Source organism: Cinclus cinclus, chromosome 19, assembly GCF_963662255.1.
Source record: "Cinclus cinclus chromosome 19, bCinCin1.1, whole genome shotgun sequence".
NCBI lineage: Eukaryota > Metazoa > Chordata > Aves > Passeriformes > Cinclidae > Cinclus > Cinclus cinclus.
Genome location: NC_085064.1, coordinates 1,348,848 through 1,420,371, shown reverse-complemented (window position 1 = coordinate 1,420,371; position 71,524 = coordinate 1,348,848). Strand labels below are relative to the sequence as shown.

General features: G+C 44.3%; 2 protein-coding genes across 10 annotated transcripts in view; one reads left to right on the top strand and one right to left on the bottom strand.

Annotated features, from left to right (window-relative positions):
- Nucleotides 1-7,302, bottom strand: part of DENND1A (DENN domain containing 1A) — a 152,478-nt gene extending 145,176 nt beyond the window's left edge. For all 8 annotated transcript variants that reach the window (XM_062505519.1, XM_062505520.1, XM_062505521.1 and 5 more), the window contains exons 1-2: nt 7,172-7,302; nt 1,451-1,521 (exon numbers count right to left, since the gene is read on the bottom strand). In XM_062505519.1, coding sequence (XP_062361503.1) covers nt 1,451-1,521; nt 7,172-7,188 — 88 coding nt within the window. In that variant the 5' untranslated portion in view covers nt 7,189-7,302. The remainder of the gene's footprint in view (nt 1-1,450; nt 1,522-7,171) is intronic.
- Nucleotides 7,303-32,257: 24,955 nt separating this feature from the next.
- On the top strand, nt 32,258-54,672 carry LHX2 (LIM homeobox 2). 2 transcript variants are annotated; one of them, XM_062505712.1, is made up of 6 exons: nt 32,258-32,273; nt 35,223-35,344; nt 38,103-38,305; nt 38,935-39,317; nt 47,932-48,137; nt 54,385-54,672. In XM_062505712.1, the coding sequence occupies exons 2-6, from the start codon at nt 35,225-35,227 to the stop codon at nt 54,670-54,672; spliced, it is 1,200 nt and encodes a 399-aa protein (XP_062361696.1). In that variant the 5' UTR covers nt 32,258-32,273; nt 35,223-35,224. The 2 variants fall into 2 exon arrangements, with proteins under 2 accessions (XP_062361696.1, XP_062361695.1); XM_062505711.1 differs by lacking the exon at nt 32,258-32,273 and having other exon boundaries at nt 35,117-35,344.
- The last annotated feature ends 16,852 nt before the right edge of the window (nt 54,673-71,524 follow it).

Below are 71,524 nucleotides of genomic sequence, written 5' to 3'. Positions count from 1 at the left end.
ATTCTTCAGAGAGAGTAACTTTAAAATATATGACTAGTGAAATCAATTATTAGAACTTTTTCACTCCCTAAAAAGAATTTCTGAAGATTTTGCACCTACAAGTGCATACAACAAACCTAAAAACACAAGTAAGTGAAACTCCCACAGAATCAGTTGGTTTATAGAACAAAATGTATACTAAATTCTCCAATTAAAAACCTGTAAAGTAGTTTCTGTGCTTTTTAACCCACCTTCCCACAGCAGGGAATTAATCCCTCCAGGGGGATGCAAACAAACTTCAAAGAGAAGATTATACCCAGACACTAGTACTGTACAATGTAATGTTTATGGTCAAATTTGTTCAGATTTTCTAGCACTAGAATCCAGGTCAGATGGGCAGAAACAAAGACCAGTTATTAAAAGGGCTCCTGCAGTTACATCAAATAGTTGTGATGGCACAGAGCAGTAGGGCAAGCCAAAACTGTATTCCAGTTACAACTCCTAGGAGGCTTTGGCAGGGGAGGAAGGAGTTGCAGCTATTTGACTTTCACAGACTGTAACAAATATAGATATAAAAGGAGGTAAGTGGCTTTCCAATCAATAAAATACAAAAATCTTTTCTATTGGTTCATTACACCATATCTACAACACACACGTGATTGTTTAACAAAAAGACAAAAGAAATAATACTTCAGTTTAATTTTGACTAACTTCCTTTTTGTCCCATTCTAGAAATTGAATTCTCATAACAGTATCTTGAACTAAGTTTTGGCATTAGGAATTTCAACCTTCGCTTTTCCTGCTTATTTGATCAAATTCCTCGGTGCGATAAAAGTGCAATCAAAAACTCCCAAATGTACTTACATGTTGGTTTCAGCAGGTATGGGATTTCTCTACTATAAACATAGGAATATTTACCAAAAATAATATTACAGAAAAATACTTGTGTAATTATGACTTACTAACAATGGTAAAAACAGTTAACCAAATTGTAAGCTGCATCCATGCCTAATTTCCAGATAAAGTCATTTGATCAAAGAGAGAATTCTGGGAGCAGAGAAAAACACTTTTGTAGACAAGTAAGAAAGAGGAAGTAAAAACAAAATCCAAACAAGATGTTTTAAGACTATTTTTTTTTTGTTTAAAACTACCCTTTTTCACATGAGCAGAAAATACCAATCTGAAAAAGCACTTACTTTTTCAACCTAATCAAGAGAAGAGTTATTTCTGTTCTAAAAGACAGAAAGAGACAAAACAGTCAAAGAAACCTGAAAATTGTCCACAATCAGGTAGAGAAACATAAATTTCTCACTTCTAGTCCTAATTGCAAAAGATTCCACAGAACCAGTAATTTAGATATTTTAAAAGCTAGAACAGCATAAGTTTAAATGTACTTCATTATCTCACAATATATTGTTCTTAAGAATAGTTTTAGCCAATAAATAGGTAGAACTACAGTGCAGAACAGTACCTTTCCCAATGCAACTGATTCCTGAGTGGGTCACTTCTGCATACACCTCAAAGGTAGTTTCTGGATTTTGTCTGAAACAAAAGGAAGGTATTTAGCACTCTGAGAATTTGGTTTAAGTGCACTTGCAGTGAGGCAGTCAGAAAGGGTTCTCAGCATGCACACAGTACAATGACAACTAGAGAATCTCCATTTCTTGGTTTACAGCCTTGGATGATTTCTCATCAGACTTTTATCAGGTGATAAATACAGGGATTTTTTCAGGGAAAAAAAGTCTTGGAAACTTTTCATCAAACTGAAAAGTCACACTGTCCAACACTGAACAAACAGCACCCAGACTCACATTTTCATTACTGTTACCCTTGAGTTCAACTTCATGACATTCATTTGCCCAGGAAAAAGGAAAAAAATTAGTAGCTGCAGTCAAGAGGAGGCAAAATCACTTTCTGCACACACGAGGCTGTATTTAGGATGAAGACAGTGCCCCTTTTTAGTACCTGTCAAAATATTTCTAAGTCTTAGTCAAAAAAAGGCCGTGCTGGAGAATATTACAAACACACATGGTTTGGTCTCATGAGACTCCAGAGCCTTAAACCCAGAAATTTGCCAGATACAGGGAAGTAAGTGTGACAGTCAAGAAAACATACCAAACTGAGCTACAAGATGTAAATGGTGTTTGAGGAAAGAGATTTACTTTGCTCAAGAGTTATAGATACACCAGTAGTAAACGTAAAAAGTTAATGATATTACTTCAAAACAAACAAACAAACATTAAGTGTATATTTTCAGTTCTTACTAATTTAACTCTCTAAGTGATGCTCTGGAACTACATCTCGTAATAAGCATGTAAAGGCAGCAGATGATTACATAAGAAAGAATATTTTGAGTTAACTCCTGACTAACAATTTTAGCTACTCCAGATATTTATGAGATTAAAGAGACTGCAATCCTGAAATAAAGATTTTGCAGGTCTGAACATGTGAAATTTTATTCTTAGACATTCTGGTTAAAATCAAGAATCAAAATTGCATAATTACTGTCCCAAATTTATGTCTGCTTGTATAGTGACAATATTGTCTCCTATGTGTTAATGCAAACTAACATTAGAAAATTGCTGTGGTGCAATTTACTTGTGAATTTTGTAACTTCCTTACAGCTAAGGACGAAAATAATATGGGACAAAACCCATAAATATATATGCTAGAATTCCTAACTGAATGATCATTTTAAAAATTAAACTCATCTTACCCGACATTTCAAACCAAACATAAGCACATCAAGCAGTTCAGCTTAACTCTTCAGAGAATTTCTATTATTTTTAATCCTACTTTAACACCAGAAGGATTAAGGAAAACATTTCTAACCATGCCACAGGCCCACTTAGCCTAACTCAAGTGGCTCTAAGCCAAACCCCACACCTATTTAAACTGACAGAAAAGCTACCATTGCTTTCAGTAGCACAGGATCACACTCCTCAGTTTTACAGAGCACCTCTCAGGAGCAACAGTGGTTCACAACTCAATTAATGGTAATTTAATTTGCCACCAGCTCCCAACTGATTTGTCTTAAGCAGCTGCTTTTTCAGAAAACTACACTCGTAAGTTATGAGAAATCCAAAGTCAGCTATTATTGTGCAATATAAACCAAACTTGCATAATTCTCGTGGCACTGCTCAAGTTGCAGCACATACCCTGCAGACACTGGGCTTGAGCTCCATTCCACAGTCAGGGGACTGGGGGAGGACAGAGTGACACCCACAGAGCACCAGAAATGTATTTTTCCTTTCATACACATTGCTGGGCAGGCTTATCATACCCTCCTTGTTTGTGTCTTTATTTTTAGCACCCTGTTTCCTTAATTGAAAGTTTATAAACTTTATATTTTTACAGCTAATGGTTAAAACAACAAACACCTCTTCAGTATTATGTTAGAACCCATGTTCAAATTCTTAAGTGAAAGCAATGTGTAACACAGCTGGCAGGAGCACAGACTATATTCCAAAACTTTCAGACAAAAAGACATTACATTTTGTATTTTAATTTTCCATGACAAACGTCCATTTATTTCTATGAACAGTGAAATTAAAGTAGCCTTCCCAAGTGAGAAACTCAGTATTAAAGGCTGCATTCAACAACCAACACCTCAGTATGAGAATGAAGTCCTTGTTGGATTGTGGATGTTTTATAACTTTTCAGAGGCATTAAGGAAACAAGTGACTATAAGACTTCATGCAGTTTGCAAATACAGCATAAACATGATCAGAAATGTGTACTCTGGAGCCCAGTGCCACCCCTGTGTCGCACAGAAACCCCAGTCCCTGCAATCCTCCACAGCACAAGAGACTTGAACACACACACCAAGTTTTCCCTCCTCCCAAAAATCACTTACAGACCCACAGTCACTTATCAAGTGAACAATAACATGCAATTAAAAAAAATAAATAGTACCTCATTTATTGGAGAGCTAGGTAATTTCAGAAGGAAATGCAACACTTCTTTGTAAACACAAACTTAGGAAGGAGCAGTATGAGAAAATAATACTTCCATGATAAATGCTAGTTGTATGAATTATTTCAAAACTCTGATGTAGAAATAACATCCGTTTCAAAGCAATCGATATGAAATTCAATTTTACACTGAAATAAGATATTTATGTACCTTTTGTGATCAAATATTGTCGTTCACCAAACTGTAAGAGATTTATTCAGAATAAAATTAAATCAAGTCCTTTCTGAAGCTGGATGGCTGAAGTACATACATTACATGTCTACAACCCATTTCAATTCTGTCAGGAGTGTTTTTGGTACGCATAGGAAAATGCAGTAGCACTTATGACAGAAAGTATCATTCTGCTTAAGAACTGAGGCATAAGAGTTAGTTGTCTTGTCTGATAATTAGTTGTCTTGTAACAAGACTTAGTTCCTCAACTCTTGCAGAAAATAAATTATTAGCAGAAACCTGTAATCACTAATTCAATTCAGAAACTACAACTGAAGCCTTGATTAATTTCCATATGTTTATTTTTTTTGCTGGTATTCCCTAGGCAGATAATATTTCATCTTAGTGCATAACAAACATTCTGATAAATCTCTGAAAGCTTTCCCAGATGCACACTGGGCATCCATTGTGTCACCAGTGAACTGTGACCACCTCTGGAAAGGGACATGCCAACTGCTTTTACAGTGCAATGCCATTCTGCTGAACAGGTTGATATTGACACATTATTAACAACAAATAAATAAGAAATCCTTTCTATCTTGTAACAGGGAGTACAGAGGCTCCCGAGCAGTGACAGCAGCAGGTTAACAAGGCTCCTGTCCTACCTCACCTGGCTGGCACCGAGTGTCTGGCACGTTCCTACACAGGATTAACCCAGCACTGTAACCCAACACTCAATTTAGCTTTTTTTTTTTTTTTTTTTGCCTGCAGCTATACAGAAGCCAAAAGCTTACAGGACTGCTGGCAACTCCTTGATTTCTTTCACTTCAGTCTGATGCAGCTACTGATACTTTTCTCTAAGCAATCCTTCACCCAAATGACTCATTAGTCTACACCCATCAGAAATCTAACTGACAGATATGCCCAGGTTTTATGCAGAGTCTACCACAGTGTGTGCAAGGGATCCTGTGCCAAGCAGTCTAATATCTCTCATAGTTATCAATCTACTGCAAGAAGCAAGAGATCTGACTGCTGGATGTTTCCTGGGGCTCCAGCACATATTGGTAACACCCCTAAAGGAGATGTGCCTCACCCTACCCAGTTACCAAACACTTCTCTCATTCATATTTCCAACCCAATAAGGAAGTTACTTGCCAACATTAAAGTCTTTGCTGGATTAAACATCCAGCTCAGAAAGGCAGACCAGAAAAGCCTCTTACTCAGACAGGCTCTCTCACTCTATACATTTTAAGACTGTTTTGAAATTTTGTTTTTATACTACTCGGGCACAGTGTTCTGTCCAAAGTGGAATAAAGCAGTTTAAGTGTCGCTCAAGGCAAAGTTGCTTAATCACTCAGTGGACAAAATGCTTTCTCACAAAGTCCAAGGAGAACAAAAAGCAATGTCTACCTGGGTTTCTTACCTCTGCTACTCTGGTGATTGGGAAAGATGTGGGTTTTATCTGCAGTCTTGAAAGACAAGTTCACACTGAAAGACTGCACAGAAAAGGTCCTTAACTCCACTGGTGGCTCCATCTCCCTGACACTGGTTTCTAGTTGGAACATCTCACCTCCCTGATGACATTCTCATTTAGCAAAGTCTACTCAAAGTCACTGAAGTCCAATCAGCAATCACAAACCCAAAGATGGCAAACACAGCTTGTGGATTCAGTGTGCACACAAAAGAAACTGCATTTAAAGTAAGCATCAACAAGGTCATCATAAGAAGTTATTTTGGATCATAATCTTGAAGTGATCCAAGCAAGGGTGACCACTGCAGGGTCTGAAGGTGCCACTCAGAGATACAGCCTGCTCTGCTGCCAAAATACCTACAGTTTTCAATTCTACCTGTATTTGACTGTTTAAGCAGTTTCTCAGGCTTTCATTTCTCTGCAGCAACAGTTGAGAGCACATACCCCAAAAAAGGTGCAAAACTCATGCCCACAGTATGCTTAGGAAGGAAGGCTCATTCCTTTCTGGAACCAACCAATTGCCACAGTGCTATCATTACAAACACTCATTATACGCTTATATTTTCCTGAAACACCTGGCTGAAAAGACACGTTTTCATCTATCCAGCCTATGGGCTTGGGAACATGAAGATGTGTCATCACACAAACTATGTCCCCTCCAGTCTTGTATTCAAGTTAAACAAAAGAAGTGAAAAGTTAAAGCCCAATGTAATCCTGAAGAAGACATTGCTCAAGAACAAGTGCTCAACATGACCTGCTGAATAAAACAGAATCTTCTAATCTACCGGGGTCTCTCCACTCTATAAAACCTTTTCACACAGAGATGTCAGCGCTCCTGCTTGGCAATAGCTTTATTATACCTCTACCTGTGTCTGAGGAACTGAATTTTCCTGGAACGGCATATGAACAAACTGTGACTTTCAATGTGACTATAGCAAACGTACCAACAGGGCTTACCAATAAATCGACCATCGATTTCATGAAAATTTATAAAAACCCCAAACACTGAAGGCATGGATCTGCAGGCCCAGCACATCAATCACCTGCATCACTCTACTCCTTCCCCAAACCCCTTTGCTAATGCACTTTAGCTATCTCCAGGCCAGACTGTACTCCTCCTGTCACCACACTCTAATCTGGGCAAAGAAATTTGCACTCCTTCGACCCCTCCACACCCCCGAACAGGCGTCGGCTGTGCTGGCGACGAAGATGTTCCCAACAGAACCCCTCCGCCCTGCCTCAGGCCTGCACCGATAACATTGCACTGCCGTCCCCGCCTGGCCCTGAGAGCGGAGGGGCCGCGGGCCGGGTGTGAGGCAGGGTCGGCTCTCGCCCCTCTCCTGGGGCAGGGCCGGAGGGTCCCGCCCGGAGTTGGGGTCGGACGGCCCGTCCTGCCCGTCCCCCGGCCCACGGGACAGGGAGCGCTCTCTCCCCTTCCTTCTCCCTCTCCTTCTGGCCCAACCCGAGGCCCGCGGGCTCGGCCGGGGTCCCGCCCGCGCGGCCTCACACAGAGAGGAGGGAGGGTGGGGAAGTCAGTCCCCTTCTCGCCCTCCCGAGGGCCTGAAGCGCGGCTGGAGAGCTGCGGAGGGCACTCACTTGATCCTGGATCCCATGGTCTCCGGGGGGCCGCATAGACCCGGGACGGAGCGAGACACGGGCGGGGGCCGCAGGGCCGCGCTCTGTCCGCCGCTCGCCCCTCACTCCATCCCGGCCCGCGCCGCGGCGCCCCGGCCGAGTCACGGCGCGGGGACTGCCGGGAGCTGTAGTGCGGCGGGGCCGGGGCGGGCGCCGTGTCCGTGTCCGGGGGAGCCGTCAGGGAAAGAGCGGGCTCTGCTCGTGGTGCTGAGCCACAAGAAAGCAGGCGACGGGCAGAAACTGATGCACAGCAAATTCCACCCGAACACGAGGGAGAACTCCTTCACTGTACGAGTGACCGAGCACTGGAAAAGATTGTCCCGAGAGGGTGTGGAGTCTCCCTCACGGGGAATATTCCAGAATCGTCAGGACACAATCCTGTACCGCGTGCTCTCGTGACTGTCTGGACAGGGAGGTTGGACCAGATGCTCCTCAAGGTCCCTTCTGTGATACCCTTCTGGTATCCTGTGTCTGTGGCTGCGGCCGGGGGTCGGCAATGGCAACGCGGAGTGGCCCCGCTCCCCTCGGGGGATTCGGGCGGGATCGGCCCCGCTCCCCTCGGGGAGGTTCGGGCGGGATCGGCCCGCTCCCCTCGGGGGGTTCGGGCGGGATCGGCCCTGCTCCCCTCGGGGAGGTTCGGGCGGGACCGGCCCCGCTCCCCTCGGGGAGGTTCGGGCGGGACCGGCCCGCTCCCCTCGGGGAGGTTCGGGCGGGATCGGCCCCGCTCCCCTCGGGGAGGTTCGGGCGGGACCGGCCCGCTCCCCTCGGGGAGGTTCGGGCGGGACCGGCCCGCTCCCCTCAGGCCTCCTCAGCTGCCCCGCTGCATTCAGCAGCTGAAGAGTGGCCGGGACTGACCGGGCCAAACTGTGTCCCCAGTTTGATCCCAAGCCCGGGATACCCACCGATAACCAGGCCAGATGAGGAGCAGGATTGTCCGTCTTGGAAAGCCCCGTGCAGAGGGGAGCCGTCGCCACGGGCACGTGAGCATTCGATTTCCAAGGCCCACAGAAGTCAAAGGAAAGAGGTGGAGGGAGGTCTGGCCTGGCAGAGCTGGGACAGGACATTGTGAGCTGTGGGCACAGACACCAAAGCGGATGAAAAGACAGTAAAATATCACTAGAGAGAATCTCAAGGCCAAGCAAGATCATGAAGGGGACTGGTGATTTCTCAGAAATGGAATGCAGTCTGCTGAAAACACGTCTTACATTGACTCAAAAATTGCAGATAGACAGCTTTTGAAATGTGCTGTGTTGGAGTTGGCAAGCAGGAGCAAACAGGTACCCATCTATTTCATTAAACATGATTTATGGGAAGTTTTCAGGAAGGTTTGGAGCATTTCTAGTGTAAGTTGCAATTTTTAACTTTATTTAGAGTTGAGGATGACCTACAGTGAGGAATGACAGAATTTTTCAATTTGTCTTTAAAAGGCTTCCAAAATGCAAAGCACTGTAGACACCAAGTGCTTGGCTGAAGAACCTAATCAGCTAGAAAGATGGAAAGAGTATTTCCTTTAATATCCCGTTTGCTCCCCAGATAGCCTGGGTAGGAAAAATCATACCACCCTCATTCAAGTAATAAATTTAAAACGTGTTAAACACTATGCAAAAAGTCCTGGAAGATTTATTCACAGTTACAGTAAGTCAATGAGGAGGAGTGTTTCTAGTACTAATTTGAGTACTTGAGATGAGGTGCTTCCACCACAGGTTCCACCCACAGCCTCTGCCACAGGAGCCATGTGTAAGCTCAGAGCTCAGCCTTCAGCCTTGGCTTGTTCTGTGCTGTGGATATTCCTGTCCCCAGCCCTGAGTCACTGTTTGATCTGTAGTGCTGTTCCCTGTCTCATTCAGTCATTCCTGTATCCATGTAAAGTAGCTTTGTGACCAAAATTACTGGGTTCAGACAGGGATATTCTAACCCTTTAAACATATTGGTGCACTAAGGATTTGCACACCTAAAAATCAAATGGTGGTGAGTTTATAGAAATATTGTTAAAATCGGTTGCAAAAGCAAAAAAACCCTTTGGTCAGTAATGAGTTAAAAAAAAAGGAAGCTGGTAAATGAAATGCTGGGAAAACCCTCAGCATTTTAGGAGTGGTTAACAGAATTTCTTACATTTCATCACATGCTCCTTTTTTGGAACATGGACTGACATTAAATTTAAGAGGTAGAGCTACAGACTCACAACTTTAGTTTTGGTCTGTTTTGTGTAGTGAGCTTTTTAAAGATTTAAAGGTAAACTTCTTAATATGAACAAATGTAGTAAATATTTAATGGATACTAGTATGCAAGAGTAATAGACTGGTATATATTTAATAGTTTTTAGACTGAACATACTAAGGAATAAGAGGCTGGGTGATTCAAATGGGCAATTTAAACCCTTTCCCAGAGAAAGTGAGTGATTGGGAAGTATGCATTCAGCCCAGTTTGGGGAAAACAAGATATAAAAGGTGAATTCCATGAACTGGACTGGATAACTGAGATGGTGGGTGAACTGATAGTGAACTATCAAATGTCAGGAAACATAGTGTTTGGCAACTTCATTTAAATATGTCTTGGTGAAATACCTATTTTGTAGGTGATTGATTTGTAATGAGCATATTTGCCTACCCCAGGGAAGAATTATAAGGGCAACTTCATGTTGGTGTCTGTTCATCAACAGTTTCTCAACAGGGATCTTGTGCCAGTGTGTGCCTGAACCTTTGTGCAGGAGATACTACAGTCATATGGGTCATGTGATAAGCATGAGATAATACATTTGAAAAATAATGTCATAGTGTGTTTCAAGAAGAGGATTACCTACCTCAAATTCACAGTTAATAAAGATTAATTTAATTAAGAAATATATATGGGCATATGTATGGAAAATTGTGAGGTTCTGTCCTTGCTAATGAAGACATACTTTATGGGTCTGGCAACATGCAAATTCAGTCTATGGAAGCTCTGGTTTAAAAGACTGCCTAATAAAATAGGTGTGAGCTTGTAAATCTGGTAATGCTAAGGCAGAGGAAACCAGAAAGGTGAGGACAGGATGAATTTCTTCTAGGATAAAGCAGATGCTAATATGGAATACTGAATAGACGCTGAATATTTAAATATTTGTTCAAATTGTGGAAACTATATTTTCTGTGGAGAAGAAAGTGTTGGGGGGAAAATGTTAAGTATGATGCAAATATGCCTGTTCAAGTGCAGGAAATTTTTCTATCTGCCTAATAATAATTTACGTTCCAAGCTGTAGAACTTTATTTCCCCTGTTTTACCTGGTGTATTTATGTAAATAAGCTGCTCATTAGATACCCCAAATCCCATGTTCTGCAACTGTCGATGGCCCCCGTGTCTGCAGCTGGCCCAATGGCTGATGTAATTGTGTCCCCACACAGGGCAGCAGGGACAGCAAAGCCCCCGAGGAGAGCCAGGGGTTCCAGCAACGCCTGCTGGCCTGGCCACGGAGCCCTGGGTGTGAGAGGCTCAGAATAGATGAGCTGATTAACTGTGAATCACCCTCCCAGAAGAGATGAAGCATTAATAGCAAACAAAAGGGAAGCAGAAGGGAAACTTCAGGCAGAAGAATATAATCCAGGAATTAAAAGCTTGGTGAAAGCCTTAGGATGCTTCCAGATTGACCTGAGAGTCTAAGTTCAATACCACAGAAATAGAGGTCTGATAGTCCGGGATGGATTTTGGTGAATGTGGCTGAGGCTGCGTTTTAATATGTAAAACACCCACAGCAACAAATGTATATGAGAACACAGTTACTGTTTCTGCTCCCCCAGTGACAGTCCTGCTGAAGCACAATGTAACCTGAGTTTACTGGGGAGATTCTCCCAGCCACATTTCAGCCAATGAGAATGGCTAGGGAAAAAATGCTGACTTTAGAGATCAATAGTAAAGCTTCATCTAAAAGGTTATGTCTTGGAAGAGAATATCCTGCTATCTCACTAATATTGATTATAATGTTCATGTACATTTTTCCTAATTTCTCAGTGGATGAATATTAGGAAAATCTCTACCCATGTTTAGAAACCAGTGAAAAGCTTTTAAAAGATTTTTTTTAGATGTGAAGCAGAACCTATTTCACCAACCTTAATTTTGTAATTCGTGTTGTTATCAAACAATGAGCCTCATGAGTTATGGATCAGGTCATTGCAAACAGCCTCCAGAAGTGTTCACATATGTTATTTGAGAAAAAAGCCTGCTCTTAATGCTCCCAGTCTGGGATTCATCAGGCATTGTTAGGATAGCTGTTTACCCTCAGAGACATTCACTTATGCCCTGAAACAAGAGAGATGTTTAAATCAGCCTATGTACCTATTTGTATGGGTGGAAATAGGTCATATTGACTAGTTTTCAATTACTAGTTAAGAAACAATAATATGTAATTGCACAGAGTAAAACAGATCATTAGAAAATACAGAAGAATACATAAAAACTGAAAAAAAGAAGGGGGGAAATCTCCACCAAAATTCAGTTCTAAGAACATAACCAAAGAGTTAAATCAAAAGCATTCTGTCTCCAAAACTGGACACTAGGATATAGTTTAAGGAAAAGTGTAAGAATGTGAAAATATGTAAAATTCTCTCACAGCCTCCAATAAATTAGTGTGTGTTCTCAGCCACAGATGCTGCTTCCAAATAAAAGCTTTTATGGGATCAGGCCCTGGGCTCCTCTTGGATATGAGCTGAGCCATTGACCAGAGCTCCGTGCTGACTGTCACCAATCGTCGCTTTATTTTCACATCCCTCAGCACAGTTTCCAAGAGGTCTGCTCCGTGCTGCTGCCCAGCACAGAAACTGTTCATCCTGCCTTCCCATCAGTGGGAATATCACTGGATTGCCCTAACTCTTCAAATACAATGAGTAGTGGCTCAGCAACGTCATCCACAAGTTCTTTCAGATCTGTGGATGTATCTCAGTTCCCATGAGCTTGTGCACCTTCAGGTTCTCTAGGTGGTCTCAAACCTGATCTCCTCACACACCTGGTGGCTCTTCATTCTCCCAGTCCCTGCCTCTGCAGTGTGGGCAGTGTGGCCAGAGCCTGTGCCAGTGAAGATTGAGGCAAAACCATCACTGAGTATCTCAGCCTTCTCCATGTCCTGGTAACCAGGTCCCCCATCCCCTTCCTGAAAGGACACACTATTTCCCTGTTCTTCCTATTATCAATGTACCTATAGATGCTTTTCTTGATGCCCCTGACATCCCTGGCCAGAACTAATTCTAACCTGATAGCTGGCTGTTAAGACAATTTCTCTATATTCCTCTCAGTCTACCTGTCCTTGCTTCTACCCTCTGTAGGCTTCCTCTTAAAAGCTAAGCAAGCAATAAAATACTTTCCCTTTCAAGTGTTTGAAGTACCATACACTGAATGACCTTTTCATTTTCCATTCACAAAGCAATAAGAAATAACTGTTCTTATTTCTGATACCTGTGATTGTATCAATAGCTATAACTCAGGCCCATGAAATCCTTTAATGTAATGAGCCATGCTGGAGAGTCATTCCCCTAAAGAAAAGAGCTCAAGATGGTTGACCCGAGATGGACTCTTCATTTTTTAATGAAAGGAGATCTAAATATGGCAAACATTTCCCTGTGCTACTGTCTCTCAACAGTCATCTTCCTCATCAGAATCTCTTATGATTAACAGACTTGGTTGTTTAATTTTAGGGGGAAACTAGCAAAGTGTCTATGAGAACTGTCTGGGTTTTGTCTTTAACTGTGCAGTGATTTTTCTGTCAGAAACACGGGTTTTCCCTTTATTGATTCCATTGTTTGCATAAGAGAGAAGTAGTCAATTCGGCATTGGGAAGTCAGTGCTTAGAAAAGTATTAGGGTAAAAGAGTGGGTATCTTTTGTTGGTTGTTTCATGTTAGGTGAGTGCAGAGGCCATTTTTACACTGTTCCCTTCCAGCAGCATCTTCCCCAGAATCACTTTCCTTCTCACCTGCTGGATCTGTTTGCCTGTATCACCTAACTTAGCCCTTCTCTAATTTCAGAAATTCTTCCTCTTATGTGTTAGGCTTTTATCCTTACCTTTGCATCAGGCACTTCCAGCCAAGAAGAGCAGTTTTACACCCACAATATATCCAGCTCACCATAAACATACCTGTGTGTGTTACCAAAGACACCAGGAGGTGAACTAAAGAAAAAACATAGGAAGGGTAAAGAAAATTATGGTGAAACTCTCCAACCTTTTGAGAAACAGGAAATGCCCATCTTTCTAAGGGACAGACAAAGTTCTGCAGCATTGGCCCCAAATTTCCTTTTAATGCAGTTCTAACTAGATGGAATAGGCTTTGCGGTGTTTCTCCTCCTCTTCCTGCAGCCTACCAAAGTTAGCAGAACTCCTGTGCTTTTGCTCCCTGATACTGTCTCACAGAGATTTCATTCTCCAAATTTTCACCCAAGCAGCTTTAAATGAACACTAGGTAGGTAATAACAGTAGGTTGCCTACTCAGTGGTTTGCTTTACTCTGGGGTTTATGGACCCCTCCTTGCATGTCGCAAAAATCCTCTGGCTCTGGCTTCTTGGAACAGCTCTGCCTCCCCAGCACAAACACTGCCTGCCTGGTTCTTGCTCTGAAGCTGTTGAAGACACTATTTCATCTGCCAATAATAAAGAAGCAACTGACCTAAGTTACTCTTCTCTGTTCACCTTGCTGTGATGGCAGAGTGCTGACTGTACTGTTATTGCTCTATAAAGTGAAGTCAGATTTATGAGGCAAAATCTATGATAGTGTGATTCCAGCTAGACGAAAAAAAGCCCAGTATGAAAATAGTTATTCATATCTGTGATAGCCTTTGTCACAGAAAAGATAACCCTCCTGAGCTGAAAGGAATAAGATCACTGATGTAAATCAGACTGCTCCATTCAAGTCCCTCTAAGTTACTAATGAGCCTAGAAGAACAAGGATTCTTAGGAGAAATCCAGAACAGCAAGACGTAAGGTGTTGGAGCAGAGGGAAGTACTTACTTCAGATGATACTAAACTCTTGTACAGTACTGCCTGGCTTAAGCTGTAGGAGCATGAAAGGGAGGCAAGGAAAAAGCAAGAGATAAAAGAAGTAAGAAAGGAAGGTGTGAACAAATGAATGAATGAATGAAAGAACAAGGAATTTATAAAATGCAGTGTTTCTAACTTGGTGATATTCATTACTTGAAAGATGATGTTATATTTTGTTGCACTCATTCTAGAAATAAGAACAATAAAATCTTGGTATGAAGCATTGGTATAGGCGGTGTTATTTTCTTTGTGTCTCCCCCATCTCACTGAGCTGATGGGATCCTAATTTCAGAGTTTCTAGTAGCAATTAGAAGAACTTTTTAATATAAAATTAAAGCATATTTTGAGCCAGGCTTCAAATATAATCACTACAATCACCATAAATCAAAAGACCACTAGCAGTGTCAACTTCACTGCCCTTCTAAGGAGGAATCACTTATCCTTTCTGCCACAGGATGGGGGGAACATGATAACTATTGATGGCTCACTACTTATTAAGTTGTCATCAGACAACATGTTGTCATAAGCTATTATTTTTAAATTGTTATTAAGTAAACATCAAATGGCACTTCTGTAATGTAAGCTGGTTGTTTGAACAATGGGAAGGTATGTGTTGATAACAAAACTGAACTGTATAATGTTAAAATCAAGATTTAGCTCATGTTGCTATGTCGAAAATTGATCAAATATTCAAATTTCTACGATGTTCAGAAGCGTAACAGTGACTGAATAGTAGGGGTCTGAGTCTTATGTAATTTATACTCATTTTATATGAGTGTAATTCCATATGATTGCTGAAGCATGACATTCCAACTTACCTTTCTGGCAATAGCTACTGCTAGGCAGGCAGTAGCTGTTCTGAACTTAAATATATAAAATGGATTTGATGGCCGACAAATTTCTTTTACTGATTTTCCTGCTTTGATGTTCAGAAGACATCAGTAATGTTACCCCTGATTGATACTAGGGTAAGTTCCAGATCTGTCCATTCTTGTTTGCACTCCCCTTTTGTCCAAGAAGTTCAAATTAAATGTGTCCAATGTCCTGTACCTGGTGGAGGAAGAAGCCTGGTCATATTAAGAATTCAGGGCTCTTGACTGATTTGGGGATTGTCTTTATATTGTTGTTGGTGGTGTCTGTAGTTTACTTAATTTTTTAAAACATTATTCTTCGGAGTCACAGTACAGGAAAGCTTTCTTCTGAATCTGTAGGTATTGTTCAAGAAAAAAAAAAAAGAGTGGTGCTTTATTTCTAGATGTTACTTTAATTAGTTCTTTGATGATAATGAACCCTTTACATTTTGGGCGGTAAAAACCAAACACAACCCAAAGTGTGCTTACCTAAAACACTGAGACTTACTTTATACTTCACAAAAAGTCAATTTTATTAGTGTAATTACTGCAACTATACATGATCGAGATATAACGAGGTGATACCATGAGCTAGCAAATACCAACCTCCTCTGAATTCAACAGAGAAACTTTAAATAGGCAGTACTGCAAGGCAGCAAATATGCTCCCTTTCTCTAAAATGGGGATAACATCCTGCTGGAAATACTCTTTTGAGTCTAGTTCTGACACTTTTGTGGTATAATTTAAAATTATAAGGTGGGGATACCGTATGCTCCTGTCCTGCTGCCTCTAAATGGAGCCGTCGTTAAATGTGGTTTGATTTGTCCTGCTCTTACAGTTAATGAAGACTGGGTGGTATTTCACCAGGGTTAATGCTCTTGGTCCTTGTTATTAATTCCCCTGTAAGTACTCACCTTTTTCTAGACTTTCCAGTTAGTCCTGTAGGATGTTAAAAAATGTTTTGATACATATGTCAGTTGTTTTAATCATAGAGCTATAAAGAACTAAGTCAAGAAAAACCTCTCAAGTAATACACAAGAGTTACTTTATAAAGTAAGTAAAGCTGAACCACTAAGTAATAGTGACCACAATATAATTAACTTCAACATCCTCAGGGGAGAGATTGTACGAAAAATGAGGAAGCTAGTTAAAAAGACCCTAAAGTCAGAAGTGAGGAAATTAAAATCCTTCGACTCAGCATGGAGGCTACTTGAGCAACCATAACAGGGTAGCAGAAGGCACACATAATCCCAAACAAACACGGACACTGACAAGCAAAAACAAGTCATGGGGCTGCAGGAAGGTTCACTGAGATTGTATAGTCAAACATGTATTTTTCTGAAGGTAGAATTATAACTTGTGAAGTCAACAGGGATAAAACACAGTGGCTAAGATACCCAGTGGAGATTAGAAGGATGACAAAGGATTTGAGGAGCAGATAGCCTGACATGAAAATAAGATTTTTTCAAGTATTAAGAAGCAGCAAGTTTGCAAGACATTTTATAAGTCCAGTGGGCTATTTGGTAGAAAAGTAAGAAAACTAATGAGAATACAGTGACACCAAAATGAAGGTAAATGACTTGTTTGCATTAGCATTTCCACACAGAATTTAGGGTAAAATAGACATACCAAATTTTCTCCTCCTCTGTAATCTAGAAAAGGTTTTGTCAAACACAGGAATTAAAAGATGTGCTGGAACAAATTCGTAAATTAAATAAAAACAGGCTCCTAAGACTGGAAAGTAAATAAATAAATTCTAAGGGGATTTCAAACAAATATCTGAACTACCAACAAGAGCAGACAATCTGATTAAAATCAGTACACATAGTCAAGTAGAAAGCATTTATCCCCTAAAAGGTGTGAAGGGTAGTTCTGGAAATGTCAACACAGAGATGCATGTACGTAAGAAATATAAACTAGTTAAAACAAGATTGCTCATCCCTTAAGTTAGAATGATGTGATCAGAATTCAGAGACCTGTTCTGAAAGCACATACTTCTTCAACCCTCCAGTATAGTGACCTCCAACAAATCTACAAAGCTGTTTTAGGGTTTGAAAATGTGCTCATTTCCAACTAAAAATGGTCTCACGGGTAGCAAGTAGTAGAATAAGAAGTAAATGTAAGGCATGCGTGTGCTAGAGCTGTGGGGTGCTCTGGCCTGACCTGGGGTGTGCAGTAGCAAAGAGCCAGGGCAGCCTGGGCTCACTGGCCAGCCTGGTATTGGGACAAACAGACAGCCCTCATGCCTGGGATCTTACCCCAAGCTGGGGGGATTCATCCCTCTCTGTGAGTGCCTTTTTCTCTCTGTAGGGTTGGGAGCTCCAAGTAGCTGTGGGATATTAACTGTGCTAACTCCTACACGTGTGAGGAGAAATGAGCTGTGTCCCAACAACCTGGAGCTGAGGAGGGTTTTCCCTGGGAAACATTCTGAGGGCTCTGATAGGACTCATCATTTCTGGGAAGAGGCCACTGGCTTAGATAGGCTACTGATAGAGTGGGGCCTTTGATATTCTCCTGGGTTGCTGCAGAAGACACTGTTCTTCATAATCAAGAAGATTACAGTTTGAGCATTATCTAATGTTGTCCTTCTAGACTAAAATGTTTCCAGATTCAGCAAAGTAACTGGCAAAATTCTGCGGTTTGTAAAGTGAACCTTTAGGAGACTGATGTTTTTGCATGAACTTGGCTATCTATTAGATAACCAAAAACTGTTGGAAAGAAACCTGAAGATATTATAAAGTGACCAGCAAAGAAACAGAAAATGGAAAAAAACAGTAGTAAGTCTTATAGTTTATTGAAATAAAGCATACCAAATTCTGAAAAACATTTGGGGAAAGGGAACCTGCTGTGTTTTTTGGAAGACTACATATTGCTCAAGTTTACATAATTAATTGTCCATAACCGAGGTCCTGGCATTCAAATTAATTATATTTCTTTGTCAAGGTTATAATGTTACATTATTATGCTCAAAATTACAGTCTGATATAGTGAAATAGGCTGTTTCTAGAGAATCTCTTCTATTTCCCATGCTTTGCTCCCTTGTGTCAGAGTTGGTGTTGTACAGCAGTTGTGCTGCTCTCTGGAGTCACTTGCTGCCCATCAGACTGGGGTGCTGCACACAGCCATAAACACAAGGCAGTGAGTCCAGCTGTGGCAGGGGGCTCAGAGATCTGGGATGAGAATTGTGTAACAGGCACACAAACCTCTCTGGGAGGTGGATACCTAAGCTAGGCTGATCTGTGTACAGCACAGGCTTCTCTGGTAAAGCTGAGAAGGACTTTTGCAATTTTGTCCGCCTTTACATTTCATCAGTCAGAATTTTTGACTGAATTCTAGATCTTGACATCTTATCTTTCTTGATTTCCCTGGCCTTGTCTTTTCATGGTTCTTCACTTGCCTCTGTAATAATTTCTACACTTATCCTTCATCCTGACATCACATCTCCAACTCTCTGAAGATATTTAGAGGAATTATATTTTTTGCTGCCTTCTCCCCCTTCCAATCCAGTCTTATTTTGGTGCAATCTCACAGTCAAACAAATTCAGCTATCATCCCTATCTTCCCATTTGTCACATCCACGTATTTATTCTGAACCTGTCTTCTTCTGTTTGAAGTGAAATCTCACTTTGCCTTCTTGAAATGTCTTTGTAGATATCTCACCGTCATCTGCTGTTCAGAACGGGACTAAACAGAATTCCTCCTCTCTTTCCTGTTCCGCAGTCTTCCCCCAGTCATTCCTTAATCACTATATACATATACTACATGTCATTCTGCTTCTCAGCATGGATGGTCATTGCTTCTGATTTGAAATTGTATTTCACTTGAAGAATGTCCAAAACACTTAAGAGTAAACAAACAAAACATCAAAAAACCCAAAGAAACCAACAAAACAAACCCCGCAAAGGGTAGTTGAAACATGGAGCAAGCAGAAGGCAGTACAGTGAGAAGCCTGGATGTGGCAGTACTCTGACTGCAGCAAAGGCAGAGCACCAGGAAGGAAAAGCCACCTTGTGCATTGCCCCGGGGGCTGTGCCTGTGACCTGGAGGAGAGGGAGTTCCCTTGCCAGGGCCCGTTCAATCGTGAGCTCCTCTGGGAAGCCTCCCAACGTGGGGTCCAATTAATGCCACTTGTATTGGGGAATATTTTTTAGACACCTGCTGAAAGCAACTGGAATAAGATTCTCAGATTAACTTTGCACAGGCCACCAGCTCTGGAGCCCTTGATCATTTTCATTCAAGGCAAATTTTGACTGCAGTCTGGAGGAGGTTTTGGCAAATGAAGGATCAGGTCCATCCTTTTGGTAATTCTTTATCATTACCTGGTTCCTATCCTACTAGCCACTTTTCAATCTATATTTTATTACCTTTCCTGGAAATTAGGAATAGTAATGTTTACTACTTCTGTTAAGTGCTTGTAGTTATATCAGTAAAAACCAGGTAATATTTAATTTCTGGAATTAGCCACCTGCCACTGAACTAACAAAGCCCATATAAATCATTCCAAATGAGCACCTTGAGAGATGTCAAGTCCCAAGTTAAACATTATAAATGCTGGGAAAATGCAGAACAGAAACTAAGAGGTCCATCAGCTAGACTTTTTATTAAAAGAAGAAAGGGTAATTTTTCACAGATATCAAGTTACATTGGTATGAGAAAAACAGAGGGAAAAAATTGCTTAGTAGTCATCTAACCCTGAATTTGGGGTGTTGTTGTCCCATGATTATTGTCTTTTGGTATGACTCAAATATGAGCTGTAGAAAGAAAGAAAGAGAGAAGAAAGAAAGAAAAGAAAGAGAGAAGAAAGAAAGAAAACTGAGCTGAAATTAGCCTCCTACTCTGAGGGCACTGGGTTATCTTGTCCATTTCTTATCCAGAGATAGTAAAAAATAAGCTTAAAAATGTATGTAATTCTCAAATATACTTGAGCTACAGCACATTAACTGTTAAACTATGACTTATTTATACCTACCACTGTTTAAAATACAGGAGAAAGCATTAGCATTGTAAGACGATAATTGGTTATGTTGATCCCAGGAGCCAGGCAGACATCCTTTGTGCTGATCAACACTTAAAGCTGAATTATATTGCTTAAGTAAATTATTAGGACAAAGCACAGTAAGATTTGTAAATAAGTAAGATGATGGATAAAAGAGAAGAAGAGGAAACACAAAATACAAAAGAGTATCTTCTCTTTCGGAAGTGATAACTGTTCAAGCAAATCCTGACTTTGTCCAGTGGGGCTGACCACAAGGACCACTGCCTGTATTTTGTATCTGCACTGAGTTGCTGGCTCAGATTAGACAAAGGCGTATGGCACAAAACTATTTTAAGAGAAATTGCTCCTTGCCATGTGAAGTCCTGCTAACCAGTGATTACTCACAAATACTCCACTGGGGAAACTGAAGTCATTAAGTAAACAATTTGAAAGCTGAAGTAGAAAGTGCTGATTGCTCTAGCTCAGCTCACCAGGCTGCTCAGATACAGGACTCCTCGCCAGTGTAACAACATACTTGGAAATAACTGGAGTGCCCATTTTGTCCCTTGTAATGAGGTAGTGAGGCCAGAAGTGGTGACTGGTGGAAGGACAATGAGGACACGAACAGCTTCTGTTGCTAATCCAGGCATTGTCCCTACGCCGTGGGGATAGCAGAGGACTATAATCAGGACCTCTACTAGTGCAAAACATACCATTTAACAAACACTGTTTAGCACAATGCCCACTGCATTGATCTGCTATGAAACTGATACTTCTAATAAGTTTTAAACCCAAGTGTTTCCTACCTCTGAGTTTCTGGGTTTCATTTCCCTTTCCCCCCTTTTTCTCATCTCTGCCCTGCTGGTGGCCGAATAAAACAAAGACTGTTTCCGTGCTGCTGGCGCTGTGCTTGCAGGAGTTCCTGCGTACCTGTGGCGTTTGCATCCTCGCCTGCTGCCGGGGCAGTGTGGGCACCCTGGCACTGCCCGGCCCCGGTGTCCCCGAGCCTGGCGGTCCCCTCGGAGCGTGGCGGAGGCTGCGGGGCCGGGGGTGCCGCTGCCTGCAGGACCCGGGCGGACCAGGCTGGATTTAATGAGCGCGTCTTCACTGACAGATTCATTATTTGTGTTCGGTCGCTTCAAGTCAAAACTGATTAGTTACACTTACTGCAGCAAAGATTTAATGATTTTATTGTTTATCTTCAATTTATTTTGATTAACATCTCCGTTCTTTTCATTGCAAGTGCAATTAGGTGTAATATAACAGCGACTACTTTAATTTTGCTGAAATTAAGATGAATAAGTGACGGATTATGGCACTTTGTTTAACAAATAAATCATAGTTAAGAGGGCTGTATTAGTAATAAATGAAAAAACAGGCAATCTAATTAAAATGCATGCAGCTGATTGTTCAAGTTTCCAGAAATGTAATGAATTTTCATTTTAGAAATCAACTAGATTTCGGTGTAGTACTTATGTATTGACAGTAAGATGACAGAAAGGCACATTATTTTGTAAATCATTTAATTCCTTTTATTATATTGGTAGAAGGAAGAAGCAATGAAATGAAGATGCACATTTAAATTTTTTGGGAGCTAGTATTATTTTGTCAGAAAACACTGCAATTAAGGTATGGTTAAAAAAAGAGACTGAGGGACTGAAATGAGGGGAAAACTCATTAGTGCAATTCTCACATGTTCCGACTTCAGCATTTTCTGCAACAGATGAATATTCTCCAGGTCCCAGCCACAATTTTCTTTTAAGTTCATAAGATTCAATTCACTGCCACACTGCAACAGCCTCAAGACACATAAGATGGAAGAAAGAGCTAACGTGAAGAAAAGTGAACTCAACAAACAGTGAGCAAATCAAGATTGCTCTATCCAAGCATCCCCAAATCATGGGGCAAGGAGCAGGGCAGCAATCCCAGAGCCAGCTTACTGTGGGGGTCGTATGGGCTTAACTTCTGACTGAGGAAAACCAAGAGGAAAACGAACCCTTCAGAATCAGAAACTTTATCCCTCTGATGTTTAAAAGACCTTGTATTTGACAGGACAGCTTTGAAGATAAAGACCGCAGCACTCTCCAGCTACAGGCTGTTCAGCACCCCACACTGCTGCCTGCAATGCACTTCAGTTTCACACAGTTCACTCATGGTAGAAAGGAGACAGGGGAGACTTTTGTCAGTATATTGTGCTGTATTTTTGATGCCACTGTGTCTGGCCCAGGCTCTCTTTACAGAGCCTGGAAGAGCTGGGCTCTGTTCTGCACATTTCCATTATCTCTCTTTCCCAGCCCACCCCACACAGGCCAGTTGCTCTCGGATGGCCAACATGCAAATCTGTGAGTTAAAGCATGCACTGCCATCGCTGGCTGCAGGGACAGGGTAGCTCTGAGCCAAGAGCTTGGCACTGGAGATGAGCAAGGATGAGCAGGGACTGCTCCCTTTTCCTTAACGTACAATATTATTTTTTTGAGGGTGTGTAGGAGGATTTTGTTCCAGGGATAAAGTTTAAAGAAGACTTAGAGCAAGATATACTCTGTTAAGACTTTGTTTTGATTTTTTTCCCCCTATGTATCTATGTATTAGGAATTGGGGGAGGAGGCGTGGCAAGGAGAAAAGAGAGGAGGAAACAGAGAATGCAATTCCTACAATCACAAAATCTGCAAAAGAGTACTTTGTTCTTCCTAAACTTTTAAGCCCTCTTCTTCTTATACTTTTTCTTTTGTAACTGCTTTAAAACACTTTTTCAGATATTCCGAAGAAAGTCAGCCTTGAAAGAAGTACTTATTAGGATTTAGTAGCAATTTGTGAGGGTTTTTCCCTTCCTCATATAGAGCTTTATTATTGTACACTCCTTGAAATACAAGAATTTCAGTGGCGGTGCAAAATTGTTCCAGACAAGGAACTTCTTCATAGCTTTAAAAGGGACCTATTATTATATTTTAACAAATGTCTGCAAAAAAAATAAAATTGAAAAAATCTTTCCTGTCCTATGGGTGTAGCAGGAAAAATCACTGAAGCCGGTTTTTTATTAGTGTGAAATAAATAAAGGGAAGGAGGAGGTGAAGTGGTCATCTTCTAAGGCCTCCTGTCTTTGTCCCTGATTATACTGATCAGATCAACTCATTACATTAAAATACTCTTCCTAAGACTACAAAATCAAATAAATAGGTAAATCTGGGTTCCTTTAGCAAGGCAGTATACCAAGTTATTTGCAAATGTTTCTGTTTATGTCAATCTCTCTTCTAATACTAGTTTTCAATATCGAATACATAAATAGATGGTAGGTAAAGACAGAGCAAAAGGAGGAGATGGAGAAGAAATGATGCTAATGACCAAATCAACCTGTAAAAAGCAGCCCTGCTCTGACTGGAGCCCCCGTCACCAGCTGAGTGTCATGTAGGAGAGCCCGAGGAGCCGGGGGAGGCTGTGAGGGCTTGGTGAGCTGGAGACTGGCAGCACCATTGCTTTGAAAGGGCCGTGATTGATTTGTCACCAGAGGCCCATTTGACTGGGCGCAAAGCCCTTCTGATCTCAATCCCTCTCTGCCTCCTTAGCTCTGCTGTCCCCTCTCCCTCCGCACCGGGAGGCTGGCACAGCAGCTGGGCAAGGGGGCTCCAGTTGGGGCTGACACACAGCAGAAGGGTTGAAGGTCACGGCTGCTGAAACTCTGTAAGGACTGACTCTGTAAGGGGACATCCAGCTCGTCCTACTTCCCACTTTCTGTCTTGCCTTTAGAACTCCAGAGGTTTGCAAAGCCCCCAGTACACATCCACAGAAATCCACCAGCGCTCCATTCCCCAAGCAGAGACACAACCGAAGCCTCTCTCTGCCTCTCTCCTTCCCTGTGCCTCTGTCTCTCTCGCACACACTCACACACACACTCGCTCACGCACACACACGCGCTGTCTCCCCACCCCTTCCACCTTCCTGTTATCTGTGGCTGGCAGAAACCTCTAGATCTACAAATATTAATTACAAAGGACAACGAAAGGTAAGAAGGCGTCAATTATCCAAAGGTGTCGTGATGTTATTTCAAGTCAATTGCAAATGTGTGAGGGGGAAGATTTCGCCCCAGTGATTCCTGTCTGCTTGGCTGATGGGGACGGGAGCTGATTCCCTCCCAGAACTGCTGCAGCTATGCCTTAAACCACACACTTTCCAGCAGGAGCCATCAGCATGGGCCTTTCTGAATTCTCTTTTTATTTCGTTCATTAAGGGCATTAGGCAAGTTGGAATTTGTATGAAAAGGATCCTATGGGAATACTATCTCCAGGGTAGGTATTTTCATGACTTTCCACATCCTGGGGCTCTCTGTATCTCTTCTCTTTCTCTTTCTTTTCTGCTAGATGGAGCTTTAAAGGAGGCTGCCCTCATCTTCTACCTAATATGGGAAAAGGAAATATTTTGAGCTGCATACATTGAGTGGCAAAATATTTTATTTATTTTATGAAGTGGAAACTACTAAGAAATTGTGGAACCTTTCCTGCTTAATTTTGTTAATGAGCTTTGTTATTATCATTATTATTCCTATTCCTGTTTTCAGGTTTTTCTCACACAGGAGTTTCTAATGACAGTTGCCTTCATTATCCAAAAAGAAAGAGATAGCAGACTGGACAACAGCAAAAAAATATTAATCAAACAAAGGCAGAGTTTCAATTAAAAGGTCTGTTGTGCTCTCATAAAAGCAGGACAATCTCAATGCTCTAGCTCAATTCACTTGGTAAAAGAACGTGGCATCAGTTTTTTAACTTTAAAATAGTTTAATGAACACGAATGGAGAAATAATTTTTCTGTGTATTTAGCAGTCTATAAAGAAGAGAGAATGCTTTAACTTTGATCGCCACAATTAGTTCCCTGGGTATCTAGAGGGGAGCAGGGCAGCCCTGGGAGCCTCAGTTCTTTAGATACAAAAGCATTTAGATCGCTTTAGAGCAGTTAATCCTGAGACTGGCTAGGGTCCCTTTTGTTTTCTAACTCCATTGTGGGTTTTGTTCAGTTTTTTCTATTCGCATGATTGACTGCCCAATGGATGCTAATTATCCAAATGTCGCTTCTGTCCTTTGAGTGACTTTCTATGTATTATGGGCAACTGTCATGCATTCTGTCATTCTATATCATATTACATGTATTATCATATGAAAATGGTACTCTGCATAAAGGAAGGTGTCTGAACCAGCAGATGCTGCAGATATTTAGAGGACTCGCCTAATTTGAATGGATTTTCTATAGAAAAATTGGTCAGAAAGCATATAGGGGAGAGTCAGAAATTGAAAGTTTATCAGGTAATTATTTTTGTCCTTTTGCTGTTTACATGATAATGTACAAGGCATTAACTGTCTCTGCTTCTGAAATCTGCAGCCACCTTCCTCCTCCCGAACCAGGCAACGCGTCTGTATTTATTAGAGTATGACAGCTTAAGCTAATTAAACTGATATCTGTCTAAAATAATAAGCCCAGAAAGTTAGAATAAACATTATGATTATAAGCAGAAAAGGCAGCTATACAAATGTAGCATCAGTGTTATATTTTAGTGATAGACTAAAATTCCTGTATGAAAAACATTGGATGTGGAATTATGAACAATAATAAAGTTCTGCTAAGAAAATTTTCACTGTAAATATTTTCTGCTTAGATCTTTATCTCTTTCCATGATATTAATGAGGCTGAGGGCTAACACCACTGCAAACATGAATATTTTTTTTTATACATATGTGAACATATATTTAAGAGGTTATCAAGGGAAAGATTTTTACTGCAATTTTTCCGCCGAAATAAACTTAACACACCTCAGTGTAATGTGCATGCCAACACTTAACAGGAATGCAAGATTTATAACGATAGAGCTTTTTAGATTTGCACTCTGGGGTCCATTGAATCCATAGGCACATCCAGAGTTCCCTATCCTAAAATGTTAGGATAGTGTTTTATATTTGCCATTCATATGAAATACTGTGGATATGCAACACTGAAATTCATGATCTTGAGCTTCATCAAATCTATGTGCTATAAGTTTCCATTAATGGTAAAGCTAAATCATAGGAAATATGTGCTTTAGGAAATACCACAAAGATGTCATGGAAAGCCTTGCTCTGCTGTATCAAGGTGCTTTGAAATTTTACATGATCAAATATACATGATCAAGCTGTGCTTGTTAGGGTACGAGGGGTTCCAAATGGTCAATGGCTATTGATCAGGCTGTTAAGTATTTGTTCATGATTCTTTATATCCCAAAAGGTTCAGGGAAATGAACAGTGAAAAATTGCATCAGAGTCCACCTTTGTTTGAGATTGATGTATCAAAACAGGGTATTCATTTGCCAAATCTATTGGAAAAAATGTGTAGTAAATTGTGACATAAAGACTGCAAGCACAGAGTATTTCTCCCTGTTTTTAATTATCTTTGTAAAATTCTGAGTGCTAATTAAAAATGTAAAGACAGTCTTTGTAGAACGTGAATAGTGAATTATTGATAAGAGCAGATTTACACAGCAAAAACAGAGATACAATCATAGCTTATCAGTTGACCTTTACATTTTACTTTGCATTTTGCTCGTGCCAAAATTTTTTTAACTGAAGTTGCAGTAACAGTGATGCAGGAGAATCCTAAGGTGAAAATGGAAATTTCTGTTACTCTTAGAAAATAGGGGACCAGTAAGTTACTATCTTTTACTATTTTTTAGTTATTGAACACATATTACTCCTCATGAAGAGTTCAAATAAAATGTGGTGGGTTTTTTAAATGATCATGTCATTTGGCAAACATCTCAAAATATTTGAGTAATAGTTCTTTCTTCTTGATATTTCTACAGTATGAATTTCTACAAGTTCATCATATATATTGTTTATTTTTAAAATTATCTGTAGAGTTGGTTCCATAATTCAAAATATTACATTTGTTGAAAGAGAACGCTAATGTATAATTCTTACAAAATCATACAAGGCATGCTTTATTTGATTTCATAATACTATACATTACACGTATTCATAATGTCTTTCCTGAACACAGAAATGTCTGAGGAGAAACTTGCCGCACACTGTAGAAAACTACTGAACACAAAGAATTATTTCTGCAGATATTTGCATCTAAGAAATTAAAACATATGTCTGCGTCTGAATCTGCAAATAGATAGCTGGTTACACACACATATGTTCATCCGCACACACACAGCCTCATACTGTGATATATCTAATACATATTTATATAAACAAATTTACATACTGCATCTTCGGAAATCTTAAACCAGCAAGACATATTTTGTGCCTCGTCTTCAGGTGATAATTCCCTTATAAAATGACTTCATATTTTCCTAACGAGAATCACGTTGAAAGGAATGGAAAGTTTGCGAAGTGCAAACGGCCTGGCGGCTGGGAGATGGCCTCTCGCCCTCTGGAGCCTGACCTGCGGCTCTCCGTGCGCTCGTGTGCGGGAGCGGCCAGCGCGCTGCCCGCGGCGCTCGCAAACTTCCACACGAGCGCGTCTCACCCCAGCACGTCCGCAAGACTGCGTTGCCGCTGTTTCAGTGCGCCTCTTGTCTGGCTCTCCGAGTGCTGTTTGCGGAGCGCGCCCCGTCCCGCGTGTCCGTGTGCGTGTCCGTCCGTCTGTCCCCGCTCCCCCGCCCTGCCGAACCTGGCCTCTGTCCGTACCTGCTGCTGCAGAGCCGGCCGCTGCCGCTCAGGTACTCCGCGCCAGGGCTCGGAGTGACAAAATATTGACTGGATTTGGTATGCACTTATGAAGGATGACGTTAGTGCCGCAAAAATCCCTGTGATGTACAGGGAATAGTTAATTAATTAAAGGACCTGCTAATTGCTACTTGAGGTACTGTGCGGAGCTGATGAAGAGTGCTTGGTGCAAGGTTAGGTTCTCAGTTTTGAGTGAACATTTTCATTTAAAAGATTTCTTTAAAGTACATCCTAATTTTTTTAATGTTTTTTCAGGTTACTGTATCTAGTTCAGACTCAAGTGTTCAATTGAGCTTCAATTAATTATAATATATAGTCAGGGTTCTTTAGCTGGGATAGATTGATGGAGAAGCTTTGTTTCATTTGGTGCAGGTGGCACTGTTTAATAAGCACAGGAGAGACTGAATAATGTAGTGTTTGCAAAGAGAGATAAATGCAAAATAGAGAGGTGCAATTAGATCAGCTCAGAGAAATAAAGGGTAAATATTAAATGGTCAGGTATCTTGCAAATATCAAATCAAATAGGAATAAGTGTCCAGTTGAAAACTGCCATTTTAATTTATGACTATCTAAAAGCACTGCTTTAAAATCAATCTAGTGAGCGACTCTTCTGCCTTCATTAGGCATTTCAATATCTGGAAAATACTAGGCTGCTAATTTTTAAACTCTACACATTGTTTCTCTGATCCTGAAGTATAAATAGATTCAAAATTTAAAATACAGACACAATGACTTCAAAAATTAATTTCCAAATTGTGTTATAAAATGCCTTACCCTTTGGCATTATTTTTTTTTTAATTGGAGCTACGTTATATTGGTGAAAAAATTACTCCATGGAAAATTAATTTGGGAAAACTTGTAAATCATTATCAGTAATGTACTAGCCAATGAGGGGCTTCTTTGCATGCACTAAAGATGAAATAAAGTTGCAGAAGATTATTGAAAAGAACAACAAAATTGTAGATTTAAAAAGTAAAAAAGCCCATGAAAATTAAAATCTTCTAATGGCACACAAAACCCCTAACCAAGTATGTACTCCTGAAAATAACAAGTAAGAAGAAAGAGGAGAAATGTTTTTTGACTTAAAAAAAAAAAAAGAGAGATCTGAAGAGATCTGGGTATCTGGTAGCTAAGAGGATAGTCCTGTAAGCTACTTAACAAAAGAATGTAAATGTATTGGGCATTTCAGCAACACTTCTGCATCTGAGAATTTCAGCTGTAGACAGATTTTCCACAGACGATTCCCCCCTACTGCTAACCTCTTAAATATACCTATAAAATACAAAATGTTCCCAATCACCTCCAATAAAGGAAGCTTCCTTACATTAAATGCATCGAATATTTGTGTTAGAAATCTGAAGTGCTTTCTGATGTGGTTAAATTCACGAAGAAATGTGGTTGTAGAGCAGAAAGGAATGTATTGAGCACATCACTCTGAATATTTGCAGATGGATACAGAGCTGGGGAAGTTTACTTATAAAGTATGGAATTAATCATATTCTCAGGCTCTGAATATTCAAAGGAGGCAATACTATTGGAGCCTTTTCTCCAGAAACCTTGTTTTTGTTATGCAGCCGTGTTTACCAAATCCCTGCTACACCCAATCGGGGCAGGCTCCCAGACCTCGCGGATTGGTGGATGCTGAACTTGTAAAATGTTTACGAGGGAGTGTTTGCCTGGTGCTGCAGCCCGGGGTGCCCTGCTGCCAGCATGGAGCTGCTGCACACGCGGGCTGCGGCACGGCCCGGGGGAGCCGCAGCCGCGGGGAACCTGACCCGGGCAAAACACTCTTCACCCAAAAAACAACTTCCCCGCTTCGTTAGGAAATAAAAATCCGTCCTTGTGTTAAAAGCGTCTTCCTACAACGGACCTTGTTACAAGTATTTCAGCTCTTAACTGTAAAGCAGTAAGATTAGTCTGCAGTAGCCATTAAAAAAAAGAATAAGAAGTAGCTACACTACTAGATGCAAAAAGGAGACATTTTTGCAATCTTTGCTATGTTCTGTGCATGAATTTACTGAATTTCTAGTAATTGCCACTTCGTATTTTGTAAAAGTTATTACTTGCATTATTTATTATAGTAGATGCTTGTAAGGCAATCAGATCTAAGCACATCACCAAAAAAGTGCATCCCCCAAAATAAATCTCCAAAGCTATCCGAAATATACAGCTACTGACCTTCAGAATCGTGTTTTCTTTACCAATTCACTTTAATAAAAATGAACATTTTGTCATCACTTTGGGAAACTGTGCCAAACACCTTAAAACACATGTCACATGCCAACTTTACTTCATTTTTCTCCTCAGGGAATAGATACATCTGGAATCATAATCACAGATAAAAACCTTGACAAAATTGCACATGAGCCCAGCCCTTCTCCCCAACACCTACCTTTTCATAACATTTAATACAATATTAATATCGGTTACTAAAAAGGCTTCCAACCTTTACATTTCTGACATAACATGTTCAAACCCATATTTCACACTTCTTGTTCTGTTTTAAGTTCAGTGGATTTAACAGGACTCTGGAGAGAAGATCATGTGGTTGAAGATTTCCCTCCCTCTTTGACACCCGTAGAGGCAGTTTTAGAATTGTTTAAATAGCTGTGGCTCTATAAACTGAAATATGGGAGACATTGGACATCTTATTTCTCTCTCACATCTATAGATACGTGCTTGTATTTTCCTCTGAAATCAATTGCTTGTACCAGGGAACAACAATTTCAGCACATCTGGGCAAAACCTTCAAAATATTTTCCTTTTAAACTGTATTATTTCTCTTTCCTGCATATGCCTGGTTTACCAGACAAATAGAGTTAGCTAGTATATATAATAATAGTATTTGGTCTTTTCTATCAGTGATTGACGGTTTTTCAAATCAAAATAAAACACATTCTTAGTCGATCATCTTCTTGAGAGTGCGCTCCTGGTTTAAGCCGGGTTTGCTTCTGAAGACAGCCAGAGATCTCACTCCATCGGGGCAAATGGTGGAATTATAGATCCAACAGATCCCACACGTCTGAAAAAATGCTTGGCTTAATATTTAATAGCTAATTCTTGGACTGGTATTTTTACTGCATGCTTTTATCAAACACTCATCAGCTGGTATTGTAAAGAAAAAGAATGGGAGAACTTTGAAAATTTCCATTTATGATTGTGTTTGTAATTAATCCCATGCTGGAAGTACCTCGAGCAGCTCACTGTATGGCTTTGTTCGTGTCAGAATGGGGAGAGCAACCCCTTTTTGTTACATATTTAACAGCTTTGAAAGACATTTTTTTAAATAGCAAATGTACTAGTCAGCTTTAAAGCAGAGGACATTAAATAGGGGCCAATTATTCATTCAGCAGATCTATGTGCATCAAAAACATGCACACCACCAAATTTTCCTGAGACAAACCACTTAAATTTCCCATGACTCGGACACCATTTCTGTACTAACTAGATAAGGATAGAAATAGTTTACAAAAAGAAACAGATATAACATGTTTCCCACCCTGGAATACTGAAAAAAATCTTATAAAATGCATTCATTTACGATTTGGGGACAGCATTGGTGGCAAGAAATGTCCTATTTTTAAATGGAACAGTGTTCTTTGCTAAGATAATTTCATTATTCTCTTTCACTTTAAAATGATTCAAAGTGTTTAACTCAGTATATAAGAAGTTCAGAAGGTGATCCATGAATGGAGTAATAATTTGCCCGACCAAAGTCAGTCCACGGAGCTGCTGGTCTGTCTGCAGCAACTCAGGAAAGGAAGAGCTGAGCTGAGCTCCACTTGCTGACAGGAAGCAAACTGGCTCACATTTTAGGAGAACAACATCATTGCCTATAAAAATGAAGAAGAGACAAAATATATAAAACGGGTTAATGTTGTGGTTAACTTGCAAATCAAGTAAATCTGTTGGTACAGTATTTTAGAAATAAACGATAACAGCATCACACCAAACACACGTTTTCTGAACATATACGCGTTCGGATTTTGATTTAATGGTATCTCAGCGTCAACTATTGCTTCCTTTGCTGGTACACACTTCCTGATGCCTACTGTGAAGGGTGCCCATATTTACAACTGAGTAAGATGATTAATTACACCTTGTCAATCACGGTGCATGAAGACATAACACCACAGCAGACAATGAAGAAGATGCCTGAAGCTACAATTACATTTTAATTCATAGTTTATTGTATGTTCCCATATATTGCAGTCTAATAACCGTAGGGGCATCGACAACATATGAGATATCAATCACTCTGCCCTCTGGTCTTTCATGTTTATATTATTCCACAGTCTTTAAATTACCATAAGTAGTTACTTCTTTTCTAAGCTTTCTTCTCTTCTCTCTTACCTTTTGCTTCCATTTATCTTTTATTCTTAGTATCTTTATCCAACAGCTATAAGTATTTGATGAAAGTTTGTAGCTCACTTAAAATCTGTAACAGACAACCTGAAACCCAGCAATTAGCAAAGACAGCTTAGACTTGTGTTCCTTTGTTGAAGGAGGCGTTGAATCTTTTGTTCTGATTTAGTCACGGTAGCTGGGTGGAAGCTGGTACCTCATTATGTGGTTGGTCTGTTTGTCTGGTAGGTAGCAGATGGTACTGGAGATGACGTTACCAAGAGAGGCAGGGTAGAGAAACTCAAGACCTGTGATTTGTTCACCTGTCACCTATAACAAAATACAGGTTAAAAGACTTTATTATTAGGTGCACCATTTTTTTAATGAGAAAACTCTCGTTTCAAATGAGCCTGCGTTTCATTCTGAAGACGATTTTGCTCCAGCAATTTTTCTGTGGCTCATTATTTGAAAGTATCCTTGATTTTATTCTGAACAATGTAAATGTCATTCATGTGTCAGTGTGTACATTAGCAGCTTTATGTTTACATTCTGTTACTCTCCTTGTGTTTTGGTAGCAAGGGTTGGATGTCTTCTTGTGTTTGTATATCCATTAGAAGATTATCAGAGATACCCTGTGAACTGGAGGCCGTGCCATACTTTTTCAGCGTGCTCTTGATATTACTGGTTCCATCCACTAAGGCAATTCTGTAACATAAAATACCGTTATTTTAATTCTGTTAAATACCTAAAATCTTTTTGATAATTAGCAATGTCAGATAAGAGTGTACAAATCCATGACCTTTCTTGACTGCAAAAAGTACGTAATCAATTCAGTGGTAGGAATTAATCTGGTATGAAAACATCTGAGGATAGTACAGTACACGGCTGTGAGCAGAGACATCTGCAGCACTGCTCGAGCAAAGGTGAGCCAGGGCTGTCCCACCACGGGTCTGTGGAGTCCAGTGAACAATGATCCACAGCTGCTCCTGGAGGCAAAGCTCCCAGCACAGACAGGGTTTGGAAACATCTCGCAACTGTGCAGAGGAAGGGAAAGACGATTTTATCAAGATAAATTCTATACAGAGCCACTAATGGTGCTGCAGGGTTGTAATCTGAATTCAAACATGAACTTCCATTGTTTCCAAGGTCTGATTTTAGGACAGACTATGGATAGTTCCCACAGATGCCAAATTAGCTTGCATTCTGTATGGTTTCTTGAGGGGTCTTGTGGCTATTTCATATGCATTTCTAAAAGAGACACTTTGTTCTCCTCTGTGACATGCAAATGTCTTTAACTACTCAGAGCAATCCCAACAGAAAGATGATAAAAAGCCTCAATTATTGTAAGAATGGAATGCATAAACCCAGCAAGGTTTGGCTATAAATAGAAGAATTCCAATTTTAGCAAGGATAATCTTAACTGCACTACACCTGTAAGAGGCAAATCGCTCTGTCAGAAAACAACACCTGATGGGAATGAGCAGAGTGATGTAATAATTCACAGTCACAGATGAGGCAGCGAGTCTCATGATCTCAGATGTGCATTCAGATTTACCTTCCGTTGTGCTTCCTTTGCTAACGTAATTAGAAGTGTGATATTTGACATCTTTAATGCTGATTAGTCCTTCCTTACTGCCCGCCTCCTGGATAAATGTTTAGGCATCGTGAACAATCTTTCTGTGCACTCTTTGTCTTTCCTGGAGACTTTCTGAAGCTTTTTCTCAAGTTCAGGGACCTTCCTGGCCTGGTTTCCTTACAGTCTACTTGGAAATGAGAGATGCAAGAGGCCTTGGTTTGTGGAGGGCTCCACAAACTGCAGTGACTCAAGCTATTATATTCCAACAGTGAATATTTCTCATGACGAGGGTTATTGGGTGCATTCAGCTAGTCATAACTGTTCCGGGTTTCCGTGATCTCGGCCTGGAAACAAACTCTTGAACGCCTCCTTCTCGAGCGCTGGAGGAGTCGTGCCCCACAGCCTCCTCGGTGCGCCACGGCCCGACGCGTCGCCGACGGTCACCGGCCGACAAACGCCGAGCTCCGCTCGGGGCCGGGCCGCTGCCGAGGCCGCGGAGCGAGCGGGACGCGGCAGCGCCGGCGGTGCCCGGGCGGCGGGGACAGCGCGGGGACGGCGCGGGGACGGCGCGGGGACGGCGCGGGGACGGCGCGGGGACGGCGCGGGGACACCGCCCGGCCCCGAGCACATGCCGGCGGCCCGGGCGCGGCGCAGCCAATGGCGGCGGGGCAGGACATGATGTCAGAGGGGCTGTAGAAAAGGCGCGGAGCCCCGCGCGGTCCCCGCGCTGCAGACGCGCCGCTCGCAGCTCCGGCTCCGGCTGCGCTCCCGCCCCGGGCCCCGCGGGCCGCGCCGCTTTAAGGACAGAGGGGGGCCGAGAGTGCCCGTCCCATCTGGTGCCCGTCCAACTCTTCCTCCTTCCCCTTGGCTTTTTCTTTTCCCAATGAGCTCCAGCGGGCTGGGGGAGGAGCGGGGGAAGGAGCAAACTTTGCCCCTGAGCTGCCGCCGCTGCCAGCCCTCTGGACTGTGAGTGCGTACGGTGGGCATCCGCCCCAGCCTCCCTGCAGCACCAGCCTGCTCTCCGCCTGCTGCAGCCTCCCTCTCCCTTGCTTGCCTCCTCTAAATTTCGCACAGTACGATGTAAGGGGCTTGTCGTAAATTTTTTTTTCTAATTCTTATTTATTTCTCACCGAAGATGGTTTAGTTTTTTTATATATTTCTACTATTTATTAATCCCTCCCAACCGTAAGCGTGCCCAGCCTTCTGCCAGCTGGGCCAGAGCATAAAGCCTGGGACTGCACCTGGGGCAATGAGCCCTGCACTGAAGAAGCCTCCTAGAGAGATGTGCCGGGGCCGCGCAACAGACTAGATCCAAGCCCCGAAGCTTACACCACCAGTTATCCCCTCTCCCTCATCCCCTTCGCCCGCCTTTTCTGCACCCCATCCCTTGAAACCTCGGATCAGTGCCTGCGCCGCGCTCCGGAGAGCTCTGCCGGGGGAAAAACCCGAAGCCCGAGGAGAGACGGGGCGGCCGTGCTAGATGCATGGGGGAGGGCTCCGGTTAATGCAAGTTCTGGGCTCCTGCAGGGACCCCGACAACTGTCAGCAGCAACAGCAACTCGGGCCCTCCTCCTCTGCTTCCTCAGCGATGCTTTTCCACAGTCTTTCCGGCTCGGAGATGCACGGGGTCATCGACGAGATGGATCGGAGAACTAAAAGCGAAGCACCGGCCATCAGCTCGGCTATAGACAGGGGAGAGACGGAAACGGTAGGAGCCGAAGGAATGGGAGAGTCATGCACCCCCCTAAACATACAAACCCCTCGCAGATACAGCTTTTCCCCTAAAATAGCAGGTCGGGGGGAAACGTATACTAAATCAGAAGAAAATTAGGCGTACAGGCACCCCAAAAGATTAAATGAAACCGTGGGGAAAGGCATGAAACTGTTAATTATTAATAATGTGCATAATAATAGTAACGCTTGGGTGAAATGAACGGTACTGCTCTTGCGAGAAAACGGATAGACCAGCCTTTTGGTAGCGTCCAAGAACTCCTTCCCTTCCCTTCCCCCAGCCTGTCCGGCCTTCCAAAGTTTTTAGGAAGAGGCAAAGTGTGGTTTTATACCAGTAACATTTTGGCACAGCGAATTTTTTGTCTGCAGAATGGAAACACAAACACCAAAGAATCCAATTCTGTGTTATTTTTCAGGTAGGATGCCTTCATGGAGACAGTCTTTATTGCATTTATTTAAGAAGAAAAAAAACCAAACATGAGTGTCTTTAAGTTATGGGGTTTTAAAAATAATTTTAATATGTAGGTTTGTAAACATGACAAACAGAACTAGAAGATATGTCTCAGGGAGATGGATGGATGCTAATTTTTATAACTTTACCACATTTTATCTTGTCTGCTGATGCGTAGTCCTTGTATGTTAGTACATTTAGATAATAAAAAGATGCATCCGTCTAACTAGTGTTAAGATGGCAAAGTGGAAGAAATACCTGAAGTGTCTTAAGTGATTGAACAATTTATGTGTACTATTTTTTTTTTTTTGTTAAGGAATTACAATTCTGAAGTGAAATTATCTTGTACGTTGGTTAAATGCTGTCTTGTAAACTGATAGAGGCATATGCAAGGATGATCCGTTCTCAGGTTTTCAAACTTCATCAGTATGTCTTCTTTCTTAGTGTTATGTGAAATTTGCTTAAAGGTGACAGTGAGACTATTTCATCTTAAAACACCAGCTGGACAACGGCCTTTGTACTGTAAGGGTGGGATGCGATTTCTAATCTGAACTATTTTGGTTTTCTTTTAGAAAGTTAGTATTTCTCCATACAGTTGAACAACATCCAATGGTCTTTGCTGGAACAAATACTGTGACGTGATAGTTTTATATAACTCTATGTAATCTATATGGATACAAGTGTGTATATAACAAATAGTGAGTTGGAATACTGGATCTTTGAATACCGTTTCTAGATCTCGGAATATTTTTGTTACTGGAAAAGCAAAGTAGAAAAAAAATCGTTATTTCATTTAAAGTGGATTTACAAGAAACTACTTTGGTTATAAAACGATCCCTACTCGGAGTTCAATTAATGCCTTAAAGAAACAAGCTGCCGGTGGGTCCCTGTGACTAACACCAGTGGAGCGCCAGGGTTTTATTTGTGTGGAGTTCTCCTAGTGGGAATGATGCGGTGCAAACGGGAGTGCTCAGAGATGGGATTTTGTGATCCCCGCAAGCACAGGATGAAAGCAACGGGTTTGGCATGTGCTGGAAAATCAGCCTCGGTTCCTTTCGATTTCCTCCGATTAGCTGTCTTTGCTTTTGCTTTGCGCGAGGATTTAAGGCTCTAGAGGAGGTAAAAGCAAACAAACAACTTCTCCCCCGCCCCGAACCAAAACAAACTGCGCGTTGGGCACAGCTGTAAGGAAACGTTTCGGGTTCTCGTGCACAAGAACAGATCTGCCGTGGGCTTTTGTGCAAAGCGGTAAGAGTAAGTTGGGACCGAAGTGGAAAGCAGCACATTGCAAAGTCTGCCCCCGACGCTGCTCCACCGAGCCTCCTCTCCCGAATGTTGTTCTAAGGTGTCTGCTGAAATAAATAAGAATACTTACATGGTTCCGATATTTCTCCCTTTTTCATGTTCGGTAGAAGTTGACAGGATATGTATGAATTTGGAGGTTTTTGAGGGTTTCGATTGGATTGCGATTTAACTCTAAACTATTAAATTATATAGGTCTTATATTTAGTTTTATTGCTTCCAAGTTTATCCCAGCGTAATCGAATGTGCTCTGTTGGTTTTTTCCCACTCTCATTCCTACACGTTCCCCACTATTTCGTTTTCCTGATGAAACATTCCGCACCTCGGATTTAGTAACGCTCATCTCCTCCGCAGCTTTATTTACTGATCCCTTTAGCGCTTTGGGTCACAGCAGATCGCGATCCGTGTTGTTTGGAACCAGCTTGCAGAGAGCTGTGACTGCAGCACTGTGACTACTGGGGGTTTGATCGTAATTCATTCGGAATTTTATAGCTAGGAAAATACACACACAGACATGCTCCACATACACGCACTCACAGAGCATTAACTATGCAGACACTCTCAGTATATCCATAATAATGGATTTTAAAATTAATTTTCTGTGATTTGCCCTACTCTATTCTTATTGCGCCTGTTTATTGAACACCATCTTTTCTTGGTTTGAGACTGGAAAATCCACCAGAAAAAAAAAAAAAAAGAACAAAAAAAAAAGTTCTGGTTCTGGTCTAGACGCCTCCCCTAAAAGCCAGGGTGGTTTTCTGTTTGTCTCGCCCGCTTCCCCGCCTCCTCCCGGGAAGGTGGGATGCGGCGGGACCCTGGGGACCGGGAGCGGGGGCCGGTCGGGGTGGCCGGCTCGGAGCCCCCGCTCCTCTGCCAGGAGAGCAGCAGCCCGGCCCCGGCCGGGCAGGGGGAGGGGGGAGCCCGGCCGCGCTCAAGCGTTTCTCCCTCTCGCTAACGGTCTGTAATTGTTTTCCCCCAGCAGACCATGCCTTCCATCAGCAGTGACAGGGCTGCTCTGTGCGCCGGCTGCGGGGGTAAAATCTCCGACCGCTATTACCTCCTGGCTGTGGACAAACAGTGGCACATGCGCTGCCTGAAATGCTGTGAATGTAAACTCAACCTGGAGTCGGAGCTCACCTGCTTCAGCAAGGACGGCAGCATCTACTGCAAGGAGGACTATTACAGGTACAGCCTGCTCTCGGCCGCCAGCCGGGGCCGGGGCCGGCGCCCGCCGCTCCCCCCGCTGAGCAGACCCCGTCCTGACGAGACTGCCGAGGGGATCCGTGGGCACGCGTGGGGAAGGCTGTGAGCTCCTAAACCTCCCCCTGAGGGGAGAGACCCGTGGTGAGGATGAGACCCGGGTGGCCGGGAGGGGGACACGGCCCGGGCACAGCTTTCCCTCAGTCTGCTTTGGCTACTGAGGCCTTCACCAGGCGTGCCCTGCTCGGCCTCCTGTGCTGGGAGCGGGCCCGGGGCCGGCGGCGAGGCCGCTCCTCGCCCGCCGGCGGTGCCTCCTGCGGCCCGGGGGTGCGGGCACATTCGCGGTCCGGGGGTCGGTGTCTTTTCCTCGTGGGGTCTGGCGGGGCGGGAGCTGCGCTCCGAGCTGGGAAACGGGACGGAGTCTCCCCGCGCTGCCGTCCCGGGATGCCCGCCCGGCCGCGCTCCGCAAACGTCCCGGCTTTGTGCCGCTGCCCCGGCCGACGCGGCCGCCCCGGGTCTCGCAGCCCTTTGCCGCCCTCCGGGCAGAACCGACGAAGGACGGGGTGGGGGGGAATTCGCCTCTCACCGTCTCCTCTGGCCATTCTGTTTTGCAGGAGGTTTTCGGTCCAGAGATGTGCGAGATGTCACCTGGGGATTTCTGCCTCCGAGATGGTCATGAGGGCCAGGGATTTGGTATATCACTTAAATTGCTTCACTTGCACCACTTGCAACAAGATGCTGACCACTGGCGATCACTTTGGCATGAAGGACAATCTGGTGTACTGCCGCCTCCATTTCGAGACTCTCATCCAGGGGGAGTACCAGGTGCATTTCAATCACTCGGATGTAGCCGCTGGGAAGGGCCCGGCTTTGGGAGCGGGCTCTGCCAACACTTTGGGACTGCCTTATTACAATGGCGTGGGGACTGTCCAGAAGGGGAGACCCAGGAAAAGAAAAAGCCCGGGGCCTGGAGCAGATCTGGCAGCCTACAATGCAGGTAAGAGACCCCCACCTTCCCCCAGAACAGTTCAAATGGTTTGTTTCTGTTCACTTCCAAAGGGGGATTTCCGTTTATTTTAGCTTAAACTGTTAATAATAGTTTAGCTGCAGCATAATTATTGAGATCAAGGGCTGTCAAACTGCAATTACAGAAGCTAATATGTTAGCATTTTTCACTTCAGCTGGAAATAAAATGTTTTGAAGCAAGGTCATCTGGTTAAGGGGGGGAAGAAGGGGGAGCGCAGCCTGAAATAAAATCTGGAAACCAGAGATTTTAAGTTAGCACTTCAGAGACCCGTGAATTTTCTTTAGTGGCTACACTCTAAAGATGCTGACGGGTGAATTGTTCGTCCCTGCCCTGAGTTCTTGCACCCCAAAATTTGGGAAGGAAAGAGAGAGAGGAAGTGGCCGTTCCCCAAGGGCCTGGAGTGGGAGGCGGACGGGGGTGCAGGGCTGGGTGTGCCCGGGCAGGGGCCGCGGGCAGCAGGTGTCTGCGGGCAGCACAGAGCCTGCTCACACGGGGGCAAGTCCCGCCGGAGTTTTATTCGTGAGACGTGACTCGGAGAAGAGTCGGGAAAGTCGCAGCATCCCCTGTGCAGCCCATCGCTGCCCCGCGGCACAGCCCCTGCCCCCAAACCGAGCCCAGCAGCAGGAGGAACGGGAGCGAACGTGGCAGCAGCCGGGCTATCTGCATCCAGCAGCAAACTGTCCGACGTGTTTCCTCGTTTAACCTCCCCGCCGCCAAAGCACTGTAATTTTACAGGCAAAGGAATTCGAGCAATCTCCTGCCCCCCGCCCCCCCATCCCCGCTCCCCTCTTCCCCTCGCCCCACTTCTCCGTGTAGCTGCCGCCAGAACGGCTGCCATCGCGGGGGCTTCCTGCGCTGCTGCCTGCACACCACGGGAAAAAATGTTCGGACAAAACAAAATTCTTAGATGTTGGTTTTATTGGAGGACTTGGAGGAGGACGGGGGCTTCCCCCCAGCGCGGCGTTTCCCGAGCCGGGCGCTCGGGCCGTCCCGCCGGCCCCTGGGCACCGAACTCGTTTCCCTGCGTCGATCTGTGCCTCGGTGCGCTCCGTGCTCCATCCAGCCTGTTTTCTCTTTTAACCTACCTGTTTCGGACGTGTCCCGTAGGGCGCAGATTCGCCTTTAGCATGTTCTTTCCCGGAGAGGGCGTTCGGTAAAGGCCAATTTCGCTGCGGTTTGTTTGGAGCCGCATCTCTGCGTGCCCGGACAGCTGCGGGCTGCGCCGGGTGGCTGCCGCTCCGCCTGCGCGGGGAGGAGGAGGAGGAACGGGGGGAGGAAGGCGCGCGGAGGACACCGAGAAGTTCAGGGGTGGCGAGGGGCTCGGGCTTCGGGCCGGGGGAGGCAGCCCGGGAGCGGGAGGCTACGGGTGTTTTGCGCCTAAAGGGAGTAACAATTGCGACGAAATGGGGTGGTTTGCACTGAAAATGGCAGGGAGAAAAGGCGCATCTCTAACGGGCAAACGCACCTCGGGAACAAAATTGCCAGCTATTATTGGCTGAACTAATTGCTGAATAATGTGGAAGTAGTGCAAAAAGGAGTAGTAGTCCCAGTGGTGAAGGCTGATGAAAGGTGGATGTAGTGTTCTCGCTAGTAACAGTTCAGCTTTAAAACATGCATCAAATATGCATCCTTCCCGTTAAAAAACGTCTCATTTTCGGAGGGATTAGCTTTTAATTGTCCTTCCGCTGTCTCTCTGTGCAGGGCAGATGTTCAGATTCAAAGGACCTGTAAACCGAATCAGCGGCATCTGTCCTGGATGGGAGCACAGCCTGAGAAAGTCTCACTGCTCCCTGACTTCCTAAATAAACCGCCTTTAACTGCGTTTTGAAAAATTCGTTTACAAAATAATTGTCGTCCGACTTTTTTGTCTTTTAATCGTTGTTCAGAGCATGCAGCTGAAACTTTAGAGATCGTCTTTGAGTAACCTTTGGCTTCTTTGCTTAAGCTATTTATCTACTTAACTATTTACTAGACCTATAATCGACTAATTTATGCGGTAATAAGTGCCATTGATCTTGGAAATCAGACTGGGTTGCTCGTTGATGTAAAATTCCACAAACGAGTAAATTATTGCAAAGCCTTCGATTTTGTGCCTTTGAAAGAGAAACCAGTTAAAAACATGATAGTTTCTCTTTTTATTTTTAGTGGAACTCGTAATTTCCTTCTCAGAAATGCACAATGTTGTTCTCTGAGGGGATCTGTTCCTGGTGATTTGTGTAGAATATTTTGTGTAAATGACTTTGCATCCAGAAGTGATGGGAAAAAAGGGGGTCTCATAAACTTGGAGGAGTTGAGACTGAGATAATTTTGTAATTTGCAGCAAATATTAATCTGCAACACGAATTAGACTTTTTTTTCCTACTTAAATGAGACTCCGTTTGGAGGGGGATGATGGGTTTAGATGTAGATAGAGCCTGACAAGTGGAAAATAGCTTAGAAGGATGCTGAAAGTTCAAAAAGATTTCTTTTTCTTTCTTTTTCTTTCTTTTTCCCTTTTTTTAATTTTTTTTTAAAGTGTGCTCCTGTGATCATAATTTCCTCCTTCACTTGTTGGAATGGAGTTTGATGGGTTTTTTAGGTCAGTAAATCAATGGCTGAAAGCTTGCTGAACACAGAAGCACCTGTAAAGAATTCTGAATACTCCCTTTGTGAATTAGACCCCAAACCTCCCACAGTCTGCCATGTTTTATTCATTTGTATCTAGTCTAGCTTTAAGACACTAAAATATCCTGGAAAATGACAGATGTATTGCGCAAACTTGGGGCATGCCGAGCTGATAAAATACCCATAATCTGTGCAAACAGCCAAGATATTAAGAAACACTTCCTTCCTTTGCTAGCAGGAAGATGCCTCGTGCTTCACTGAGAGGGTGACGGAATATCCAGGATATTATCCATCCAGGACAGACTAACTCGGCGGATGGGGACTGGGGCTGGGGGCGGCTTTTAGCCGGGGGAGGGGAGGCTGCGGAGGGGCCGACCCAGCTCCCGGCAGGGCTCGGGGCAGCGCCGGGGACGCCTGGAGCTGACCCTCTCAAGTGGCTGTGTCAAAAGCGGTTTGGGCTTTTTCCCTGACAAAAAAATGCGAAAAGCCTGAAAACTTTTGAAGAGCGACTCTCTGTTTCCTCCTCGTTTCCCTTGGGACTAAAAATTCACAAGAAGCTTCCCCGTGACTACTGTGACAGAGCGACCAGACGGGAATCACAGCTTAAAATCGGTTGTCTTGCAGAGATTTCCTAGGAAAAATTAGGGTTTACCCCTTTGCCCCCCTTGCCTTGCTTCTCCCCTTTCTCTCCCTCCTCCCGGCCCGTGGTCACATTTCGGGTCCCCGGGCGCGTCTGGCCCCTCCCCAGGGGGCTGGAGCTGGGGTCGGGGCCGGGGCCGGGGCCGGGGCAGGCGCAGGGGCTGGGGCTGGGGTCGGGGCCGGGGCAGGGCGCCCGCATCGCTCCCACCCCAAGGGCGAGCGGGGCTCCGGGAGCGCCCCCCGCTCCCCAGGCGCTGCGGGGCCGGGTCCCTCGGGCAGGGCCGGGTCCCTCGGGCAGGGTCGGGTCCCTCGGGCAGTGCCGGGTCCCTCGGGCAGGGCCGGGTCCCTCGGGCAGGGCCGGGTCCCTCGGGCAGGGCCGGCAGCGGAGCCCCGCTGCAGCCCCGCCGCCAGCCCCTTCCCCAGGCTCGGCCGGGGCTGCCCGGGTTAATCGCGGCGCTCGGGGACTGACCGCGCACTCGCACCGGCCATTCAGCGCCATTCAATTGGCTTAATTGAGGGGAAAAACCCTGGCGGCGGTTCCTCCCGCGGGGCCCGGGCCCGGCCGCCCCTCCCGGCCCCTTTGTTCTCCCGGCCCGCAGCCCCGGCCCGGCCGCGCTCCCCCCGGGGGCCACCTCGGCCGCGGGGGCCCGGCCCTTAGGCAGCCCCGGGGGGCACCGGGACGCGCAGCCCCTTTGTCCGAGGCGGCCGGGGGAGGCCGGAGGAAGAGGGGCTTCTAATCCTGCTCTCCTCCGTCCTCGCCTTGTGATGTTCGGCCCGAGCTCCTTGGGACTGACTGGCTTTATCTCCTCAGAAACACTTCTTGAAATGTCAAGGTTGAGGCAGCGCTGTCGTGTCTGTTGCTCCATGGCTTGGCAGAGACACGCTCCTTTTAGAGCGGCCGGGGGTGCCTTGCCTGCTCCCAGTGCCACAGCTTCAACCCTTTCAATTCCTGTGGTGAGAATTTCAGGAATCTGCCTTCTCTAAGTGTCTTCTCCTTCCTCCGAAGAGAAACACTGTATCTGTTCCTGTCCTAAGTGCCACTCAGAGGGCTCTGTCTCACTTCTGTCCCCTTTGAGGATATGGGTACCACAAAGTCCTCCACATGCTCTGACCAAACAAATGTGGCTGCACCCCTGCCTGGTCTAGTTAATCACAAGTTCCCTCTCCAGGCAGCAGGAGGTTAAAACACCCCCTTGACTCCCATTACAGAAGGAAAGGGGTGTATGTTCCTGAGCCACTATTGAGAGATAATGCACACACAACGTGTCTCTTGTTTCATCACTCTTTCAGAATCAGGATTAGTTTTCTTCCTTTTGGCATAATCTAACATGTCAAGCACAAGCTACTAAGAGCAAAATTTCCCCCAAAGGAAATTTCTCTTTCTCATCTTCATGTGCCATATCCTTAGCAACCTACTAAGTACACACTTTGCCCTGAATCCCAAGCCATGGGGGGCTCTGGTGATCTGAGGGTGAAGCAGTGTTCCCAAGTTCTCCTCTTCCTCTAACAGATTCGTTACAAAAGCACCAGCACAGCCTGCTTTACGATCCTGTTGTTTGGTTTAGGGAGGTGTTATGCATTCATCTGCAAAGGGTATTTTGGCTACCAATATCAAAACAAAATGTTTTCCTCTTAATGTGTAGGGATGTAGTGATGCTGCTCATGGCCATCACCATCCTGTGACCAGGTGGCCCATATGGGGCTGAGGGTGGATGTGCTGCCACTGCTGCACCAGCGGAGGGTGGGAGGCCAGTGGCTTGGGTGTGGGGTGTGGGGTGTGGGGAAAGGCACAGGGCCTTAGAAATGTTCTAGGGTCAGAAAAGAGACTTGGCACTGCTTCACAATTTGTTTTATCAAAAAATAGGAGTGAAAGGCTCATTAATTTAAGGCTCCTCTATTCAACTGGAATTCTACCAATTGTATTTCTGAAATCCCAGCAGGAGCCTGAGATGCTGCAATGGAATGGAAATGTTACATATGGATAGTTCAGCAATTCCTTTGGGAGATACACAGGACACCACAAAAGAACAGGGAAGACAGTGCCTGAAAAACAGAGAGTTGCGTGAGGAGCGTGTACAGTGTTAGTTTTACACCCTGATGCCTTTTGCAGAAACTCCTCAGCTCTTAAAATCTCCACTTACACCCTTGGCCTGTTCTGTGAATCTGTGCCTGCAACACCCATGGACATTGCAGATTCTGTGAGAGATGCAGATAACATTAGACTGAATAAAATAGCCTGTTGAGGATGGTGCCAGGCACCACAACCAAATACAAGGGGGGAATTGACATCAGCTAGGACTGTTTATGTCATATTGGTGATGCCTGGGAGCAGGCAAACCACTTGCACAAGACAACGAACGGCACACGCCCTTGTGCACTTCCCAACTCTGTTCTGCAACTTCCATCGGAGACAAGGACATTTTGTCACTCTCAAATGGTACATGTTTACTGTCATTTTAATATTATTTTGATTTAGTAGGTGATGAGGTATGATGAGATGATGAGAAATTCCAAGAATAAGTTGTTCCCTTTCCTATCAGGGCTTGATGAAAAGCTGACACCCTCATTCCGTTCTGGGAGAGTATAGAATCAGTTTTTTTCTCCTTGGATTCTGAATGTATCTCATTCTCTATGGACATGTTAAAATCCAGCTCCTTGCAGCCCTTGGCATTGTTTTGTTGCATATTAACGGGAACCAGACCTCAGTCCTGCAGACAGGTATTTTGATGCATTTCCTCTTATGTCTGTCTTCTTGTTACTTGGAGAGTTCAAAAACCTCTAAGATGGCACACAAAGGTCTTTTCCATTACTAATATCTAAAGTTCTTTGGGTACATTTTAAAAACATGCATGATTTGGTTTTAGCTTTCCATAACAGAATTTTCTATGAGCATTATTATGTTATTTATCCCAGTGCTCTTTATATCAGGAATTGTGGCTGTGAAGGAGACTGGAGCACATGCAATGACTCCAGATGGGTAACTAGGTCTCAGATCTTAAACCCCAAAAGATTTGGCTGCATCCCAAACAGCTCCATTACTACTCCATTGTTACTCTCTCCCTTCAAGTATCTTACACCTTTTAAATTCAGGTGCTTGCAGTTTTCCATGCTGCAGGAAAACAAGTAGAAATGCTTCGTATGGCCAAAATTTGGCAGAAGATCTGGAGGTCTGGAAAGGATTTATACAAATGTATGCACATGCACGCACACACGCACACAGACACTCACATTTCTATATACAGTACCATTTTTAGCTGCTTTTTAAATTATAGGAGTACAGAAACACACAGAAAAGTTTGAGGCTTTGGACACTTTGGGCGTGTCTGTTAAACAAACGTGCTTTTGGGCTTAGAGCTGAATTTTTGCAGGCCTTGCTCTGTGTTGTGTCACAGCTTTCTAGCAGGTTTGGAAAGGCTGAGGTTTGTAAAGCAGCTACTGTACCTGCTGCAAACCTACTTAGGGAATCTGTATGCATCTTTACTTAGGAATCTGTGCATTTCACGTGTATTTTTAAAATCTGATTTTAATACATGCCTGTCAGAACGTGTGTGTTTTCACCGGGGCTGAGACCCACAGATGGACAGCAGGAATTCAAGTAACACTATAGAGATAGGTGCATGAGATGTACTCACTTGTAATTATACAGCAGGGGTGGACAATTGAAAACAAGCCTGTTCATGTGTTTAAGAAACTTACCAACAATTCATGGTTTTAACGAATTTTTGGTCATTTTTTGCATCCTGTGTAGAACAGAGGTATTGATTTTTCATTACTTTTAGCATAAAACTTGTAGGAAATTAAGAGGGACTTGTAGATATTTGGACAGGAAAAACTAATTAACAACAGTTTGTCAGAGCTAATTTTCAGTTATGTTCCTAATTTTTTGTTGGATTTAAGCTCTGTCCTTAATGTAAATTTTAAGAAGGTTTCTATGGTTTAACGTATGCACAAATAAATGAAAAACTACTTTTGGTCTACAAGATTATTTTGCTTAGCATTCAACATTTAATACTACTTGATAATTTTTACAGTGTTGGTTTCTCACAGACTTTCTTCTTGTGTTTGATTTCTGCAAGTGTATCAACCAGTGTCATTCCTTGATTTCAAAAGGATATGGCAGAAGTGATCATTCAAACTAGTATTTGCAAACTTTTTTAAGAAATGGAAATACAAACATATAAATAATGTAAAAGATTTTTCATTTGGCATGCCAGTGAATATGTTGTATGAACAGCTTTATTTCTTTAGCTAGTCAGATTCTAGTCATAATTTGCTGTCTGGTAGCCACAAACTTTATTTCTTTTATAGTGTTTCATTTAATGGTCTCCCTTGTACTCTACAGGGTTTAGTTTGATGGAGGAAATAATTATGATTTTAACTAGTCTGTTCCATTGAGATTTAAGTGGGGTGTATTGTGCAGCTCTCTTCGTGTGTTACAGTGCAATTTATGGCGATACCAAGCACAGTAAAACCCTTTACAGAGCTGAGGACAGCTACTGTCCTCCCACAGAAAGTGGAGCAAAAGTTCTGGGGAGGTGGAGCTGAGGGAAAAGGAAACAGAGCTGACATTTTAAAAGCCACGGAGGGGGGAGGCAGGGTCCTTGCAGGCTGGTTATTGTAAGGGAATGGCTGGAAGGTGCAGAAATATGATCCAGCTGTGCCCAGGTGGGCGAGAGTCCAATGCCCCCCGGGCTGTGCTCACCCCTGTGCTGGCACTGCTGGGGCACCTCCAGTGCTGGGGGCAGCTCTGGGCCACTCATGGCAGCAGAGACACGGAGGGGCTGGAGCGTGTCCAGGGAAGGGGATGGAGCTGGGAAGGGGCTGGAGCCCCAGGAGTGGCTGAGGGAGCTGGGAAAGAGGCTGAGCCTGGGGGAAAGGGGGATCAGGCAGGACCTTGTGGCTCTGCACCAGTCCGTGACAGGAGGGGACAGCCGGGGCTGTCCGGTCATTGGGCTCTGCTCCCAGGGAGCAGGAGCAGGACAAGGGGAAATGGCCTCAGGCTGGGCCAGGGGAGGCTCAGCTTAGATATTAGGAAACTTCCCCAAAAGCAGAGGCGAAGCCTCTATCCTGGGAGGGATTTCAAAGCCACGTGGATGTGGCAACTGGGGACGTGGGTAGTGGTGGCCTTGGCAGCACTGTGCTAGTGGTAGGACACAATGGCTTTAGAGGGCTTTTCCAAGCTAAGCTGCTCTACAAAGCCATGGAGCGGAGCAAGGGCAGGTAGGGCTTGTGGCAGTACATGCTGCAGTGTGTTATTTGAATTGCTGCACTCAGGGCAATTGCAAACAGTACTGGCTGTGGAGCAAGAGATTTACAGGCCTTTTCCTCTTGTTGCCTTAAGCTTTGAGTTGCAACGAGAACGATGGTGACCACCTGGACAGAGACCAGCAGTACCCCAGCAACCAGAAGACAAAGCGCATGAGGACGTCCTTCAAACACCACCAGCTGCGGACAATGAAGTCATACTTTGCTATTAACCACAATCCTGATGCCAAGGACTTGAAACAGCTAGCTCAGAAAACCGGCCTCACCAAAAGAGTTCTTCAGGTAAGAGCCATCTTTTCCCTTGGAAAGTAATCAAAGTATCAATTTTATATTTAAAAATAAATGGGATTTTGCTGGTTTTCAAGATATTCTTAATCATTTGTACCATCTCCAAGATTAAGTGAATTCCCAGAAAGTGTGAGAAGAGTTATTTCTCTTCAGTTTCTCTAAAACAGATCACTTGGGTTCTAAATTCTATGAGAGTTGTGACAGTTTGGGGTCCTGCTTGTTTTCCTGGAATTCTTTAATTCTGGTGTCTCCTGGAATACTTTAATTCATGTTTTAGCTTCCAGGCTGCTGTACAAAAAAAACAAAACAAACAAAAAAAAGTGACTTATTTTAATGTGCTCACTGTAAATAGAGAGTTTTTAGTTTAGAATTTCAGAAAACATGTCAATGTTTACCTTTGTAAGAAATTAATCAACAGTTTGAATTCATTTTATCAGGACAAAAAGGAGGGCTTTTCGTTCATAACTGAAGTGGACGTAAATGAAATTTTTCAAGAACTTTACTCATAGTTGAGTAACTTAGAATGAAACAAAACTGCATTTTAGAAGTACTTTTTCTCGCTCATGGGAACACACTCAATTTGAGCTATTGTGGGAAGGAAAGGGAACAGTATTAGTTGATTCAGCTGCATTTTAATTTATAGTTCTGACTCAAGAAGTCAATTTTAATGAGCACTTACCCAAGTGCCTATACCTAGAGATAAACTTGGACATATAGGAGCCATGGCATTCCAGGATTTATTGCTGAAAATTTTAAATGGGTCTTAATCGTAGAAAAAGGATTAGTGACCTTCCTAGAGACAGGTAGGGCCCATCTGGGAAGCATCATGGACAGCTCACAAGTCACAGGCAAGTGGAGGGCAGGAGACAACTACAGAGCAAAACTGAATTCACTGGAGGGATCCTGGAGCTTACAGAGCTAACACCTACCAGAAGAAGGAACAAAGGTTTTGTAGGCTTCCCAGTAAAATGACAAACTGTGCATAATGGCTTCTCATGGCTGTGTTCTCATAGCTGCACTGGGTTTGTTTTTCTGAGGCTGTGGAGGAGCAGAGTGCTCTGATAGAGTGAATATCCCAGCACCTGATGTGGGGTCTCACAGCAGCTGTCCTTAAAGCACACACATGCTGAAACCATTTACTGCCTTCGTCCATCCCTAGATTGACCCTTCTCCTCTATTTTACCCTCAGGATTTAGTCACACTGGTAATTCCAGGTCTGCCCATTCACACCTGAATTACCTGAGGAACTGTACATCTGTGTCTAGGAAGTGTCTTTCTCTTGCTCACCTTTCTGTTCTCTCTTGTCACTCCACACCAACTTTGATTTCCATCTCTCTTTTCTCACTGAATGGGTCTTTCCTGGCATCTCTTTTCCAAGTTATTGTCTCTGTTTCTTCCTATTCAGAACATATTTCCTTGTCTCCAAAATTGGACTCCACCCCGCTACTCTTCTGTTCCTCTTTCAGTTTCTTCACTGCTTCTTCATTCCTTCTTAAACGTATCGCAGTTTGCAGTTTTAAGGTGCTTTGTGGTTCTTCTTTTGTTTGTTGCAGAACTTTACAATTCCACCAAAGTTCTGTTATCATTTTAGTATTTGGTGTTTCACTTTTTTTACATTCAGAGTCAAATACTCCTGGATGTCCAGGCTCCTTTAGCTGCAGTGGTGGAAGACAATAGATGGTGGTGAGGATAGTTCCCTGAGGATGATGCTGTTGGAAGCAATTCCAGAAAATGGAGTGATACTTTGTCTGGCAACACTTGAGTTTTCCTGCCTCTTATGAGCACTCTCTAGTCATGGATGTTTTGTTTGAGAATTATTTCGGGCCACGAGAACACAAACTTGTACTTTGTATGTTTTAGAACCTTTCTGCCCAGTTGGTTTATCTCTACCTCTGAGTGGCAATTAAGTTCACATATATGAGCTTTAGGGTTGCTCTTTGCTGGGAAAACTCATCATGATATTGGTTACTGAGACAGTGTCACTTGTTAATTCTTTGGAGCCAGAAAGGCTGGCATTCCATCTGTGTCACTTATTGAACACAAAGTGATTCACTGACACTACTGATAGGAGCAAGCATCATTGGCACCAGCCTGTCCCACACCCCAGAGGTGCACAGGCACACTTGCCAGGAGCCAGAACTCCTCCACACTCCCTAATAAGTGTTTGTGAGCTGTGGGGTCTTCTGTGCGTTCACATCTCCATTCAGCTGGTGAAGGACCCTGGCTCTGTGGACACATTTCATAAAATTTATTTTAAGGGGAAATGCAGGGCAGCAGATCAGGAGAAAGGTGCACTTCCTAAACACACAGAGCAGAGCTCCCGGTGATTTAGAGAGCAGCTGTAGTGCCCTTGCTGTAGAGACAGCCCCACATGACATGTAATGAGGGGACTTGGTAGATGAGCAGAGAATTTGAGGATTTTCTAAATGCTCTGTGATACTGGAGTTGGAAGCCCTGACTGATGTCTTTGCTTTATACACAATTTGTCAGCAGCTGCACATGTCCAGTGGTGGGATGGCCTGGAAATGTAACACGCTGCTTCTCAGAATGCATTTCCTTCAACACCTTAGTAATGCACAGTGTTCCCCCAAAGCAGCCACATTAGAACCATAGCAAACTTATCTATATTTTTAACACCTATTTTTATTTTGTTTCCTTCCAATTTAAGTGTACATTTGCAATTTAATTCATATATCTGTTGCACTACAGCTGGGGAACACAAGCCCTTTATTTGTAAGCTATCATTCGTCATTAACGGCCCCAGCTAATTGTGAGCTAACTAACCTAACTGGCAGAAATGCTGCTCTCTGGGGAACTGGTCTTTCTTTCTGTGAGTTTAGAAAAGGAAGGTGAAAGTAGATAGCCCTGAGGAGGTGTATGTTAGCTATAGGTATGTACCTCTTCTCTCCCAGAGGTCTAGAATAAGATTATCCACAGCCTAAGCACTTTAGGAACAAAAAGCATAGGGACATTTTTCAGTGTGTGTCTTGTACACCACTTATTTTTTTCTTGAATCAGTCCCCAGTAAAGTCACTACCAGAACCCTACAGAGATCACTGCACTGGGACTTTGTTGGTCCAGTTTCCAGTAGTCAACAAGCCTAAAATATTCCCATCCCACGTGGGGACCTGTGCTGCCCTTTGGTGAAGGTTTACTTTAGGCTGCAGGCTCTTCCTAAGCCCCCATGTGTTAAACATCTCTTTGACTGTACAGTTATTAATTACAGCAAAGTCATCACAATGTGTGTGCAATGAGTGAGTGTAGTCTGCTTTGTGGTGTTCCATCCTCTATATTTTGTTTTTCCACTTACTAGTTAGTGAAATTCAGGTTACCTAAATGTTACCAGGTAGTTGTGTGAATGAGCAAAATTTGGTTTAAAAATTTATTTTTAGCAGAAGCTGTTCACGCAGCTGAAGTGTAAGAGATGCAGCAATGGAGGTGTTACAAACCAGCAAATAAAGTTATCTAAGTTGATGATCCCATTAACTTCAGTATCCAAGTCCCTCACAACACTTAGTGTGTTTATTTTCAACACTCCCTTATCATATGGAGATGTTATTTTATTCCTATTTGACTTGGTGGAGACAAAGAATTTGCTGCACAGATCACTGAAGAGGGAGTGCAGTATTTTCACCTCAGTAAATATTATTCTGCCTAACTGCTGAGTGCCCAGCTCCACGCATCCAGCCTCGCTCACTGGAGTGTGGGAGCAGCAGGGCTGGGTCTTGCAGCTGCTTTTTATTTTTCGCTGTGAGTTTTGGTCTGTATTTTCCCCTTTGATCTGAAATAGCTCAGCCTTGTACTGATACAGTTGGACAGAAATCCACTAAATACTTCCCAGTGATTTTGTTTATTCCTCAGTCCTGAAGAAATTGTGTAATTGATGTGAGAGAAGTCTTTCTGGAAGGATTCTTTCAGTTCTGTGTGTCTAGGTGGTTATTTCTGCCATGCCCTTCCAGGTGCATGGCCTGAGCTGCCCATGGGAGCAGCAGGGCAGCCCCAGCTCCAGCCCTGCACGCTGCTGTGCCTGCTGGGATAATGGCCAGGGCCACTGGCAGGGTCAGCCCCACAGCCTGGGGAACAGTTCACAGTTGGGGAACAGCCCCACAGCCTGGGGAACAGCCCCACAGCCTGGGGAACAGCTCCCAGCCTGGGGAACAGCCCCACAGCCTGGGGAACAGTTCACAGCTTGGGGAACAGCCCCACAGCCTGGGGAACAGCTCCCAGCCTGGGGAACAGCCCCACAGCTTGGTGAACAGCCCTACAGCCTGGGGAACAGCTCCCAGCCTGGGGAACAGCCCCACAGCCTGGGGAACAGTTCACAGTTGGGGAACAGCCCCACAGCCTGGGGAACAGCCCCACAGCCTGGGGAACAGCTCCCAGCCTGGGGAACAGCCCCACAGCCTGGGGAACAGTTCACAGTTGGGGAACAGCCCCACAGCCTCGGGAACAGCCCCACAGCCTGGGGAACAGCCCCACAGCCTGGGGAACAGTTCCCAGCCTGGGGAACAGTTCCCAGCCTGGGGAACAGCCCCACAGCCTGGGGAACAGCCCCACAGCTTGGTGAACAGCCCTACAGCCTGGGGAACAGCAGCCAGCTCCAAACTCCATTTCACAGCTGTTATCCTTTATACAGTTGCCAGAAGGTATTTTAAAGAAACCAGCCACTAAATTATTTTGTGGAAGAAATAGAAAGGATCTGTACCTGAAAGGTAAAAAATCCTATGAAAGTTCCAATTGCTGTTTTTGCTGTTCCTGAGCAGTTGGTGCTTGAGCCTTTGTTGATTAAATGACCAGAGCAAAGTGATTGGCTTCACTCACAGCCCCTGCACAGGAGGAGAGGACACTGCCTGGGAACGTGTCAGGCAAAAACATCACTTTGGGGTTTGCCCCTTTTTGATTGCTGGTCTATAGTAGGGTCACTGCTATACTGGACTCTTATAAAATCATGGGAATATTTTTACCTGTGCTGGTTTAAGAGAACTTGTATATATGAAAGCGATAAATAACCTTTAAACAAAGTGTTTTAACAAAGAAAATGCCAACATAAACTGGTTTAAAATACTGATCTTTGAGAAAGAAGGACTGTAGGGATGTGGTTTATGCATGGCCCTTGAATTTATGCCTGAGGATTATTTCCTCGTGGCATTCTCCGGAGAGAGTGTGAGAAAACAGGGTGTGCACGTTAAAGACCTCTGGCTGGAGGAGAAAGATTTCCAGGGAAAGAAGAGCGCTCGATAGGGGGAATTTGCAGCTGGAGCATCCCTTGATGTGAAGGAGGGCAGAGAGAGGTGAAGCAGCCGAGGCAGGTCCGTCAGCTGGGACTGCAGCGGGAGCACCTCCAGCTCCGCCCGGGCTCCTGCGGCGCTCCCTGCCTCGCTCCCGGCGCTCGGCTCGGAGCCGGGCAGCTCCGGAGCCAGGAGCAGAATGTCTGCTGTGAATCACGGGCTGCTGTGGCCTCAGCAGTCCCACACGCTGAGGCACTGCCCTTCACTCAGATAAGCAAAGAATGCAAGAAGTAGAAACCTCGGAAAAAATTCTGTGTGGTTGCTATTCCTACTGAAATCACAGTTTTTGATGTAATGTAGGTCTTTAATACTTTTCCAGCCCTTTTCCCAACTGAAAACACTTGATAAAGGAAAGGGGCATAGCGAAGGAAGCTGAAACATTTGAGAAAGAATAAGAGAAGAGCAAGAAAGAGGGACAGTCCTTCCCTTTCCAAAGAGGGGAGCGCTGCAGGCACTGGCCTGTGAGGGAGCTCCTGGGGGAGCAGGAGCCCGTGGGAAGGCAGGGTGCCCTGGGCTGTGCCAGCAGCGCTTTGGTGGGAGATGGATGTGAGATACAACAGGGGAAACTCCTGACCTTGTGCTCATCAGGTGTGTGGTGTCTGCCTCACCCAGACCAACGCTGCTGGGATCGAGGGCTCTCGAGGATTCTGCTCGCTGCCAAGTGTCTAATCATCCTCTCACATACCTGTGCAGACACACTGCCAGCCTCTGTCCTGAGCCCAGCCCTGGCCCAGGCACACGCTTTACAGGGATTGAAGGAGAGGGAAGAAGGAATATTTTGCAGGCAAAAGGAATATTTTTGCACGCTTCTCCTGGCTAGGACAATTTTTCTGATATGTTACCCGTAAAAACATCTTTCCCAATTTCAGCACGGATGAATTTGTGAATATGCTTTTGCGTTTTTGAACACTACAGGTCTTTAAATGCTACCCTGTTATATTAAACTATTTCAGGTTTGGTTTCAAAATGCTCGAGCCAAATTCAGACGGAACCTCTTACGTCAAGAAAACACAGGGGTGGATAAGACTTCAGACTCAACACTCCAAGCAGGGACCCCATCAGGTCCTGCCTCAGAAATATCCAATGCCTCCATGAGTCCATCCAGCACTCCCACTACTTTAACAGACTTGACTAATCCCACTATGCCAACTGTGACGTCGGTCTTGACATCAGTGCCCGGAAGTCTTGAGGTTCACGAATCTCGAAGTCCTTCACAGACAACTCTTACAAATCTTTTCTGATGACTCTTTCTTAATAATTTCTTTAAAAAAGAAATTATTCTTAGCTGAAATTCCAAGTGTATTTTAATAGAGGCTTTGAGCAACTGACTAACCACAGTTAGGATCTCTCCTAAAAAACAGAAGGAAATGTAGTGTTCTGGTATTATGGAGTATGGACTGAAGAATAACTTGGAAGATCTATTGCAACACAACATTTGTGTAACTGTACAGTTTTGTGGACTGAGCAAGGGAAACAGCAATTAATTTAAGTTGGCTAAAGCTTCTGTATTTTCAAAGACTGCCATGTGCCTTATATACTGTTTTATCTACGTTCTTTGGATTCCATGTCCACTTCTCTCTTTTTCTCTCTGTATATTTATGACCAGGGCAAAAATGTTAAAGAATTTGTTACTTTGAATAGTCCTAAGCCTTTCATTGGTTGCTTTGTTGTTTTAGGATTTTAAGGTTGAAGTCTGTTCGAATACCAGAATTTGTAAAATCTAACCAGTAATAAAACCACTTATGGAAACTACTTGGTAATGGCTGCAGTTACATTTAACATTAGTGTCACAATTGAGGTAGACAGACTGGATCTAAAAGGGTTAGAAAAATGCACTTCAAACACAGTGTCTGCCTAGGAAAAACCCTAAGTATGATGTACACATTCCTCTGGTTCCCAAAGTATATGTGGGTGAGAAATCCAGCTTGTACAACAGCCTAGGTGTCTTCATTGTAGAGAAATAATATTAGATGCAGGTAGGAGTTATCAGATCATGTCAAAACTCAAACAGAACTACGTTTCATTTTGTCACGTGAAGGAAACCTGACTTTGGCCAGCATGTATGAATCTTGCTTTTGTGCAAGGTGTGGCTTGTCCCCTGTCCTGGAGGAGGCCTGGGGGTCCTGTGGCTGTGTGGCCACAGCTGCTCCATCACAGAGGTGGATGCAGGGAAAGGTTTGCCCTAGGGAAAAGACAAGTATTGCAGGTTATTTTACAACACTGGTGGGCAAAGTTGAGGCAAAATTATGTTTTATAAAATCACAGCCTTACATTTTTTGTAGTGCTTTGAAGGAATAAAAAGCCAAGGAAGACTATATTATTGACACTAAAAGTGGTTATTCCTTTAATGATTATGGACCTTTCAATACGATTGAATTCCTTCTCCCCAAAAAATCTCTGCAGAATATAACTCATATTTTGAGGTTTTTTTCCTATTGTTTTTAAAGTTGCTTTTCTGTAATAAAATAAATACCTCAGCAAAGTTTAAATATGTATAAGAATGAGTCTACACTATGCTGTTTTCCCAGTAGGTTTAGAGGTTTGGAGTGGTACATAAGATGCAGATGGTTGTTCCTTTTCAAACCTGCTCCAATCAGTTCTTTCAGTCAGATGTTGGGTTGTACTGGCCAGCTCTCTAAAGCTAATCCCTCATTCCCATTGGATCAGAATTAGTAAAAGATTATTCCAAATCAACAGCAAGATAGGTGCCAAGATTTGTGTTTTTTGTCCTTCTCAGGGCATTGAAGATGATTTTGTAGGCTGGACCTTTCCCTAACAGTGTTTTGGTTTTAAAAGTGCTACATTTATTCAGCTTTCTGGGCTGCAAATTTGCTATTCTTGTGCAAGCTAAATTCCTATCGAGATCAGGGAGAGATTTCAGAGCATGAGGACTATGGGATAGAAAAGCTGACATAATTGGGTCATTTATTAACCTTTTTTACACTTCAGCTTAAAAAACCCCACAGGTGAGCTATGGGCAAAGCAAGACAGTCCTCAAAGACAGGAACTGGCTGAGATCTGTGAGAGGGATTGGGGTCTGGTCACCAAACCCAGGGGTGGCAGGGTCCCTTGAGTTTATGCACAGTGATGAGACATTAAAAAAGATCTTTTGTGTTGAATTTATAAATGTTACAGGTTTATCCAGGACATTTTTCCTCATAATCCAAATGTCCAGTAAGGATGCTGTGCAGGTTGGTGGACTGTAACAGATACATATCTGCCTTTCAAAGCTGTTCTGACACGCAGGTTCTGCTGTTTGTAACGTTTTGTTCATTGTCAATCACCTTGGAGATTTTTTTTTAACATGCTAAGCTGGATCTTTTCTTGATTTAAAAAGCAATTTTGGTCCACTGTTAAATATGGTTACAGCCCATAATTAAAACCCTGTGTATTAACCTGTGAACAGTTCAAAAATTCTGAATTTTGAAATCTGAAGTGTTACGGCAAATGTAGCGGAGAACAATTCCAATGGTTCTTTAAAATTGTACTGCTATTATTTGTGATCTTGTATCTTAACTACCTGAGTCCATGTGGGTGGAAATACCTTTCAAATCAATTCTCAATATTGCCTTTTCAAACACCTGACCTTCATGAAGGGGAATACTCTCATGTTAATGTTATCTGAAACCTATACGAGACAATTAGAGAAATTGTCTGGTTTAATCAAATCAGGGATTTTGCATATAAATAAGAGACAATATTCTATGTAGGGTCTTTATGTAGGTGCATTAGGATTCACTCTGGCTCCAATGACCTATGTTGTCCCCATGACTGTTTCAATCCTGTGGTATTGTTTGGTTGTTTAGAGCTTGTTGGTTTTGAATGCTGTACATTTTTTTACTACTGCAATCCTAATGTTTCTTCACATTCTTGTACAGTTCCACATTTGATGTATTAGTCTGAAATTCTGTTAAAAACATGAACAAAAATGGAAATGATATTTCTTTGGAAGTGTATTTTTACTGTATATCTAATTTGAACTAGTTGAACATACTTCTTTACATTTTGCATGATAGGTGTGTAGTTAATTTTTTAAATATGAAAGAGACTTAATAGTAACTTAGAACAAGAATATAATGAAACTATACAAATATGGAAATACATACAATGATTTGCTACTTTTTTGACTCAAGAAGCTTTTTGAAATACATTTTACCTAATTTATTTAAGAAAATGCAGATATTCTGTCTCTGAGTTCACACATAATACAGAATATAAGAGGGGAATATGTACTAGGAAAACTTTCAGGTCACCTTGGTACTCACCAGCACATTGGATTATTCTTGTCAGAGAATGGACAATGTATTTCAAGAATGCTGAATATATTTTGATTTACAGCAGAGAGGGATGGGAGTGCTGCAAGTGATATGTAAACACAGCTTAAAGTTTATTTACTCTATTAATGGCTACATTTCATAAAACTCATTTTTTATTCAAATTATCTAAGTTTGGGAAGAGAAGACCAAGATCATTATACTAATGAAGAAGTTGAGTGTGTGCCCTGGAAGCAAAAGTCAATTTATCAAATATACTATGGATGAAGAAGGGCCCTCCGAGATGTTTTGGATTTCAAACTATCTGTTCCTCCTGGCTGTTTAAAAACCCCACATAATTAGGCTGCTTTCCTATAAATGTTTGTTATTTTTTGTCAGTTGGAAGGAAGCTTAGGCACCTGTAAGAACAATCTTCATCTAAAGGAAAAGGAGAAAAAGACACAAATCAAAACAAGAATTGGGATTCGTACTTAGGTGTGATGATGGCAAAGGTACCCAGGTGACTAAAGAAGTTGTGTGTGTCCATGCTGATGTCTTCAGGGACTTCTTTATGCTCAGAACGGGGGATTTGAATTGAAAGTAGGAGATTTACGATATTTTTGTTTCTAACCTCAGCAAGCCGGAGCTAATTACACCACTCTGTCACTGTTCTTAAAAAGTAATTTGACACAAATTACCATTAGGAAGGGTCACGGCATCGGTGTGAAAAGGTAAGCCCAGAGTTTGGAAGGAGGATTTTTCCGCTTTTCTCCACTCCCCGCGTCTTTGGTTCTTCTCCAGGCTGCATCAGGAGCTGCTGGCAGTACCGAGCTGCTGTCACTGCTGGGTCTGTCCCCGCTCCCTGCCAGCTCCCAGCCCCGCTCCCCCGTGCTGACACTTCTGTGCCTCCCGCGGTGGCACTGCCACCCCTCGCCCACCTCAGCACTGGGCTGGAGCTTCTCCCGCTCCCGCCGGGATTCAGCCCTTCTGAGTAAGGAGCGTTTACACCGTCCCTGGCAGCCGCCGACAATGAGCCTGCAAATGGAGTGCCCGTGCCTTTCCGAGGTCCCTCTCAGCTGCCTTTCACAGGCTGCGGGTGGGACAGCGGGGAGCACCGCACCGGTCCGTGCCGAGCCGAGCAGACTGCCCAGCCCACAAGTTATTTCCGCTCAAGCAGCAAGTGCTGGCTAATAGATATTTATATTACTGCCACTTCTGCTGCCATTGCATTCTCCCCCCAACCTTTCGGACTCATTAAACAAGTGCTCCATAGCAGCATTCCACCTGGGAAAACCAGAGCTGAGCTGGACCAGGGCCGTGAGTGGCATTTATCAATTCAACCGTTCCTTTTCACAGGGACAGGGTAAAGAGATACACTGGGCATTTAATGGATTTCTGCTCAGATTAGTATGATGTTAGCAGCTCTTTCTGGCCTAATAACTGGATTTCTGCAGTAACTAAAGCCAGTACATATTTTGGGGGTTTTAATTTGAGCAAAACATAGTTCTTAAAATACACAACCTGCTGTCAGTAAATTCAGACCTTGCAATATAATTTATTGTACTAATGCACAACACTGTAGAAATTATTATTTCTGGAGAAAACCACTTCTGTGCAAGTTCTTCTTTGCCCTGTAAAAGGCATGGCACTGCACATGTATTTACACAGCTTGTTTACGTGCTACTATATCAATTTATTACATTGTAAAAATCAGCACTTAACAGGAAGTTACACTTTTGCAACAACATCCAGAAAATAGGAAATAATTAAGCTTTTTGTTGAAGAAAGAAATCTGTTCTTTCCCCTGCCCAGTAGCTATGGGGGGAGGGGGGGGGGGGGGGAACGGGACCAAAACAAGAGGGACACAAATATTTGGAAAGTGTGACTTCACTCTGTGGTGACCTGTTTTAATTGACAAATCTCAGTGATGCCTCTCTCCACATCCCGGGGTGGTTAATGCTGGAAACCACAATGGACCTGCAGCACTGCAAACACTGAAACAACCACGTGTCTTTCTTGCAATGACACAAAACTACCGAGGCCGTTATCTGTCCATGGCACAGGAATTACTGTGAATATAACCTTCCTTGGTTACTGCTCAAAAGCAGTCAGAAGATCCTCAGCCTTTGGTAATTTAGTGCTCCTAGAAAAGGGTATTGATTTTCCATGGGCATATTGGTGTGATACAGAGGATCAGTGATAAGAAGCTCCCATTCATGGACTGATTGTATTGGCCAAAGCCCGTGGCAGACAGGCAGAGATGAATCCTTCCCTACACAGAGCTGACCCCCAAATTCTCCCAGTGGCTCCCCAGACACAGACACATCTCTCCTTGATGACTGAAGGAAAGAACAAGTCCAAGAGACATAGTTATGTTCTTATAATGGTGCACAGGTTACTAAGTGTTATTTTCTGATTTCAATCTCCAGCCTACACAAACTCCATTTTCTCCTACTACGTCTTTTGCCTTCCCACATAATTTCCTTGTGTTTCATCAGCCATTTTTGCTGTCCTTCCTCTGGAAATGAAGACTAACAAAAGAGATACTCTGTAATATGGCTTTGCAGGCTGTGTTTGAGCAAGAAGCTGATGCAAAGTCTCGCCCAAGTCTGGGCAGAGATTCTGGAAATGTGGGAAGAGCAATTTCTGAGAGGCCAGTCTATCACCCACAGACAGATAAGAGGGTAAAGAGACTTCATTGCTTGGACCAAGCCTCCCAAGATGTCTCACCTCTTGAACCCAGGCCTTTTGAGAATTTGTTAATGGTCCTATGAAACATTTTGAGGCAGAAGAACACTTTATATACCATTGCTTTTATGATTATCCCAGACAGGCTGTTTGAGCTCTTTCCCACTTTCTGCTGGAGCACAGGCTGTGTCTGGTGAATTTAACCCTGCTGACCACAGACTCACCTTTGTTAGTTCACATGCGCAGATCCCTTAGAAGCACCTCAAAAGCTTTTGTGTCCACGTTTGTTCCTGTATGATCTGACTGTTTCTGAGAAGCTGGCAGACAAGTGGGAGCTGTCCATGGACTGGGGTGAGATGAGGTTTCATAACCAGGAGCTTGTGCTTCCCTTTGAAAGGAGGCTCTTCCCCCAGGGCTGGCTGCAGTGCTCACTTTCACCTGGCCAGGGCTTGTAGGAGAGTCCTTGGGATGGGTCCTGCCAGCTGCTGATGCATTTTGGAGCTGAGTTTATGCTTAAAAAAATCAGTCATGGGTGTTCCTACCAGCTCGTTCAGTCACCTCTAGTTAATGCAGAGGCAGAGGTTCTCCATTTCATTCCCATTGGTGCCGACTCCTCACCCAACACACTGAATGAGAGCACAAGTTACAGCACAGCCAGTGTCACTCCTGCTGCAGAAATGAGCCCAAACACCCACATTCTGAACAGCTTTTTAATGTAACAAGGGCCATTTGTGGCCTTCATTTCTCTGAATGTCTTTTCCAGTTCTGCCCCTATTGTGTATATGGAATTCAGGTGTCTATGTCAGATTAATCTAAAAGCTGTACAATGCTATTTTCTGTTATTCTTTACTCTTCACCTCCCTGAGTGCAAACAGTTCCTACCCATGTTTTGTGTCCATACTCACTTTTTCTATCACTGTTTTATCCCAGAGATTATAGATTGTGCACACCAACACTCACTGGCACTGACAGGATTCTCCAGAGTTCCTTCTGGCTATTCCAGCACAAAGAGGAGTCTCAGAAAATGCATTGGCAGCTGTTTGTAGAACTACTTTCTCCTCACAAAACAGCTCCAGCTCCTGGGGATGCGTATTGGGAGCACAAGGTGTGCTGCAGCCACTTACACACAGGTACCACCATTATCAGCTGCCTTGGAACAAAAGCTGGGCTGCTTTTACGAGATCTGCATAAAAATATAACCCATTTTAATTCTAGAATTATACTGGAGCTGATGCCAGGCATTAGAGGGAAGAATGTGTTTCTGGCAGGACTCCAGGTATTTCTGTTCTTTCTTTTTCTGCCTGTTGGCTGGAGCAGAGGCCAGGGCAGCACTCCTGCCTCCTGCTTCCACCGCAGACACTCTGTGGCCAGCACAGGGAGGCTGGCCAGAGGTTACTGACTGTTATTTTGAGAAAGTGCTTTGAAGTCCTTGAGTGAACAGTGCCAAACTGGAGCAAAAGGCAAAGTGGAAGTCATTACACTTCCCATGGGAGGCCATGAGAAAGTGGCAGTGCAGCAGATGAGTGTGACCATACGTGTGCAGCTCCAGTCTCACCTCTGAGTCCTGACTGCTGCTGACCTGGCCCTGCTGACGACAGGAGGGCCTGGGCTGCGTTACTTTGGAGAACAGAAACCAGAAACTGTTGTAGCTCCCTTTAGGGATTTGCAAGATGTGTGAGAAGGCACAAATCAATCCCACACAACAGACTCAGAGGAATTCAGATTGGAAGGTACTGAAGGGGATCTCTTTTCCAGGAAGGAGGCACTAGATCATAACTATGGTACCTGGAGAGGAGAAAACAGCGACCTGCGATGCAGGGCTGTGGGAAACTGAACACAGCCAGCACAGGTATGCCTGAGAGCATGAGCAGCCTGTCCTCTCCTTTCCCTGAGAGACAGGTAAAGTCCAAGGAGCTTTACAGCTGAAAGAAGGCAAAGACCCATTTCTGTACAAAACCCATGGAGCAGTGTTTGGGAAGAGCAGCGGGCCTGGAGGTCAGGAGTGCAGCATTCCCGGGATAAGGAGAAGTCACTGTTTTAGAGGTGATGCCACCTCTGGCCTCCCAGAAGGGTTTTGGGTTGAGGAACGATTTCAGAATCCTACTGCACAGGTCAGGGAGAAAACTGGCTCTGGTGTTTATAACAATACCTGACTGTCCCACCCTCCCCTGGCTGCTCTGGAGGGGAAGAGGTGCAGCAGTGTCAGAGGGCTGTGTGCTCCCTCCCACTGCCAAGTGCTCTGTCAGAAATGTGAAGGAGACAAACCCAGCTATTTCACATGCTGCCTTTGCACCCCAAACTGCTCTTTGCTGCTGTAAGCTGGCTCTCTTCATTAAATGTATTTACTTAGCAGCAGATCTGTTGTTACATATGAATAATTGACAAGGAGAATGTCACTTACTGCACGGGTGCCGCACGATTCTGGCTGCTGAGTTTCCAACACTACAAAGGCTGGAACAGGAAGCTCTAAACCAAATTTCTCCTTTTACAGAGTTGAATTTTGGGTATGTTTCTTATCTTGATGCATTACTAAACTGTTGAAAGTGACAAAACCAGATGTCATAAAATGCAGGGAAAATGCAGCTGGACTGAACCTCAAGTATTAACAAAGCCAATTCCCTTGACAGACGCTAATCTTATACCTTCAAACCCAGGAAAGATTCAGTTAAACTCACAATCCTTTTATAGTCTCTGTAGAACCATAGAAGCTTAGGGATCCTTTGTTATTCCTCCATAAAGAGGAAAGTTATAGTGAAAGTGCCCTTCTTAAGTTGGGTGTTTTTAAATACTAACGTTTATTGCTCTGCAGTTTCTCTTTATGTGTGCACAGAGAACAAGAACACACCTCACTGCACAGGCCTATTTTTAGAAACAATAAAAGAGCCCTCTGCTAATAACTGGTTACTCTTTTGCCATTTGCATGGCTGATCGCTGTTAATGATCCAGCTAAGGATTCTTCAGGGAGGCTGAAGGCCGGGGATCTGCAGGATGGGATGGGCAGTGCTTGGGAACACAGAGTGTGTGCAGAGCTGGCACCTTGCTGGGAAAGCTCCTGTGGTGGGACACACACAGCCCCCCCTCTGGGTCCTGTATGTCAAACCTGTCCGTCCCCACCGTTCCATTAATTTCCAAAAATGGCCTGACAGGGCCCAGCTGCAGCAATGTCTTCGGATTAACACTAAATCTCCAGATTCTCCTGCTACTAAACATAGTCTTTCCCAGAGCTCCTGCTTTGGGCTTACTCCTCTACACAGAGGCACAGCACCAGGAAGCAAGTTGCTGTTCAGACTTCCTAGCAGTTTCTAGGAACATTTGGGATATAGGAAGAACAAGAAGTAAATAACACCTGTTTTATTCTCCTTACTGCTTTTGGACACAGATCAAGATTTAAAGCAGTAGTCTGCAGCACCCAGTTGTGGGGGTTTATCAGGTGACCACCTGATCAGCTCTGTGGAGTAGCCAGGCCACGTTTCCAGGCTGCCCCAGCAGTCCCTGGCCCTCAGCCCCCAGCCTCAGGCACGGTGGGACCTCCAGCCAGGCAGGTGGAATCCCTGTGTCATCTCACCACTGCTCCGCTGTACAAAATATCTCTTAAAAAATGCATCTTTGCCTGTGCTTTCCACAAGATCATCTCTGCTGTTTTAAGGGGGCATGAATGAAAAATGAGTTTATGTACTCTTGACATGGCATCTGGACTGTCAAAGTATTGCATTGTCGACCCAAGTAAAGGTCTGAATTACGACATAAAAGAATTACCAACAGATCAGTTGTGTTGGTGCAGAGCTCAGCCATACATCCGTGTGTAGGGAACACAATACTTTCCTTTCAAGCTGAGCCCTGTGCATCTCACAGGACATTAACGCAAAAGTGGGAAAAATCCAGTCCTAATCTTCTAGAGAGTGAAACACTGATACAACATGTCTTGCCCTGTCATCACCTGTTGCTAAGGGTTGAGGTATTCCCAGTGTCAGAAGGAGACTGTGAATGAGGAGTGCATTTTGATGAGTGCCGAGGAGGGGAGATTCTCAGGAACTGTTGGAAATTCTGCTGTTTTAGAGTGTATAAAATATACCTGACCTGAGGCAGTGGATCAGCAGGGGCAGCCTGAGATGCACGCACTGAAAATATCTCCTTTTGAGCTACTGACACATTCAGCAGCTGCCAGTCAGGGAGGCGAGCTGATCCTCTCTTAGGCAGACCTCCTCACAGCCCATTGTCGCAAAGGCCTAAAACGTGGCTCCTTCTCCAGCGTTCCCTTGGCCCAGATCGAGCATCTCTTCGAGCTTCATATTCTCCTTACATTCCTCTTTTCATCTTTTGTGTGCCGCTCTCTCGCTCCCACCTGCCGCCTCCCCGTGCCACCTGCTTGCCTCTGTGCCTTGGGCTCCTTTGTTCGCGTCCCGTCCCTCGTCCCTGCTCCCTGGGGAAGGCAGCACCGGGGCTGCATTGTCCCAGGTTGCTTCCCCGGGGCTTTTCTTGCAAACTCGTTATTGCAACCGCAGCCTCGCCTCGCGTCACCAGGGCACCGGCAGCGCTCGGCCGGCGCAGACAAAGCCGGGGAAGGAAGGAAGGAGCCCCAGCAGGCAGGGAGCCAGCACAGCAGCGGGGCAGACACACACAGCCCCGCAGGACTCACCGGGCTCCAGGGACGAGCAGGGCCAGAGAGCCGGAGCAGCACCGGCAATCCCATGGCAAAGTCAAAGAGTTCCAACATCTTTTTTGCCATAACCAAACATCCATCTTGCCATCAAATTCTCTTGGCAGCTCCGTTGTCAGTTGTAAGAGTGGGGCCGAAGTGCTCCTTCCACCTGCATTTGGTTGAGTGTCCTGGGATTGTAAAGGCTCCTGTGCTGTGTGCTCGGGCCCCAGGCCCAGGTGGCCCCACAGTGGGACACACAAGTGCTGCTGGCACCATCAGTAGTGTTTGCATTGGTAGGGATTCCATTACTGTTGTTAGTAATAGTAGCAACCTAATACAGTGTTTTCTGTGCTGTCTGGGAATTTATACCAGGGATTGGGAATTGCAGTTCCCAAGTGCATCTGATTGCAGCTCAAACTGGAATCACAGAACGGTTTGGGTCAGAAAGAACCTCCAGGTCCATAGTTCCAATCCCCTGCTGCAGGCAGGGACACCTCACCAGTGAGCTGCAGCAGTCGAGGCAGGGTGTGCTGGGCCAGCATGGGGCCTCTTCAGCTAAAACAAAACCTGACACCAAGCCCACACGAGTGCCCAGTGCACAACCTCCAGGGAGCTGTGGGGTACAGGAACAGCACAGCCTCGCTGGTGCGGCTCCTGATCACCATTCCTTGTTCCCTGGTGACTTTAGAGTACGGGATGCAGCCCCTCTCTGCTCTGCAAGAACCTCCTGGGGGTGAAAATGCCCCCATTTCTCTGGAAAGTCAGGCAGGGATTGTCTCCCTCCAAACCCCAGTGGCTTCTGCAGCCTCGTTGCACAAGGAAAAACACGAAGGGAAGTTCTGAATGTGTCGCTGCAATAGGGAGGCTCTCGGGAGGCTCTGCCCGATTTGGAGTCACACCCGCACAGGGTGACAGCTCCGAGTGCTCGGCCAGGGCTGGCCAGGGCTCTGCAAAACTGCTGCAGACTTTAACCCCCTGCAGCATGAAGTGTGTGTGGGTCTGGGGGTTCCCTGACCTGGAGAAAGGCCAGAATTTCCCCTTTTCCCACAGCCTGCGTGCACAGAGTGTGTAAAACCTGCACACAAGTAGTACAGCCCCGTGATTGTGGGCACTGAGCAGAGCCCAGCAGAAGAACTGAAAGGCTCTGAGAAGTGGGGGCTCAGCGAGTCTCATTTAATTATGAGAGTGGTGCTGGCTCGGCTCAGCCCCACCCACATGCCATTTCACGCCTGATTTCTTCTCTGATTTCTTTGGGGAAAGAGAGGGAATTCGAGTGCATGTAATTTGGGTTAACAAGATGCATTATACGCAGCTTCATTCTTGTAAAAACTTTCACAGGGAAATCACCCAACCCATGGAGAGAAAAAATTCTCTCCTTATTGTAATTTTTCCAAGGCTAATCAAACTCTCACCATTATCCTATTGATCACAGGGAAGGTTTGATTTTCTACCGGTTGCCTAGTTAAGGTACAGTAGCTGTTGCTTGGCTTACTCCATGCTGTGAGTACAACAGAGATCAACCCTCCATTTCTATGCTCCTTTTTGTCCCTTTCCTAGATCCCTTTTCCTTCAAAGCTCACCTGCCTTTTGCTTTTGTGGTGCTCTACCTGCATTTCGCCTTCTCCTATATCTGTGGAACAACAAAAGGTGAAAAGCTAGGTTTGTACAATTAAAATTGTCAGAGTAAGAATGGGGAAAAGCAAAGATCCTGAACAGGTTTGAAAACAGGAGGCAAAGAAAAAGTTAGAGATGAATGTGGTATCCCCCAACAATATGGACAAAAAGATTCCATGTCCAGTCCCTGTGGGTGTGAGGAGCAAAAACTCCCTGCAGCTTGGGGCAGTAATGACGAGTGCGAGCCCTTGGTGGCGGTGAGCGGCCAGAGCTGGCTCTGAATGCACAAGGTCTGCTCCTGCCACTCCTGCCCTGCGCTTTGTAGCTGCCAAAGCCCGGAGCTGCTGCGGGAGGCAGCGCGGCCGGCTCCGTTTCAAGGTGCAGCCCCGTCCCTCCGGGAGCAGCTGCTGTGTGTCAGCGCAGCACGGAGCCCGGGCACAGCCACACAAGAGCAGCACGCTGGGGAAAGGTGCGCGCTTTGCTTTGCCTTCCCGTGTGAGGGTTTCTTTGGATGTGCTTTGTGTCCCTTCAAGTCACTTGGGAGTTTAGGAGAGCCAGAGAGAATAGCTTTTTCTGTCATTATTTGATAACCAATACAGTTCCCTTTGACCCTCTCCCCTCTTCCCAAAAAAGAAAGACCAGCTCAGCATTGTGTTATTTTTCAAAGCCTTTACAAATTAAGACAGTAACATGGAAATCCTCGTTGGGTTTCAGTTCATACTTCCTCCCATGCTGGGCTGAAATGGGGATTCTTTTGTGATGGCTGTGCTGCTTATTTTTTTAAAACCTCCTGAATTTGGCACACTGCCCTACTTTATTTTCTTTCCATTCTCTAGTGCTGCTCCCATTGGGAGGCTCATTCGCTTCTAATGCATGGTGTTATCTTTTGCAAGTTGAACTCTAAATCCCCGTGTTGTTTTTCCTTGCTTGTTATTCAGGTGCGGGGAATCTTAATGATGTCTCTTTGGCTGGTGGATGCTCTGGCTATGTGGCTTTAATTACTTTTATTAATGTGTTTTATAAAGTAAATTACAGATAAATGTAGGTTTTAACTGCAGCTTAGAGGTGGCACATCTGTGAGGCTGCACAGGCTTTCATTTGGGGGTGAAAGGCACAGTAACATCTTCCACAGCAAGATGTTTCCAGGTGTGACTGGGAGAAGCTTTACTGAAGCAAAAGCTCCAAAACTACAAACTGGCACTTGCCGTGCAGAGGGACAGGGAAGGGAGAGGGAAGAAGCAGGACAACCTGCAGGTGAGGGCAGTAAAAGGGACCTGCCCGTGGCTCCGTGGTGGATCCCTATCCAGGGGATGGGCTCAGGGGCAGATGGGCTGGCAGCGAGCACAGACCGAGCAGGGAGAAGGAGAAAAGCATGGAGAGAGGCTGCATCTCTCTGAGTGCTCTGGACTGAGCCAGGATTAGAGGATTTAGTGGAGGAAAATACATCCTGGTGTCTGTAGTTTGTCTGGTGTTTTATTGAACCAAGGGTCCCATGTGAGCCATGCAGTGAGCAAGCAGTAAAATCATCCAACAATGCCTTGAAAACTGTTCTGTCTCTGAACACAGCACCTCTTGGGCACTGGTTGTGTTCTTCATCCCAGGACCTTGGACAACACACAGCCATTGCCAAAAATAAATAATTAAAGGTGGGTGGTGTCTGAGTCATCGATGTATTGAGAGGATGCAGGCTGGAAAACAAGCTGATGGGTTTTACAAAGTGGCAAATCTCCAGGCTGTTCTCTCCTTCCTGAGCTCTTGCCCTTCATTTCTATGCAAGAGACATTCTCGGTTTGGGGGATTCTTACCAGGAGCTTGTGAGAGAAATGTTGAAAAGGGATTTTTCCAGGTTGCCTTTTCCATCTTCCTGCTGCATTAGCTGCAGGTGGTGAAGCTGCTGTTTCGGCATTTCTTCTTCAAAAGCTACATCACGTAATATCGCTGAGATCACAAGGAGATGAGGAGAAAAATGGCCCTATAGGATTTTTGTTAAAAAAAGGATCCATCCATAAAAGATGAAAGGTTAAATTGCTTTTAGAAATACAGCAGCGTTTAAACAGGTGAGGATCCTCGGAAATGGAGTTTGGATTCAATAAAGTAGCCATGCAGAAGGGCAGGAGAAGGCCTTTCTTTGGAGGGAAATGTCACACTTTAGTGTTAATAAAATGTCTAGTGGTATAATAATAATGATAGCAATCAGGAGCCTTTATTTTTCACCTGGCAGGGCTGGTTCATGCGTGTTTTTTCAAAGCTACCTGCAATTCAGGAAAGAACAAAAAAAGAATCAGGCATGCATTGACTGAAAAATATCAGAGTGGAAGAGAAGAGAGCCAGAGCGGCCCAAGACTCCTGAATGTTACTGGGGAGATGAAGAGTGCTGCTCCCAGGTAGCAGGACATTTTCTTCCTCAGCTTTTTAGATGTTGCCTCCTCGCAGCTGTGTTGTAAAGACATCGCAGGAGATTTACAATCCTAAAAGAACATACAATGAAAATGTCAAAAGGAAAAGGCAATTGCAAACAATAGTTTTGCTCTGGATTGGCCCCCTCTATATGCTCCTTAGTGGTGATGTAGCACAAAGGCAATGAGCACACAGCATTAGCTACTCTTGCATCTCCTGTATATTTGTCAAGTTTGATGTGTCAGAAGTTGGTGGAACAAAATTTGTCCCCCACCTGCACAGATGTCACTGACAGCTTTGTGTGGAAAGAGAGGAAGAGCAGGAAACATTCGTCTTTTAGGGGCAGACAGTGACATCAGAGAGGATAATATGTAACACACCGAGAGGTCTAATTATTGATTATCAGTACACACTAAAATGTAGAAATATTGCTTTTCTTGCTTGACCTCTTTTTCCCACTAGCAGTTCCAGGGCATTGCTGGCTGTGCCCCTGTGGCACCTGGCTGGTGTCACCCCAGCACGGGGCAGGGCAGGGTGGGCAGTGCAGATGCTCCCAGCAGTGTGTGACACATCTGGTGTGTGAGGAGCTGCCAGCCCTGCCGTGCTCACATGTGTGGAGCTGAGCCAGTGCACACATCTGGAAGGACCAGGCTGGCGCCTCCCAGAGAACTAATCGGCTGCAGGGACTTCTCTGCTCTAAGCTCTCCTCTTGGCCTTGTGCAGCAGCTGGCTGTGTTAGCTGGAGCATTAATATTTGTACTTTAATATTAATGTCAGATCACATACTCCAACCCCAGGAGCCAAGGCTCTTGAACAGTGCTTGCATGATGCAGCCACAAGCACTCACTCCAGCGTTCTCTTTAAGAGACTCCTCGACCGTAGATTTGCTGCTCATGCTGGCCCAGAGTGTGTGTTGATGGGGAAGGTGCCAGCTCTTGTCAGTCACTAGTGTTGTCATGAATTAGCAGGGGCCACACAGGGTACAGCCATACGTGTCAGCCTTGTGAATGAGTGCTGGAGCAAGATGCAAGAATGTGAGATCCTGCTAAGACAAAGTAGCAGGGAGGAAAGGAGCTCTCCTGGCCCAGAAGCTGCTCATCCTGCATGTCCAAAGCACAAGCAGCCTTGCCCCACTCCCCCATCCAGTTCCTGCATGAGACCTGATGGCAGCACTGCTCCTGCAGCAGCTGGGAACATGGGGGTGTTCTTGGTGTCAGCAAGGCTTTGTCCTTAGGTTTTGTGAAAAGCTGTGGGTTTGTGTATATTGGGACAAATAAAATCAAATTATTCAAGTCAAAGAGTGTACCAGGTGCTAGTAAGTGAAACTGCCCCAGCTTGTTTGTGTGATGGAGCTTCTGTCACCCAGAGCTGGAGGCCGTTGGGCATGTTTTGGCCTGATGCCCCAGAACACATAGCCCTGGTTGGGTTTTACAGCCAGTTAAATTCTAAACATGTTTCTGTGACAAGCTGACTCACCAGTCTTTGCCACCCCTCTGGCTCTACTTCTAACAACTTGCATGGTTTTGTCACATGCCATTGGACAATTTCTGGTTTTTCTTAAAGCCCAACTGCTGGACTCAAGGCACTGTGTGAGTAGTTGTAGTTGAGACAGCGGGGGAAAAAAATCCCAGCACTTATTCTTAGTTTTAAGTTGTTGATATTTAGTGCTTTGAGTTACTTTTTTGTGGTCTCGTGAATGCAAATGCATCAGTTTTAAAAGCACTATTTCTAACAGTGAAAAAAATTTCACACAGTGGTACAAGTTAGAAACATTAGGGAAAGCCTAATGAGACTAGAAATCCTCTGCAGTGTGTGCTGCTCATCTTCCTGCAGTTACACCTTGCACAGCACATCGTGGCTGCTGTGGGGTGTGGAGCAAACACCCAGAGTTTATTGCCATGTGTCCAGCACAGCCCGGAGCTGCCTGAGTGCTCTCACTGTTGATTCAGCAGCAGCACACTTGGGACAGCTCTGGACTTATCTTCTGCCAGGGTAGCGTGTCTTTGTGACTAATTCTGATCCAGGATTTTCCTGGAAAAGAAAAATAACTCTGTGTCTGCCCAGATCTGTGTTGTGCTGCACATGTAGTTATTTGTGTATGTGGGTCAAATTCCTTTGCATCCCAATGTCCTCTGGTAGGCACACAGTGAAGTATGTAGAATAAATTTACACCCCAAAGTCAGAAACCAGATTACTTTGTAGAAGAACATCAGACAATTTTCATTCTAAAACTTACACGGTGTGGAAATAAGAAGTGAGTAAAAAGAGCTCCTGGGTTTTGAGCAAAAGATGGGTGTTGGCTAGAAAATTTCTGATGAGGTATTTGCTACTGAACATCACACCTTTGTTCCACCAGAGCTCAGGACACCAGAGTTCAGCTTGTGCTGCAAGGCTCCTGGAGGCTTTTGCCTTCATCCTCCTTGGAGTGATGCTGTGCTGTGCACAGGTGGCCTGTGAGATGGGCTGCTTCCAAATTTCTCAGTGCTCCATTCCAGCAGCGTT

What these genes read in the sequence shown, in the direction of transcription:
- LHX2 (XM_062505711.1), top strand. Translation starts at nt 35,117, where the DNA reads ATGCATGGGGGAGGGCTCCGGTTAATGCAAGTTCTGGGCTCCTGCAGG. An exon ending in TGCAAGGAGGACTATTACAG is followed by an intron (nt 38,306 to 38,934) that starts GTACAGCCTGCT and finishes TCTGTTTTGCAG; the next exon opens with GAGGTTTTCGGTCCAGAGAT. An exon ending in TCACCAAAAGAGTTCTTCAG is followed by an intron (nt 48,138 to 54,384) that starts GTAAGAGCCATC and finishes AAACTATTTCAG; the next exon opens with GTTTGGTTTCAAAATGCTCG.